The 72,089-nt window shown below is 34.0% G+C and overlaps 6 protein-coding genes and 1 pseudogene across 6 annotated transcripts; 4 read left to right on the top strand and 3 right to left on the bottom strand.

The window, feature by feature from the left end:
- Positions 1-26,253: 26,253 nt before the first annotated feature.
- On the top strand, positions 26,254-27,756 carry LOC130935655 (chitinase 10-like). Its single transcript, XM_057865501.1, has 2 exons — positions 26,254-26,700; positions 27,172-27,756. The coding sequence occupies exons 1-2, from the start codon at positions 26,264-26,266 to the stop codon at positions 27,536-27,538; spliced, it is 804 nt and encodes a 267-aa protein (XP_057721484.1). The 5' UTR covers positions 26,254-26,263; the 3' UTR covers positions 27,539-27,756.
- Positions 27,757-28,407: 651 nt separating this feature from the next.
- LOC130936758 (auxin-responsive protein IAA30) lies at positions 28,408-29,189 on the bottom strand. Its single transcript, XM_057866909.1, has 2 exons — positions 28,790-29,189; positions 28,408-28,698 (listed from the first exon to the last, which is right to left on the bottom strand). The coding sequence occupies exons 1-2, from the start codon at positions 29,125-29,127 to the stop codon at positions 28,635-28,637; spliced, it is 402 nt and encodes a 133-aa protein (XP_057722892.1). The 5' UTR covers positions 29,128-29,189; the 3' UTR covers positions 28,408-28,634.
- A 2,690-nt stretch (positions 29,190-31,879) lies between these two features.
- Positions 31,880-39,309, bottom strand: LOC130933590 (protoporphyrinogen oxidase, chloroplastic-like; annotated as a pseudogene).
- Positions 39,310-39,461: 152 nt separating this feature from the next.
- Positions 39,462-39,932, top strand: LOC130933589 (protein FAR1-RELATED SEQUENCE 5-like). Its single transcript, XM_057863217.1, has one exon. The coding sequence runs from the start codon at positions 39,462-39,464 to the stop codon at positions 39,930-39,932; it is 471 nt and encodes a 156-aa protein (XP_057719200.1).
- A 16,877-nt stretch (positions 39,933-56,809) lies between these two features.
- Positions 56,810-58,784, top strand: LOC130936496 (transcription factor APG-like). Its single transcript, XM_057866570.1, has 5 exons — positions 56,810-56,939; positions 57,037-57,769; positions 57,842-57,997; positions 58,077-58,142; positions 58,251-58,784. The coding sequence occupies exons 1-5, from the start codon at positions 56,881-56,883 to the stop codon at positions 58,608-58,610; spliced, it is 1,374 nt and encodes a 457-aa protein (XP_057722553.1). The 5' UTR covers positions 56,810-56,880; the 3' UTR covers positions 58,611-58,784.
- Positions 58,785-59,148: 364 nt separating this feature from the next.
- On the bottom strand, positions 59,149-62,767 carry LOC130932739 (uncharacterized). The gene is made up of 8 exons (XM_057862147.1): positions 62,462-62,767; positions 62,289-62,348; positions 61,535-61,696; positions 61,082-61,264; positions 60,747-60,877; positions 60,126-60,294; positions 59,908-60,037; positions 59,149-59,727 (listed from the first exon to the last, which is right to left on the bottom strand). Exons 1-8 carry the CDS (start codon positions 62,660-62,662, stop codon positions 59,450-59,452), a joined length of 1,314 nt encoding a protein of 437 aa, XP_057718130.1. The 5' UTR covers positions 62,663-62,767; the 3' UTR covers positions 59,149-59,449.
- A 2,055-nt stretch (positions 62,768-64,822) lies between these two features.
- Positions 64,823-67,183, top strand: LOC130933588 (uncharacterized). The gene is made up of 2 exons (XM_057863216.1): positions 64,823-66,268; positions 66,503-67,183. Exons 1-2 carry the CDS (start codon positions 64,823-64,825, stop codon positions 67,181-67,183), a joined length of 2,127 nt encoding a protein of 708 aa, XP_057719199.1.
- The last annotated feature ends 4,906 nt before the right edge of the window (positions 67,184-72,089 follow it).

Raw genomic sequence — 72,089 nt, 5'->3', positions numbered from 1 at the left:
TGGGAAGAAACATGGTTCAGGAGTTCTATGCTAATTTATGGCAGACAGACAGGTAGAGAATAATTGGAGCTGCTCTCTATGACCATCGGACCTTAGTCAGAGGAAAGATTGTTCATACTCATCCTGACAAGATCAGGGAGATATTTAAGATTTCTCAACTGAAAGATGACCCAGACTCCTTTAACAGGAGAATGATGAGGGTAAACAAAGGTCTAGACAAGATCCTAGAGGACATATGCATCCCTGAAGCCAGGTGGACTACCAGCACCACTGGCACCCCAATTCAACTCAAAAGAGAAGATCTAAAACCAGTAGCCCGAGGCTGGCTGGATTTCATTGGGCGTTCCATATTGCCCACCAGCAACCGTTCTGAAGTTACCATCAAAAGAGCTGTCATGATTCACTGCATCATGTTGGGAAAAGAGGTAGAAGTCCATCAACTGATCTCATGTGAGCTATACAAAATAGCAAACAGGAATTCCAAGGACGCCAAATTGGCCTATCCAAGCTTAATTTCTATGCTCTGCAAAGATGCCGGAGTGAAGATGGGAATAACAGAGTATATTCCAGTTGAGAGGCCAATCACTGGAATATCAATGGTCAGACAACAGCAACAAGATGATTCAGCCAAGAGGAGAGCACAGGAAGCCCTCCCAGAACTGCCTCAATTCGAATATTGGGAACATCTTGAGGCTTCTATTTCCAGATTGCAAGAAGCTATGGACCAAATAAAGGAAGAACAGAACAATCAAAGTAGCATGCTTTGCAAACTGCTTAAGGAACAGGAAGAGCAAGGGCGTGATCTAAGGGAGCTAAAGCGCCAAAAATTAATCCTTGAAAAGTACCCCACAGATTAGAGGAACATCTACCCCTCAAAACAACAGGTTGCTGAGTTCCAATTTTTCTGCTTTAACTTAGTGATAGTAGTATTATAGAAATTTACCTTAGGAGATATTTAGTAGTAGTAATTAGTATGTCTATTTTGATTTTATTTCCAATTAAGCTATAATTTATTTTTCTCATCATCATCAGGCATGAATAAAGTAGTAGATTTTTTTTTAGAATAAAGAAGTAATCTATATTTTTCGAGTTCTTAATAATAAAAATTATAATTAATTATGTGTGGTGGCAACACTTTTTGTTCTCTGAATGAATGCTTGAACAGTGCATAACTTGTACTTTGAATTTGATGAATATTAGCTCCTGAAAGAATGAGGAACACGAAAAATATTATTGATGATCTGAAAAATCATGAAATTGATTCTTGAAGCAAGAAAAAGCAGTAAAAAAAAAAAAAAAAGAAGGAGCAATAGAAAAAGCCACGAGCCCTTAAAACCAAAAGGCAAGGGTAAAAAGGATCCAAGGCTTTGAGCATCAATGGATAGGAGGGCCCAAGGAAATAAAATCCAGGCCTAAGCGGCTAAACCAAGCTGTCCCTAACCATGTGCTTGTGGCATGCAGGTCCAAGTTAAAAACTTGAGACTGAGTGGTTAAAGTCGTGATCCAAGGCAAACAGAGTGTGCTTAAGAGCTCTGGACACCTCTGACTGGGGACTTTAGCAAAGCTAAGTCACAATCTGAACAAGGTTCACCTAGTCATGTGTCTGTGGCATTTATGTATCTGGTGGTAATACTAGAAAACAAAGTGCTTAGGGCCACGGCCAAGACTCATAAAATAACTGGGTTCAAGAATCAACATACTACACTAGGAGAATCAATAATACTATCTGAATTCTGAGTTTCTATGGATGCCAATCATTCTGAATTTCAAAGGATAAAGGGAGATGCCAAAACTGTTCAGAAACAAAAAGCTACAAGCCCCGCTCATCTAATAAGAATCTGAGCTTCATCTAAAACTCTAAAATATTATTACTTCTTAATTTCTGTTAAAACCTATTTTATTTATCTAGTTGCTTGAGGACAAGCAACAGTTTAAGTTTGGTATTGTGATGAGCGGATATTTTATACGCTTTTTGGGGGTAATTTCATGTAGATTTTAAAATGTTTTAATTAGTTTTTAATAGAATTTTATTAGTTTTTAAGCAAAAATTATATTTCTGGACTTTACTATGAGTGTGTGTATTTTTCTGTGATTTTAGGTATTTTCTGGCTGAAATTGAGGAAGCTGAGCAGAAATCTGACTTAGGCTGAAAAAGGACTGCTGATGCTGTTGGATCCTGACCTCCCTGCACTCGAAATGGATTTTCTGGAGCTACAGGAGTCCAATTGGCGCGCTCTCAACGGCGTTGGAAAGTAGACATCCAGGGCTTTCCAGCAATATATAATAGTTCATACTTTGCGCGAAGATAGACAACGTAACTTGGCGTTGAACGCCAAGTACATGCTGCTGTCTGGAGTTAAACGCCAGAAAAACGTCATGATCCGGAGTTGAACGCCCAAAACACGTCATAACTTGGAGTTTAACTCCAAGAAAAGCCTCTACTCGTGGATAGCTTTAGTTTCAGCCCCAGCACACACCAAGTGGGCCCCAGAAGTGGATTTCTACACCAATTATCTTAGTTTACTCATATTCTGTAAACCTAGGATACTAGTTTACTATTTAAACAACTTTTAGAGAATTATTTTGGATCTCATGACATTTTCAGATCTGAATTACATACTTTTTGACGGCATGAGTCTCTAAACTCCATTGTTGGGGGTGAGGAGCTCTGCAGCGTCTCGATGAATTAATACAATTACTTTATTTTCCATTCAAACACGCTTGTTCTTATCTAAGATGTTCATTCGCGCATAATTATGGAGAAGGTGATGATCTGTGACACTCATCACCTTCCCCAAACCATGAACGTGTGCCTGACAACCACTTCCGTTCTACATCAGACTGAATGAGTATCTCTTAGATTCATTACACAGAATCTTCGTGGTATAAGCCGGATTGATGGCGGCATTCATGAGAATTCGAAAAGTCTAAACCTTGTCTGTGGTATTCCGAGTAGGATTCTGGGATTGAATGACTGTGACGAGTTTCAAACTCCTGAAGGCTGGGCGTTAGTGACAGACGCAAAAGAATCAATGGATTCTACTCCAACCTGATTGAGAACCGACAGATGATTAGCCGTGCTGTGACAGAGCATAGGAACGTTTTCACTGAGAGGATGGGAAGTAGCCATTGACAACGGTGACACCCTACATAGAGCTTGCCATAGAAGGGATTTTGCGTGTGGAAAAGGATTTCAAAGAAGAGTTGAAGTTCAGAGGACAAAGCATCTCCAAAACTCCAACATATTTCTCATTACTAAACAACAAGTAACGCTATTATTCTCTTTTATTTTTCCGATCTAATAATTCCAACTGATAATTTTAATTAATATTCTGACTAAGAATAATAAGATAAACTTAGCTTGCTTCAAACCAATAATCTCCGTGGGATCGACCCTTACTCACGTAAGGTATTACTTGGACGACCCAGTGCACTTGCTGGTTAGTTGTGCAGATTTCAAATTCGTGCACCAGTTGCTAGTTTTGAAGACCTCTCAAGGAAGTTTTTGATGAGGTTCTCAATCCAGAAAGACAAAGTGAAACATGGACCGAGCCTCCTGGGAATAAAACAGGAGGTCGGAGAATCTTTACGAGCCTATATGGAAAGATTAAACAAAGCATGTTTGGAGATTCAAGACCTACCCACCGAGGCAGTAATAATGGGGTTAGTCAATGGGCTTAGAGAAGGTCCCTTCTCGCAGTCCATATCCAAAAGACACCCCACCTCTTTGAGTGATGTACAGGAAAGAGCTGAAAAGTACATCAACATGGAGGAAAACGCCAAATTAAGAGACCTGAGTTGGCGACCCGGACCCCCTCCCTCAACAAAAGAGAGGGAAAGGGAAACCAAGAAAAAGGAAGAACTCGGTCTCGAAAGGCCAAGAAAATATCACTCTTATACTCCTCTGAAAGTTTCTATAGTGGACGTATATAGAGAGATTTGTAACACTGAGAGATTGCCACCCCCTAGACCCATTAAAAATAAAAAAGGGGGAAGCCGCAACGATTACTGCGAGTACCATAAAATATATGGTCACTCCACAAACGACTGTTACGACCTTAAAAATGTGATAGAAAAGCTGGCTAGAGAAGGTCGGCTTGATAGATATCTCATAGAAAGGTCGGACGGTCACGGAAAGAGAAAGCGAGACGACATGGATAGAAGAGATCCACTACCGCAGACACCAGAGAGACATATCCATATGATCTCAGGAGGGTTCGCGGGAGGGGGACTCACCAAATCCTCTCCCAAAAGACATCTCAAAAGAGTTTATCAGGTCGGAGAAGAGTCATCCGACCTCTCTACCATTTCGTTCACAAAAGAAGATGGGCAAGGAATAATCCCTGGACATGATGATCCAGTAGTGATAACCATGATCCTAGCAAATGCCCATCTCCACAGAACCCTAGTAGACCAAGGAAGCTCGGCGGACATCCTTTTTAAGCCCGCTTTCGACAAGCTAGGGTTAGATGAGAAAGAATTAAGAGCCTACCCCGACACCCTATACGGATTAGGGGACACGCCAATAAAACCACTAGGATTTTTGCCCCTTCACACTACTTTTGGAAAAGGGGAAAAATCAAAGACTCTGAGTATAGACTTCATCGTCATTGATGTGGGGTCAGCATATAATGCTTTAATCGGCAGAGCTACCCTCAATCGACTCGGAGCAGTGGTATCTACTCCTCACCTCTGCATGAAATTCCCGACCTCAGCGGGAATAGCAACGGTAAGGGGAGATCAAAAGTTGGCAAGGAAGTGCTACAATGAAAGCCTAAATCTAAGAGGAAAAGGCAGAGAAGTTCACACGATAGAACTCGGGGGCGCAAGGGCCAAAGAAGAGCTGCGACCACAACCGGGAGGAAAAATCGAGGAGATACAGGTCGGTAAGGAGGAAGGGAAAAATACTCATATAGGAGCCAATCTAGGGGAAACCCTAAAACAAGGATTGGCAAAGCTCCTAAGAGATAACTCCGACCTCTTTGCCTAGAAGGCCTCGGACATGCCTGGGATAGATCCCGAGCTCATGTCCCACAAACTCTCGGTTTATCCAGAATCCCGACCTGTACAGCAAAAAAGACGGAAGCTCGGCCCAGAACGAACCCTAATAGTAGAAGAACAAGTACAGGCACTCCTGGAAGCTGGCTTCATCAGAGAAGTCAAGTACCCAACATGGCTAGCCAATACAGTGCTAGTCAAAAAATAGAATGGCAAATGGAGAATGTGTGTCGACTACACCGACTTAAATAAGGCCTGTCCCAAGGACCCTTATACCCTACCAAGTATTGATACCCTAGTGGATTCCAGCTCGGGGTACCAATACTTATCGTTCATGGACGCCTACTCAGGATATAATCAAATCCCGATGTATGAGCCCGACCAGGAGAAAACATCATTCATCACACCCAGAGCTAATTTCTGCTACGTGGTCATGCTATTCGGATTAAAGAATGCAGGGGCCACATATCAAAGGTTGATGAATAAAGTGTTTTCCCCTCATCTGGGGAGTCTAATGGAAGTATACGTCGACGATATGCTGGTAAAGACCAAGAAGGAAGTCGACCTCTTGTCAGACCTCTCTCAAGTCTTTGACACCGTAAGGCTGCACAGGATGAGACTAAATCCCGCAAAGTGCGCCTTCGCGGTGGAAGCAGGGAAATTTCTAGGATTTATGCTAACACAAAGAGGGATCGAAGCTAATCCCGACAAGTGTAGAGCCATCCTAGAAATGAAAAGTCCGACTTGTTTGAGAGAAGTCCAGCAGCTAAACGGCCGACTTGCAGCCCTCTCCAGATTTTTGGCAGGATCGGCACTGAAATCCCTTCCACTATTCTCCTTATTAAGAAAGGGATGCCAGTTCGAATGGACTCCTGAATGCGAGGAGGCATTCCAGGAGTTCAAAAAGTTTTTAAGCCAACCTCCTATTCTAACCCGACCAGTACCTGGGAAAGACCTCGTCCTGTACTTATCCGTAGCAAACAAGGCTGTCTCATCAGCCTTGATAAAAGAAGACGAGGTCGGACAACATCCAGTCTACTTCATCAGTAGAGTTCTACAAGGCCCTGAACTAAGGTACCACAAACTAGAAAAGTTTGCCTACTCCTTAGTAATAGCCTCACGAAGGCTACGACCCTACTTTCAGGCCCATACAATAAGAGTCCGTACGAACCAACCCATGAAGTAAATCCTCCAAAAGACGGATGTTGCAGGGAGAATGGCCCAATGGGCAATAGAGCTTTCCGAGTTCGACTTAAGATATGAAACTCGGACAGTGATCAAAGCTCAATGCCTCGCCGACTTCATTGCAGAATACGCAGGGGATCAGGAGGAAAAACCAACTACATGGGAACTCTATGTAGATGGATCCTCCAACAAAACGGGAAGCGGCGCAGGCATAATATTGGTAGATGAAAGAGGAACCCAGATAGAGGTTTCCTTAAAATTTGAATTTCCGGCTTCAAATAATCAGGCAGAATATGAAGCCTTGATTGCTGGACTAAAACTAGCAGAAGAAGTCGGTGCTGCAAAGGTGATGATATACAGCGACTCACAAGTGGTAACCTCCCAAATAAGTGGAGAGTATCAGGCAAAGGACCCAAATATGAAGAGGTACTTGGAAAAAACTTTGGAATACCTTGGGCGCTTCGCAGAAACCGAGGTCAAACACATAACTCGGGATCTAAACAGCAGAGCAGACGCCCTATCTAAGTTAGCAAGTACCAAACCAGGAGGGAACAACAGAAGCCTGATCCAAGAAACCCTTCAGGAACCCTCAGTAATAAAAGACAAGCAAGAAGTACTTGAGGTAGTCGGTTTAGACCTCGGATGGATGAACCCCTTAGTCGAATATATGAAATTCGACATCCTCCCTAAAGAGGAGAAAGAAGCTAAAAAGATCCGAAGGGAAGCACAACACTACACCTTGGTGAGAAATATCCTCTACAGAAGGGGGATATCAACACCACTATTAAAGTGTGTACCGACCTCAAGAACTGACGAGGTGTTGGAGGAAGTACATAGTGGAATATGCGGAAACCATCTCGGAGCAAGGTCACTAGCCAGGAAAGTAATCCGAGCTGGATTCTATTGGCCGACCTTGCAGAAAGATGCCACAGAATTTGTGAAAAAATGTCAACCATGTCAGATGCATGCAAATTTTCACGTGGCTCCACCAGAAGAGCTCATCAGTATCACTTCTCCATGGCCTTTTGCAAAATGGGGAATGGATTTGTTAGGTCCTTTTCCCCAAGCGCCAGGACAAGTCAAATACCTGATCGTGGGAATAGATTATTTCACAAAGTGGATAGAAGCAGAACCATTGGCCACCATCACCGCTCAAAGAAGTCGGAGGTTCCTCTACAAAAATATCATCACAAGATATGGGATACCTTATTCCATCACTACGGATAATGGAACCCAATTCACCAATGCTACCTTCAGAAGCTTAGTAGCCAGTATGAAAATCAAACATCAGTTCACTTCGGTGGAGCACCCACAAGCCAATGGGCAAGCTGAGGCAGCCAACAAAGTCATACTGGCAGGACTAAAGAAAAGATTGCAAGAAGCAAAAGGAGCTTGGGCCGAAGAGCTCCCCCAAGTATTATGGGCTTACAGGACAACGCCTCAATCCGCCACTGGAGAAACGCCCTTCCGACTAGTCTATGGCGTAGAAGTAATGATACCAATAGAAATCAATGAGAAAAGCCCAAGGGTAATTCTCCATAATGAGATCGGAAACATACAGGGGCACAAGGAGGAGCTCGACTTGCTCCCCGAAGTCCGAGAAGACGCCCAGATAAGAGAAGCAGCCTTGAAGCAAAGGATGATCACAAGGTACAACAAGAAAGTCATTCGAAGAAGATTTGCTCCAGATGACTTGGTCTTAATCAGAAATGACATCGGAGTCAACAAATCAGGAGAAGGAAAGCTCGCCGCAAATTGGAAGGGACCATACAAAGTCAATGAAGTTTTAGGAAAAGGTTATTATAAAGTAACCGACCTGAACGGCACTGAGTTCCCGAGGTCGTGGCATGCTTGTAACATGAAAATGTACTACAGTTAAAAGCGAACTCTACTCCCTGATGTACTCTTTTCCCAACTTCATGATTTTTTCCCAAAAGGGTTTTTTCTGGCGAAGGGTTTTTAACGAGGCATCATAGTAGAAGCTAAGGGAAATAGGCTATTAAAACCCTTAGTAGCAAAAAGGTACCTCCCCAATTAATAAAGATCTTTTCTCATCTACAATATCTCTTATAAATTCATTTCTACTTTTTCTAAGTCTTTTCTACGAAACGCGCCGACTTAAGCTCGACAAAACGTGAAAATCCCATGAACCGACCTAGATGGTCGTCAGGATAAAACGACGAGGTACAAGTTGGTGTAAAGAGGTTATACAAGCCGATCGTAAACAACTCGGAAACATCTCGACTCATAAAGTCGAAACAAACTCCGAGCGGAGAAGCTCGAAAACACTTTGGCTCAAAAGTCGGAGTGAAGAACCGAGCAGAAGAAAAACGCATCGCAAAAATAACCTAAGTCATAAAAACTCAATAAAACATAGTTGAGCATGAGGAATAACAAAAAGAGATTGAAAAACTTACGAAAAAGTTTAAAGGCTGTCTCAAAAAGTCCTTAAACAAAAGGCTCAGAAAAACAAACAGGCCAAAAAGAAAGGTTTTCAAGAAAAGATCAAGGGGACTTCAGAAAATTAAAGCATACACGCATAAGGTAATCTAAACCCTTATCCAAAAAAGGGTATCCATTTCGTTAGTTTAAAAACCCCTTATCAAAAAAGGGGTATTTTTTAATATTTTTGTTTACGGCCTGGGAAGGCCAAAGAAAAATTGTTCAAACAGCACTACCAAACAGAAATAAATAAAGAGTTTAAAAATGGGGGGCCCACAGGCCGGACCCCCAAATAGCCACTAATCATTTTTTAGAAGAAGGATCGCCACCACCAGAGTCAGGAGAAGCGCCACCAGAGGCATCCATGGGAGATGAAGAGATAGGAGGATCTACTGAAGAACTCGGAGCGTCTTTAGAACGAGGAGGGGACTCAATAATCTTCTGCCCCCGAGTCTTCAATTCTGACTCGGAAACGATTACGGGGGCAGGAGGATCCACGATGGCACCATCAATAATAACTTTGTCAGGATGTAAAGGAGAAAGATCCAAGTCGGGAGCAATCACCCTGACTTGCTCCAGGAAAATCCTCCAAGACTCCTCGGCGCCATCAGCAATAGAGTCCTCCAACTCATCATATGCCTTCCGAGAATTCAGCAGATCATTCTTCACAGACACAAGATCATTGAATAAACTTTGATAGCTGGCCTGCGCTGTTTTTCTCAACTCCATCTCCATGTTGCACTGGGCCTGCAAAACCTTCCCTTTCTCCCGGAAGGTATCTCTCTCCTCCCTCAGCTTGGCGATCTCCTTCTTCAACTCTCCCTCATGCTCTTGGTATGAGCGAAGCCTTCCTTCCAGCTCCTCGACCTTCGAGGTCGTCCCTAAAGAGCTGAGAGGAGCCTTCTCAAAGATATCCAAGAGTTTGCCACAAACCCCCGCCGCTTTGAGACTCTCCTCGACCATAGTGGTAAGGTGGCTCCGAACAGACATATCATCCATGCTTATACGAACATGGGGATAGATATTCTTTCGGACGAACGCAATAGCATCCGCCTTAACCTCATCAGAAGAGCCAGACTCTAAAGTCTTGCGCTTCTTTGGATCAGGGGAAGGTCGGACGACGGGGAGCGGCTGAGGGGGAGCTGAAGAAGAAATTACAATGGGCTTGGAAAGAGTCCCAATGTTCCGAGGAGGAGGAGGAGAGATAACCCTGGCACCACCAGCCCGAGCGCGAGACTTGGCTTTGGCCTCCTGGACTCTCTGGAAAGATTCTTGAGCGTTTGTCTTTGCCATTTCTGAAAAAGAAAAACAATAGCTAAGGAATCAAACAAGTCGGAATGATCAGTTGATAAGTCGGGAATTTAAAACAAGAAAAAGCTACCTAGCTGCGCTTGGATAAAGGTCGGAGACCCTTGGAGAAACTTTTTAGTATCCAAATATGGGGCCCTCCCCCACACTTCTCGGAGGAACCCCACAATGGCAGCCTCTACTTCATCCAGGTCATCCAGACCATATTTCTCACAAGGGGAGGCCTCCAGCCAGTATAAGGGAAAGCGAGGAGAAGAGTTATCATCCAGAAAAAAGGGGTGGTGACCCTCTACAGCTTGCACTTTGAAAAAATAATTTTTGAAGTCATGGAAGGATTCGTCAAAAAGGGTGAAAATTCTCCGACCTTGTATGGCTCGGAAGGACACCCATTGCTGTTTGTTGTTTAGCCCACTAAAGGGCTTAGTCATATGGAAAAGAAAAAATAAAATTCTCAAAGCGGTCGGGAAGTCCAAAGCTTGACTAATAAATTGATAAATTTTCAGAAAACCCCAAGAATTGGGGTGAAGTTGGGTAGGGGCAACTCGACAGTGGTGCAAAACAGACATCTCAAAATCCGAAAAAGGAAGAAAGACACCCAGACGGGTGATCATACATTCATACATAAAGAAAAAATGAGAAGACGCCTCATTGGCCCTCCCAAAGCAAACCCGGTCTTCTGGACCCGGGACTACCAACTCATACTTCGGCTCGTCATCCTCAGAAACACAAATCCCGTGGTGAGTACGAAGATGAGTAATAAACTCCGCATCGACCAAAGGTTCCTCTCCTAGGACTGTGACATCAACCCATTGAGAAAGAGCTTCTACAGAAGACATTTTTCTAAAAATACGATGAAAACCTACAAAGGAAAACAATCAAAAACGAGAGTCCCTAAGGGGATACGAAAGCCTACAACGTCACTTCTCCCTCTCCAAAGAAAATAAAAGCATGCAATCACAAAGCATGTCATAAAAGTAAAACACTAACCTTTATCCAAAAGCGAAGGTTGGAAGAAGCAGAGGTCTCCGAATGCAAGAACAAAGCACGAACAAAGAAAGAAGAAATTTGAAAAATCGCAGAAACGAAAAAATGAAAGAGAGGGAAAGTATTTATAAACATGCTAAGGGGCATAAAGGTCAAAACGGGGCAGTCATTAATGAGAATGCACCGTTACCAAAGCCTACGCACATTCCTAACGGACACGACGCTTGATTAGACGTAACTGTCAGAACCAAAAAGACACGGAAAAGTCACGTCGGTTTCAGAAAATCACGTCGGTCCTCCAACAAGTCGACAACAACCCCGAGTAAAATACTCGAACCCAAGTCTTATAAAGATCTTGGGCTCAAGTAGGGGCACTGTTCATACCCTGGCCCAATAATAAAGGCCCAAGGTCCAAATAAAAGGCCTAGTCCAGAGGATTGAGCCTTACTAAGCACCAACCTTCATACCAAGAAGTCGGTGTTAAACCCGACTTACTCCCAAGAAGTCGGGACGGAGAATAGTTGGCAGATAAGCACTCATTCAAATGAGTAACTGCCCCTAAAATCTCTCTAACTACTTTATCGAGCCATATGTTAACCTCCCTAAGATAATGGGACGGTTAACACCCTAAAAATATGGCACTACTCCAACGGTGGTTATTGGCTCACCACTATAAATACACTGACACCCCTCAGGTATCTCTAAGCCCAATACTCTCTAGACCTGCTCACACCCTTGCTAACTTAGGCATCGGAGTGTCTTTGCAGGTACCACCCCCCATTCATTCACGAACACAAGTCGGAAGGAGGCTCCAACGTGCAAACTAGCTCGGAAGCCGCCATCTGCGGACAATTGGGCCAACCAAAGCCATCCATCTTATTAATCTCCGGTTATCCACCATAACATATGCTATTAAGTAATTTTCCAAATTTGAACGGGAACACTTACCCGTACTACTATATACATAGGTCCATCCCTGGTCATGAGAGTGTAATTTGCATAGCAAAAATGTTAACTATCCGATCATCAAGAAATAAGTCAAACTAGTAATAATAAATGAGTAATAATTAGAAATCAATACTATAGCAGTCAATTTCAACTAATACTATATTAATTTGCTAAATAAATTTAATATGAAGATCATTTTTCTCTCAAAGATAATAATTTTATTGCAATAAAAGAAATTTGCTTATAATTATCGCAACCAGGGGTATAAAAGTAATAAGACATAAAATAGAAAAATTTTCAAAAAATTGATAATAGCATGTTTAAGAGATAAGGTCTTTTTGCATTTTCATCTTCGATAAGAAGTTCATTAAAAATAAAATTTTGTTAATTTTAAATTTTAGATATTATTTTTTAATTGAATTTTAGATTTTTTAATGTTAAATGTTAATTAGCTACAATTAAAGATTGCAACAGATACACAACATTCACTAAATATTCAAGTCCCTGTGGATATTCATGGACTTTTTTGAAAAAAGAAATTTAAAATTGAAAAAAAAAATAAGTTTTTCTTCAAATTCCACCCCCGGCATCATGAATTCAAGCGCTTTTTATTTTTAATATGGTGGGAGATATGGGGTAATACAGCATTATGGAGAATAGGGGTGTTTTTCCTGCGTATGGTACCAGGAAACTGAAATCGGACCGAGCGATTTAGAGCAAAGAAATCGGACGGTCCGATTTCAGGAGATCTAGAAAAAAATAATTTTTTAATAAAACTCGGAGGGTCCGATTTGATTTAAAAAAAAAAAAAAAAAACCAGAAACGGAGGGTCCGTTTCCATTAAAAAGAAAAATTAAAAAAAACAAAAATTGGAAACGCAGGGTCCGTTTCCATTAAAAAGAAAAATTAAAAAAAACAAAAATTGAAAACGCAGGGTCCGTTTTCAGTTCAAAAAAAAAAAAACAAAAGGTGTAAACGGACGGTCCGATTTGATTTTAAATAAAAAAGAAAAAAGCAAAAACTAATCGGACGGTCCGATTTGTGGTAAATGAAATTTTTAACAAAGAACTCGGACGGTCCGATTTCTCTCTGTCCCACATTTGTGTCTAACACCTATATACACTATAACCAAACACAACTCACACACTCCTCCCATATAAAAAAAAATTAGCCGAATTCAAGCTCCAATAAATAATTCTTTATTTGGTTTCACACTTTAACCAGGGATGACAATAGGTTTCTACCACAAGAAATAGATCGATCATCAAATCGGTCAAGTAATTGGTTTAATAGTTTAATAGTTTAATTAGAATTAAATCGTGGTTGAATCGATTTAATATCAAAGTTTATAATTAAAGAATTGTTATTGTTAATTCTGGTCTAAAAATTTCTGAGTAGTTAGGACGGTTTTTTCTTTTCTTCATATATAATCAATTATGCACAGTGAATATCAATGCAATACAATCTCTCGATTCAGTTTCCTTTCACATTCATCTTCCTTATACAATCCGTCAAACCAAACTCAATGTAATTTCATCATGAATTGAATTCTTTAGTTTAACAATAATTTCATCATCTAATGAGACCTTATGAAATGAACTGAATTCTATTTGAATATGAATTTACAATTAACCAGTTTTAAGAGAAAAAACTGAAGTTAAATTCTAGAACAATAGAACTAACCAAACACACATTTTTAGCAGCAACTACTAACAATTCACTATAATTATGCAAAAAACACTAAGCTAGATAGAATTGAATTTGCGTAAAAAGTAGAAAACTGAAGAAGCAGAACCTTCGTGAACTTGGCATTGAGCAGAATTTTAAAATTGAATCTACATTGAATTTATTCAACATTACAGAATGATTAATCATATAATTAACAAAATAAAAAAATAAAAACCCAGAAGAATTCTGCATCTGAGAAACATCAACCTACATCAAATTTGTCCTAAATTCATCACTAAATAAAAATTTAATTGAAAAAATTAAAAAACCAAAAAACTCAAAGCAAAAACTCAAAAGGATTGAAAAAGTTAACACCCGAAGAACAGAAGAACAAAAACAAAAACTTAAAAAGAGTGAAGAACAAAAGAATTCAGTAATACTCACCACAGGAGAGTACAGAAGGCCAGAGCCAGACGACGACGCTTTAGTGACAGTGACGACAACAAGCCGACAACCAAGACGACGGCAACGCTTCTGTGACGGTGTGGCTTCGACCCACAACGGTGAGGCTTCGACCCGCGACAGTAGAGCTTCCCTCTGGTGTTTGTTTCGTTTGGGTGGCGTTTCTGCTTCGTAAGCAGAGAAGAGATTAGGGTTGGGACTGTTGGGAGGTTGAAGAGATTAGGAAATAAAGTGGCTGCACTCAGACCTCACTTCAGCCTTTAGTTTTTTTTTTCTTCAACGCCAAACGACGCCGTTTAGTGACTTGGGGGGAGAACCAATGCCTGCTAAAACCCGGCCAATTCGTCGGTTAACTACCGATTTGGCCATTTTTTTCGGTTTTTACATGTCGGTTTTGTAGGTGGACCGAACCGACTAGGTGACCGATTTTGATTAATCCGGTTGAACCAGCCGGTCCGGTCCGATTTTCTGAACATTGGTTTCTACGGAAGTGGAGACTTTCTCCGTCCCGCCTTTGTCCGTCTTTATTTAATAAAATGTTTTCGGCCTCCATTTTCGTTATCTTCATCATGAATCTTCATTTATTTTTCTCTGTGAAAGAGGCGGATATTTGCAAATATCTATGAATAATAAAATTTTATTAGTTTTTAAGAAAATTAACACAAGCATAATAAAGTCTTATACGATTTAATTAAATATATTAAATCAAACACAATTCAAACACAAATTTAACATAATAACATACATATATACAAAATTTTTAACATATCAATTAAAACAAAATAAATTAAAAATTATTTAGACAACTTTTATATATATATAAGGACATTTAAATAAATTGTTTTCAAAATTTTACGGTTCCGTAAATCGAGTATCTCAATCCCACTTCCATCCCCATTTATTCGTGAGGACAAGTCCCATTCCTGTGAAAATTTTGTGGGTCTCCACTAATCTCTCCGTCGTAAATAATAATCACCACGAGTATGGATTTTTTCACATTCCGCCTAACTCCAACACTAACCAACTTTTGAGAAATTGTCTATTACGGCATCTATGTTAATTTTCGTGATCCTAACGTCGCCGCCGTCGCCGTCACCGTCTCTATCTTCACTATCTTCATTGCCACCCCGTTATACCGCCTCGCTCGCCTTATTGTCGATTGCAACAAAGAGATCTCGAAATGCTTCAATTTCCCAAACAACATCTGAATTTTTGTATTTATCTTTTTGCGGATAAATTTTTGTAGATATCTGTTTTGCCAAAAAAATTATCATTTCTAACTGCAATGTTAGTTGTATAATGTTAATTCTAAATTTTTTTATATAAATTAATTTGTTAATTAATAATTCTATGTCCGAGTTTAAAATTTTTCGAAAATATAAAAGACTAAAAAAAATTGATCGTTGAAAAACCCTAACTCATATGGCCATATACAAAAGGATTTAGTGTGGAAACGAAAATACACTATGATTTTTGTAAGAAACTTTTTAAATTGATAAATTGAAATTAAATTATTTTGTATTCCATATGATCCTACTCGTCGTCCTAAACAATTTTTTGCATTTTACACATGCATTGACCAGGGATATTAATTAGTTCTTATTTAAAATTGTAATTTAATATATGGCATGGGCGCAAAGCTAGCTATATAATTGTAGAGTTATGCAACAACATATTTTTTTTTTTTTGGTGACTATGCAACAACATATTTGATTTGCATATCTCAGAGTTGGTACAAATTTCTACTCTAGCCGAGTATTGCTTGGAAATAGAGTTGGGTAATTAAACGGACAATGTTAAAGAGATAGTAAAAATTAATTTAAATAGTATAAATTTATTTTATTTAATATTTATGATAAATTTAATAAATATTAAATAAAATAAATTTAAGTTATTTCCATGTACCTTTCATACCGAAGCCAGCTGTTATATTATTATGTTGGAAAATTTTGGAACCCGCGTACTTTTTTTTTCTTCTTCTTTTTTTTATTTATTTTCTTTTTTGAGGAGAAAAGAAAAACTTCTAGAGAGGGGCGAAAATGGAAAACCGTAGAATATGAAGCCTTGGTCAAGCAATGCAATGGGCAAATATATATAATGTATAAAAAATGGTTAGAAATATAAATTGTGTGGTTTTAATTATTGTCAAGGTATGGAAAATGAAGTCATTGACTCAAGATTATGAGATCTGAATAATGGTGCAACTTGACTAGATATAAATAATAAATAAATAAATATCCAGCTGGGTTTTCTTTCGTAACTCTTGCTCTCGTGGACTTGTTAGTGCAGCTAATTCATTAATTCAACTTATCATCTTATAAATAAAAAGCAAGCATTTTCTACGGTCTATCTTGTAATATAAAAGACTTATTGACTGATAAATATATAATAACGATTGATGTGATGAGTTACAAATTAAACTTATCAAACAAATATACATACTTGAATATCTTCCAAGTCAATGGCAGCAGGTTCATAAAATTTCTTTTTAATCTCTTTCCTTATTTGTCCATCATTTTGACAAAGGTTTTCCAGAGATTTAGATTAGAATTTTGATATTTTCAACCGATAATTCTATCATTCTATGACTTCTAGACACCCGCTTCGTGCATTAATCTCTCTCTCTCTCTCTTTTTTTCATATTAAAAAAATTGATACATTTATAACATAACATAACTGAATACTAGCTAATTTCTTTTTTTAAGAATCTCTCCACTGGACGTATTATTATTTTTGAACGGTAGTCAAGAGGGTTAAATAAGACAAGGGAGCTTTTTCCTTCCAAGAGTTAAATAAGACCAAGCGGCAAGCTAATTGGTATGACATTAATATTCCACAATAAAACAATCACAGCGCACGCGTACATACATACATACATATTATCATCAAACCACATGGACCAAAAAATTAAATTAACAAAAGGTTTTATGAGTGCAATTAATTATTCAAATACATATAATTTAGGGTAAAATACATATTTAAATTAACGGAAATGTTTGGAGAAAAAACGTTACATTTCATGCATGCATAATTTAAATTGGTCAGATTCGATTTGTGTGTATCTTTAGTAATTTGAATTGGCCTAATTCGAATTAATGTTGAATTGAGTAATTCAAATGGAACTCATTTTAATTTATATAAAAATGCATGTTTTTTTAGAAGATCCAAGTAACATTTTTTATTTTGGTTGATTTGTGTAATTTTTTGCTCAATTTGATTTAAATATGAATTTTATCCTATAATTTAGTAAGAAATTAAAGAATGAATATATAGAAACATAACACTAAAGATTAGAGATTTAAAAAAAATATCTGATTTATCAACTAATAAAATTGTTCTGTATCGAATTTGAATTTTGTGAATATTATCCAGTTTAATCTGCAAATATATCATATTGGATATTGATATTATATCTATAGATCTGATAGAAAGATAAATATTATTTATTAGGTTGTTTTATTTCTCTTTTTATATTAATTAACTTACTTCTATTATTTAAAAAATAATGTTAGACTAATATTTTTGAAATAAAACATATAGAAAAATTGTGTAATCATAGTTTGTTTTTTTTTTTAATATTAAAATGTGTTATATCCACATATCAATCAAATTCTCAATTTTTAGTACAGATCGAATTGAAATTTTGATCAATTCGAATGCGACTCAATCGGTAAACAGTACTCCTACTAAAAGTTAAGATATATAGTTGATCTGGAAGGTTGTTTCATTAGCTGGCGGTTGTATTACGTGCAGAGGTATAGAATGGAGAGTCAAAAGGGTAAGGTAGAAGAAGAGAAATAGAGAATCGAAAGTAAAGAATAGCGGCCATTAATATTGCATGCATGAACAACAATTACATTAAATTAAGCAGTCGCACGCACGCACACAATGAAGCCTCAAAGAAAAGAGAAGAGAATAATGAAAAAAAAATAATAATAATAATAGCCGCAAAAATAGGCTTGACGAGAGTGACCCCACACAAGTTAACCCGCACGTTCAATCCATTAAAAGCAACAACAACAAAAAGTACCAAACCCCAAATTTCACGTGTTTGGATTGTATAATGTATATGATGAAACTAGCTTGCTAGCTTCCTATACTATACTCTTCTTTTCTCAATTGACGCCTCCCCCTACTAATTACTAGACCTCTCCCTTAACATTAGCTTTAATTAATTAATTAACACCGCGCCTAATTATTAACGACTGTTAGTTTCTCCGTTACTTGGTTTATTTGTCTCTATGCATTATTATATATCAGCATAATGCATGCATGACGTGCATATTTGCTATGCTGTAGAAACGGGACCATAATAAAAACACTAATTAATTTCTTCTTTTGAAAATTTTGTTTTGAGTTTAATAATTACACTTTCATTTTAGTACAAGAAATTTGTTGATGATGATAAATCTTAAAATGAAACTTTGATTTATATACACTTGAGAAACTATAATATACACACAAATATCTTAATAAAATTAATTAAGTCATTTAGCTATATCTGGAAGCAGAGATAGATTTACATTGAGTATGTGGGGAGCAAGTGCTCCCACTGATTTTTAAAAATCTTTCATATAATATATAGTAAAAAAAATTTTTTTTTGCTCCCACAAAATAAATAAATTTGACCCACTCATCAGTTTATCTATTCTCTTTGGTCACAGGATTCAGACTTTCAGAGCATTCATACACAAATGAAAAGAAAAGAGATTAAATGACTCTACTATATTATAAAATATTATATTAATTATTTAATAAAAACAATTAAAAAAACTAATAATAATAATAATATAATCAATTTGAATAATTCCAATTTCTCCAAGCTTCTGTTTCTCATTTAACTCTTTTCCTTTTTGCTCTTTAACTTTTTTTATTTATTTAACATACTGATAAAATTATGAAAGAATAGGGAAAGCAAAGAAAAATTTTTTATTGATTATTGATTGATTGAATTGAACATTATGAAGGTAAAACTAAGTATATATAGAGCATTAGTCTATGAAAGATAAAAGATAAGATAAAGATAAGATAGAGATAAAGATAAAGATACTATAAGATAAGATAAAAACTAAAATTATAATTGAATTTGTGTATTCTGTTGGGCTGAATTTGTGGGCCACAAGACTTCTTTATTGTTGTCATGGACTAATGTAGAAGAGTAGTTTAATACATACAATTGTATAAATAATCCAAATATCCAATTTTACTATCCGTTTCTTTCCCGAATGTTGCTTTGCTATGGAGACTGCGTGAGTGATCGTTACCTTCATTTCTAAGATTAATGTCTTCCGATTAAATATATTAAATTCAAATATTCAATAACTTCGATTCATTTTTTTATTATATAATTTTATTTAAGGTCTTTTTTAATAAATTAAGAGTTAGTTCATGTATCTAGAAAAAATAAAACTCTTATGTCTTATGTCTTATTACACATTTTTTTATTTGTGTAATTAATTTTATCACAAATAAAAGAAAATTATAGTCCAAACAGTAGTAGTGTGTTATATGTATTTCATTATTATTTTTTCTAACGGTTTCTTATTTTATTTTATGAATTGATTTTAAAATTATATTTAATTAATAAATTTAATTTTTTTATGTTAAATTGTTAACAGACTATTACTTAAATAATTATTTAAGTTATGTGTGTCAGAATAAATAATTTTTATGAATCCATATTATTCATATTAAATCAATATATATATATATATATATATATATATATATATATATATATATATATATCACGTAGTGCGAAAATATATCTATACTTATATAAGTATTAGAAAAATTTAGTTTTTTAATTTTTTTTATTAAAATCTTATCTATATTTAATAGAGTTGAATTGCAATTTTTTAATAAGAAAAGAGTTACAAAGACAGTTTTGATATGTTAGGACCAAAATTATAAAGTCGCTATTTATATTTAAATATGACACCTATTAAACTTCTAAATTTCAAATAAAAATAGTATCTGATTTTATTCTCATTTAGTTCCAAATAAAAAATAATTATGATTTATTCAATTTAGTATTTATAACAATAAATGATATTATCATTATATAATTTATTTAATTTAAAATAGCATAATTTATAATTATAATTAATATATGTATTGTTCACAAACAAATTAAGAAATTAAATAATTTTCCAACAATATCCCATTTGGGATATACATATATTCTTTTTTGAAATAATCACATCTTATAAACAGCGTGCATCTGAATACTATCTCCCTTATTACTTTAACAATCTGGTCTGTCTTATATATTAATTATGAAATTATCACAGCTTTTATCACATTACTGTCATGACAAAATTACGATAATGACCATATTAATATACTCAATGACATATATCAAATTTAAATGAGAAAATTCAGAAATTACATGCAAAAATAACCTCATATATACCTATCTTCAACTGGTCCAACTTTAATAAATTTTATGAGATTATGAGTCAAAGTGAAAATGAAACTTAATACTTTATTTCTGTAAAATTATCTATATTCGTAAATTTGTCTAAATTATATGAGTGTATCTAAATGCACACTCCCACCGAAACAACATATAATAAAATGATATAACACCCATTTGAATAGTATCCACGTGAAAGACCATGGATGTTTGTTTCTAACTAACCAAATATGCATACATTTGTAGAGTTTGTGCTAATTTGCTCACAAGACACTTAAGCACTTTGAACTCTCTTGTTTAACAAAAATTTAAAATAACAGACTACTAATACATTGTCACAAAATAATTTAAGTGATCTTTTGAATTTATTTTTCATAATTTGTGATAAGTATCCGTAATTACGAAAATAGATGCCTTCAAAAGGTATTTTATATTCAGTTATTTTTGTAGAAAGAGTAATAAATATTATTTTAACACATTTCTAAAGAACTCTTTCAATGAACATATGAATACACATGCAATGAATTAAAATTGCTTTGACATTCAACAAAATTAGAATATGAATATTAAATCATCTCTAACTTTAGTTTCTGACTTTATATGTGTGAACATATAATATTTTGGTTTAATAAAATTTGTTTGTCTACTATTTTATGATCCATTTTTAATTGACTCAAATATTTGCTAAACTAATAAAGTATATAAATAACTGTAAATGTACAAATTTATTATCTATTAGATTAATGTTGAAGTATAATAAACCTTATGCATTCTTGAGCTTTATAATTTTCTTGAGGCACCTAATGAGACTATACTTGTCTCCCTTAAAATTAAGTATATAACCTTATTTATATTTTAGTATGCGTGACATACAAAAATAATAAAATATATTCCTCTCACTAAACTGATATAAGTCATCAATCACATTTATCTCAAAAGACCATATGAAATAATAATTAATTTGATGAAATACAATTCATCAACTAAAGTCTCTCTTTTTTTTTAATTTCAAAAAAAATTATTTAAAAATAGATTAATATTGACAGATATAACTTTAAAGCAAAATAATATATTCACACAAACTACATATTATATAAATAAAATATGAATAAAATTCATATAATAGTGGGCCAATTACAAAGACTTACCACAATATTAATATTTAGTCTTTATACAAAAATATTAATTTGTAAGTGGTATTTGTAATAAAATAATTAAACATTGATAATAAATTCTGTCATATATATATTATAGTGCAAAAACGTACCTGTACTTATAAAAGTGATTAGAAAAATTTAGTTCTTTGATTTTTTTCTATCAAAATTTTCTGTATTCCTAATAGGGTTGAATCACAACTCTTTGATGAAAAAGAGCTATGGAGGCAGTTTTGATATGTTGGAGACCAAAATCATAATAAAGTCACTATTTAAATTTAAGCATGACGAACTTTTTATTTTTAATATTGGAATGGTAGTACTATTTTTTTAATGTGTATTGTTGGGGTGTTATTCGTAAATGTAGTACCGTTTAATTAGAGAAGTAGAAATCGGACCGTCCGAATTATTAGAGGTACAAAAATCGAATCGTCCGATTTCTAGAGGTACACAAATTGGACCCTCTGATTTGTGTTAAAAAAATAAATAATTTGAGGTACAAAAATTGGACCCTCCGATTTATGTACTTTCCACAGTTTTAAAAAACACAAAAAATTACAATGTTAAGCTATATCACTAATTTTACTTCCATAACAAAAAAAATTAGCCGAACATGACACCCATTAAACTCTAAAGTCCAAATCAAAATAGTATCTATTAGTTTTATTCTCATTTAATTCCAAATAAAAAAGAATTATGATTTATTCAATTTAGCATTTATAATCATAAATGAGATTATCATTATATAAGTTATTTAATTTAAAATATTATAATTTATAATTATAATTAATACATATATTGTCTATAAATAAATTTAAAAATTAAATAATTTTTTAACAATGTGTTATTATTTAAATGATTATTTTAGTGTTTTAATTTTGTGTAAGATAATTTAAAAATTAATTATATTTTATAATAATAAACATAATTATAAAAATAATTATCATGTTAGGTATCTTTTGTCCTTGCTATGCATTCATTACTAAGTGAAAGTAAGTAAAATAAACTTCAATTATCTATCTTATATTATAACCATAGTTGAGTACGGGTCAATTTTCATTTTCCTAATCTCATTGTCGTTTGCAAGATTTAAAAAATAAAAAATAAAAAAATAACCTATTAACAAAAATAGTAATACACGCTTTTGCAACCCCAATTTCGTGGTTGATTAGAATTAAAGGAAAACCATAATATATATCTAAATAAATAGTCATAAAAAACCGACAAAGAGATGCTTTTCATTGCACCCAAAATACAAGGTTAATGAAATATGTTATGATTTCTTTGATATCTTGTAATTGTATGCATAGCCAAATAGGGCGGCGACTTTTAACCTAAAAGTCACGGTTTGCAATATGGAGACGCCAACCCTCATTGCTCTTAACAATTTGGAAATAGAGGCGACCTACTTATATGTTATATCTATTCACCTCCATATATATGTATTATTTAGTATGCGATTACTCACGTATTACGTATATATTTTTTTATCTATTAAATATGTTAAATTATTTAATAAATTTTAGATATATTTTCATGATAATTATTTTATAAGAAATTTTTGGAGGTTGATAATTTTTAATATTTTTGGCTAAAAAATATTTGGACTTAATATAATTTATTATTTTTGGTTATTGTTTAATCATTAACTTAATTTTTTTAGTCTAATTTTTTTAGTTTAGTTATCCAACAATATATTTTATCTCATACTTTTAAACATTGATGATTAATTAATAGTAAAAAATAATAAATTCTGATGGTCTTTTGTATTTTTTTTGCCATTATTTGATCAATACCGATATTAAATTATCTTTAACAAATAAATTTTACTAATTTATGTGTGCAAATTTTGAAAAATATGAGTACAAACTGTATTAATTCATGTATATAAAATTTTGATAAATATAAATACAAATTATATGCTGTTTGTATGCAAAATTTATTGTTGTTGATAAAAAATGATAATATATACTGGTCATGTAGTATTATTCTTATTTTATTTATACTCAATTACATATTTTTTAATTTGTATGTCAAGTCAATAGTTTTTTTTTATTATTAAGTTGGACGTAGAGATTTTTATGTCATATTTAATAAAAAATATAAATATTAGATAAAATGAACACATAAAATATAATAACCCTAATAAAAAGAAAAGATGAGAGGATACATCGTCCCCATTTTCAACCATATAGACTATATATATACTTTATTTTCTTCCAAAGTGATGTCGTCTTCTTTGTTTTGAATGCACCGTTGTCCACTTGCTTTGATATTTTGCGTGAACTCAATTAGTAGAAGAAAACGAAAGTGATGATGAGTGACCCATAATTCAACAAGCCCCAACTTCACTTCACAATTTAGTAGCTAGTACTAATTACTACATACAGTATAAGTGTATAACTACATATATACGTATACATATACGTGCCGGTGTACTACGTACGCTTGGCGTTAATTAATTGCGACGTGACGTGTATATATATATATATACGTACCGATATCGACAAGCTAGCGACATTTTCAAAAGGCATAATTAATGCATTCGATAAGAAATAATCGCTCTAGATCAGAGCTAGGTCTTCTCTTTAATAATGATTATTACAGATGAGATGAAATAAATAATGTTATTTTTCAAGTGTAGGAAAATTAAGAAGTATATAACAAATATAATTTAAACACCAATCCATTGGATGAATTGGATTATTATTTAGTTGCAAGGGAGTTGGATTTAAAATTTTACGCTTCCATTATAAAACTTTGAGGAAAAGAAACGCATGCTTTATTGCAACTGAATTTAATTTCTTTTATACTAGATACAAGAGAGAAACATATGATGAGACCAAAATTAAGGGTTTGATTGGGGAATCAAAGTAAAATTAAAGTGGTTAGCTTAAAAATTAAGTTTGAAAATACTATAAATGTTCAAAACACACAGACTTACATATTATACAAGGAATTCAGCATAGCGCTAAAGAGCCACACATTGATCCATCCACACTCTTATCCATTGCTTCTAGAAAAATATATATTTTTTTTCGCAATATCCCTAAATCTGGCAGATTAAAGACTAATTCGTCGTAAATTTGAGTTCTATTTAAGGGTTTGTTGTCAGCTAATATTGTATGCATATGATAAGATTTAAATTTTTTATACTTATTTAAACGGACTAGTGAGCTAATCACTAGACAATAATCCAAATTAATTGAAAAATATATATAAATAACCTAAAACCATGAGGGGTCTGTATTCCCATACAAAAAGAGAAAGGAATTTTAGTTTATATTGATGAAATGAAATTATTGAAAAGGGATCATATATATTGCTTGGATATTAAATAAGAATATAAGATGGAGCATAGATATAGCATGCATGTTAGGAGAAGTTTGTTTAATTTTGTGAGGAATTAAAAAAGAGCATAATTGGCATAAATGTAGGGAGGGTATGGTGGTCCAAGTGTTTGACGGAATAGGGTTTTCCCTTTGTCAAAAATTGGCCCAATACTTGACTTTTAATATAGAAGGATAACGCGACAAGACACTGACCAAAACAAAGTAAACATTGCCGTTGCTTTGATAATGACCTACATGCTACAACGCCCCACCTTTTTCACAGCTTGGAAACATTGCACTCAATTATTCCAACTTTTAATTGCTTCATTACACTCTGCCTTTTAAATTTTCAGAGACTTTGATTCCAAATCATTTTTTTTCAATTAATATTAATTTTATCAAAATTATTTTAGAATTTAAATTCTAAATTAAAAAAAATTAATTTTATCATAAAAATTAATTAATGTTGACATTTTTTTTTGTATTTGAGTATTGACATGACAGGTTTTACTTCCATAAATTAAATATGTAAATAAACATTTTTTAATATATTCATTGTCAACTTGGGTCCCTTACCCAAGCCTATAATTTCACCCAAAAACCAAGTTCCAACATATACCAAGCCCATTTAAGGTGGTTATAGCCTTCAAACAAATTACAAAAAACACATTGATGTGGGCTAATAAGGCTTCAGACCCTTTTCCTTTATTACATTTAGAGGTCTAATTAGATTATTTATTTTTAATTTAGTCAGATTGATTTAGTGAGTAGTTCACTAATTTATTTAAATAAAAGAATAAAAGAAAAATATAAGGTATTAATATACAATCTGTCAACTTATTATTAATAATAATTAATTATTATTTTTTAAACACATATATAAAAAGACATATCCAAAAAATATATCTATAAAGACATTTTTATTAGACACGATTATAAAAAAAGACATTGTTATTAGACATATCTACAAAAACACTTCCATTAAACATAATTATAAATAAGAATTGGCAGAAGTTGATAAAAATGTTATTAATAACGTAGCAGGATTCGGAATAAAAGAACATTAGAAATTTAAATCCTGTTTTGTGCATTACTGTTCATTTTTGACCAAAAACAAAAGTAGATTATTCATTTTGTTCTGTCACTATATATTATATGATTCGTCTTATCCAATGAATTGAAAACATGGCTAAAACCCAGCCGGCGGAGGAGGGTATCTAATTTAACAATTGATTCCCATAATTTGTCAACAACAAATTTTATATTGCAATAAGCTATTAGGCAACATGAAAAGATTCCCTCTTTATAAATATCTATAAATTAAAGTTCCTTGATGCTTGTGTTTTTTGAACTATATTCAGCAAATGGCTTTTTCAACATTGCTCTCTTTTACTCTCTTCCTCTGTGTCTGTTTCGCTTCTTCTTTGGAAGCGAAACCAATCTCTTCTCTGATTAGAAAGAAGCTTTTTGATACCATGTTCCTACATAAAGATGACAATGCATGCCCTGCTAAGAACTTCTACCCTTACAAGGCCTTCATTCGAGCCGCCAAAACCTTCCCTGAATTCGGCACCACCGGCAGTTTAGACACACGGAAGCGTGAGATTGCTGCATTTCTTGCTCAAATTTCGCATGAGACCACTGGTGGATGGGCTACTGCACCTGATGGTCCATATGCTTGGGGTCTCTGCTTTAAGGAGGAGATTAATCCTCAGAGTAACTACTGTGATTCTACTAACAAACAATGGCCTTGTTTCCCAGGAAAATCTTACCATGGAAGAGGACCCATTCAACTTTCTTGGTATGCAAGCAAAACCAATCATGCATTATTTCTCTATAAATCAATTCATTTTAAATGTGTATTTTGTATTTTAACATATTTTCTAATATAGTGACCAATTTTTGATATACATCTAATATGATTGATATACTAATTAGTTTTGATTTTTAAAAAAATAAAAAATACTATGTGCACCAATAAATCAACTGTATTTATTTGTATATATTATGCATATTAATTTATTCATTGTTCTAACTACATAATTAACTATTAAATAATCAAATTTATGAAATTTAATTTTGATCATATTAGTAAAAATAACTACATTTTACATTAATCACGTGAATGATGATCTAAGAGAACAATTATAATTGCACGACTGTAGAATGTAATATAATAAAATTTCTACACGTAGTGACTAATTGATGAATGGTATTTTGTGTATACAGTATGACTGAAAAAAGTATGTAACATATTTATGGATTTATGCAGGAACTACAATTATGGTCCAGCAGGGAAGGAGTTGGGATTTGATGGGTTGAGGAAGCCTGAGATTGTGTCAAACAATTCAGTGATTGCATTCAGAAGTGCTCTGTGGTTTTGGATGAGAGAGACAAGAGGAACACTTTCTTGCCACAATGTTATGGTTGGAAAATATGTGCCTTCAGAAGCCGACATAGCAGCAAACAGAACAGCTGGTTATGGCTTGGTTACTAACATCATCAATGGTGCACTTGAATGTGGAATCCCCAATGATCCAAGGGTCAACGATAGGATTGGATTTTTCAAAAGATATACCAACTTGTTCAACGTCGATACTGGACCTAACTTGGATTGTGCATTTCAGAAACCCTTGTAAATAATTCTAACTACTCTTTATTAATCTTTCTTTTATTTATTCTTTTTCTAGTAAACAATTCCTCAATAATTGTCCGATTTATATGGATCTATCCTATCCTTTATTCCCTTTGTAGTGGACCCAAATGTATCAAGATATTTTCTAATATTGTTTGTTAGATTATATAAATAAAATGTTTGTGCCAACCATTTCCTAATAAAATAAGTGCCATGTCTTGATCTTGTGTGTTATTTAAAGTTATTTTGTTATGCAATGTTTTGGCAAGGATTTTCAGATTTTTTTTAACAATGTAGTTACATTTACTTCTAACTTCTAACACACACGAGATTTGTGTCCCTTAATTGAAGCTGGTTATTTATTTTTAGCTATTTAAATCAATTTAATTAAACTCTTTTTTTAAAAATAACTTAAACAATAAATACTTATATTAAAAATAATTTATAAATAAGTTATTTTGTTAGATTTTTTAGTTCTAAAAATACTTATTTTAAAAGAAATATGATAAAAAAAATTGTATTACGAAAAAAGTCATTTTTTAATTTTTTTATAAATATTTAAATAATTTTTTAAAAAACTATAATTTATTTCAGATATTGATACTACTATTTTTCAAACAGCCCTTAATTTATCACAATTGATTAAATTGTAGCTTTTACTTTTTTATTTAAAATTTAGGTGAACTTGGCCCTAATTAAACTCAACAAATACTTACGAAATTTCATGGAATATAACCTTTACTTGTTTCTAGTTCATACTTGTTATGTATATATGTCAATCTATCTTTTGCCTTTATAAAAAGCTAATTAATAAAAAGAAGCTGTGACATACACTAATTAGGAATGAATGTACAACAGGAATTAATTAATTAATTAATTATACATGTTGTTGAAGGAAAGAAGAAAGTAGTGACTAGTGAACAAGCTATGCATGTAGTAGTATATATAACTGAGGACTTAACTTTGTGCATAGTTTTGATGATTCAACACTTTGTAATTAAGACTACACTAGTATTACTAGTACTAAGAACAAAATTGGAAACCTCAGTGGTGTCTCTGAAGCTACCTAATTAATCCAAAACATATATAGATCTGCATTATCAAGAGGTAGTGAATGTGTCTACCCTTGTGATCTTCAACCTCTTTACCGTGGAAACAAACATCCTACACCAACATCAATATATAATATCAGTTATTAGTAATTCATTAAAGAAAGAAAGAAAGAAAGAAGAGAATTTAGATGATGATGACTTACTCCCAAGGAACATCCCCAACCATAACAAGATCTCCTTCTTCATCTTCATAAGTGAGGACATGGCATCTCTCACCAGGTTGAACTACAACTTCATCCATCTCTGTACCCCAGAGAATGGTGGTGTCAAACATGTTCTCAAGTCTCTTAACAAGCTCATGGTAGCTTCTATGTGCTAATATGTTGAGCTTCCTCCCTATTGGAATGCCTTCCATGTACACCTTCACAAAGAGGCTTTCACCACATTCTTCATGAGTGCTGAGTGCAAGCCTCAGATTCAAGGAAGCAGTTGAAGAAATGTTAGAGGAAGAGGAACAAGTAGTAGCAGCTTTTCTTCCCATGCTAATAAAAAAAGCTATCACAATTGCACCAAGCCTCTTATTCTTATCTCCCTTTAAATAATAAGAAGAGAACACAGAAACAGAGATCCTATATTCCTATTCCTATTGCTATTGCTATTGTTGATAGGGCCTTTTCTACATAAACTGCTGCGCCACCACCCTCTCTTTTCCATGTTGTCTTGCCAGCCGACAACTACACGTGTCAATTACTATAATAATAAACAATTTCCAACATCATTCCTATTGGACCTCACCTCCTCTTCTACTATTTTCTATACCTATACTTTTACTTCTTTTATCATATTTGCTGATTAAAAGTAAAAAAAAATGAATATTTTATGAAGATATCTTCCAAAAGTTAGTGCGGATATCAAATGTTTAAAGTGGAAAGTGTTTTCGAAAAAATAAATAGATTCTGATTTTTTAACTCAAAAATAAATAAGTATTTAATATCGTTTAAAATATATAAAGATAAATAAATTTTTAAAAAAATTCACATGCCTCGTATTTAAAAAAAAATTAATATTTTTAATTAGTTAATAACTTATTTATTTTTAAATTAAAATATCAATAATTTATTTTTTATTTTCTCAAAGTATTTTTATAAAAAGGGAAATGCCTTCAATGAAATCTATTGTATACCATCATGATAGAATAAACTAATATTTTATTTTAAAAAAAATATTTTTAATAAAATAAATTTTGAAAACAGAAAATAATGTTTTGATTTTCGAAAGATGATTTTAATTTAATAAAATATTTTTTTATAAATAACAAACAAGTCACATATTTGATTCAATTTTTCTTAAAATAATTTAAAAATTATTTAAAAGATGCATAAAGAAAAAAACATTCTAACACCAAACTCTTTTGTCATTTTTTTTTTGAAAATTTTTTTTCCATTCACATAAAAATAAATAAAAAAATTTATTTGTTCTAAAATCACCAAATTTAAAAATAAAAAGATCTTAATTGTTAATTAAAATATGAGCGTCAAAATCTTATCTCTAAAATATATTTCCAAGTATGTCACTTTTATCTTTGGTGCATTTCGATAAACTAACATCATGTTTATAGTATCAAAATGTCATTTTGTTTAGGAGAACTAAAAATTAATTTTTTTGGATGAAAATCATAATTTACCCACTATGATATTATATATGCACTATACTTCAGTTGGTAGTAAATTTTTGTTACTTTAGTTGACTTGATGCATATGCAAATTAATTACACTAGAGAGGATGATGTTATGATGCATGCAACATAATATTGGCGCAGTTAAATTAGAAAGGAGACAAATGTTAGACAAGGCATGTGAGGGAGTAGTAACAGCCTTGAGTTTTGAGGGAGTGAATCTAGACACTGTAGAGTGTATAGTAGACATTTGTGGTGGACAAGAGAACATTGATATCTGAAACCTTGTACAGGGTAAATGGTATAAACCCCAATTAACACAGAGCGTTCAATGGATATAATCATCGTGTTGCGCATGAGGGACCAATGTTGCAGATACCATACATTATAAAAGGTATCGGAACCAGTGATGCCGCAAATAATGTAATGTTTTATACCTTAGGAACATATTCATGTATGTACTTCCGTGAAATGCTCTCTCAACAGAAAATAAAGCTATAAAAGGACATTGTAGTAGAAAATACTCATGAAGAGACAGCTTGTGTGCGCTTATTACAGGATATATACACTAACCCTCATTCAACGTCTGACACGTGTCCATGCTTTTCCTTTTCAAGAATCCACACACGACAAAGCTTGCTACTTTATCATTCTCCTTTATTTCCCCTTCTGGGCAGTGCATGAGCATGAGTAAACTTTGGTGTAACAAGCATCTATGGCAAATTAACAATGATTCTAAATAATTAGGAATTAATAAAATAATGTGACAAGTGTGATTCTGTTGATCACTTTTTTAACGGCGAAATGATACCCCGCTCCAACCTTGGGGACAGAAAATCAAATCTATTTATTTTTTGTTTAGCACAAGGAAAAGAAAGTGCTGCTACTTGTCTCAATTTACTAGGGTGCACAACAATTTTACACGAAATTGAGTGACATGTTTTTGAAGATATTCTGGTTGTCTAGGATTGTTGTTGTATCTTATTCTCGCCACCCACGTGTACAAATACAATTCAGGCATAGAATTTAATTCTCCCATCCGATTCCCTTATCGCATGTTGGTTAACAAGAACCTATTAGCTTGGATTTAAAGCAATGGTGAATACTAACTAGAGAAGATGGTTTGGAAATAAGAGAGAGAAAAAAGAAGATAAAAGCAAAGTGTTAGCCACAACTCCAACCATAATGTTGCTTCAGTCTGTCATTTGGTCCCCAAATAAAACGACATTGTAAGAAAAAGCAGTGTGCAAACCCACCTTCCTCTCCTTTTTGTTAGTAGATGTGTCTTGCAATGTTAAGACCAAATGGTCCTGTTTTTGTAACGCCTGGTATCTATATCCCTTCAACTTTGTTAATCGCTTTTAATAATTAAGTTCCATTCATTGGTCAAAGTCAAAGTTACTATATGCAGCAATAAATAACCATGTTGGAATGTCGTAACCTTTCCAGCACTTGAACAACAACAGTGGTGGGACATCAAATGAACGCCATTAAACTCAAACTTTCCGTTGTTGCTTATTAATTGTCTCAATAAATCAACACTTTTAGTTGCAATGCAGAGATTCTTGGTTGGTTCCAACAAGTAAACATATGCAGAGAATTTTGGGCACAGGTAATCTCATTGTGATCCAATGCGGCTGCTTTCGTTTATAGCTGTTTGACTTCATTACAAAAAGAATTTGAGTAACCAGGTGCAACATCCAACACCTTTTTACATGTCATCACAGAAGATATGGACAAGAGTTCAAGATACAGAAATTGTTGTGCAATGTTAGAAAATCTGAGTTTACTTAATGTAACATGTCAACCTCCTTGATGCGTGTGACAAGGGAAGTATTGTGGCAGACCCAAACAGATACCTAGTTTCTTACTTGTGTCTAGAATAGATAAACCAACACAATATAAGGAGGACTTACATCTGTTTGCAACAGAAGCCGCCCATGATCTTCAATAGAAGCAAAATTGAGAAGCTTTGTCTATGAATCTGATTCATAGAAGTTGAGAAATATTGGGTTTGTCACTATTTTTAAAGACACTGTGAAAGAAAATCATTTACTTTGGCAGCTAACTCATAGGCTCCTTCAACACATGCTCCCAAGGCAACACCAGACACAGTTTCCCCCAAGGAACATCCCCGCAAAGCCGGTGTCTTTGAGAGCGGCTTTAGCAACATTTAGTAGCTGTGGAACAGCTTTAGGCCACAGTTTCAAACCTAATACAGTTGGACTGTTGGCATTTGGGTTTATAAGGATTTTTCGCAAATCTTGATCAGCTACTTGAATGAGTTCACTATCCATCTGTCATTGAACGAGAGGCTTTAGGTATCAAAAGGAACTAGGGAAAAGAAATAAATCCAGTAATCAGACAGAAATGGTCGTATGGAACTTGTTTGAATATAAAAAAGGTTATCAAACCTTTGATAACATTCCAGGATTGGTAGCTCCTCCAATGAAATTCAATAGTAGAAGCTGTCCAGGAGGAGCCCGGTTAGGGAAAATTGATGAGCTATATCTTGTTCCTGTCAAGTGTCAAACCCAACGTGTGTTAATTTTCACAAACAGAGCAATACATTATCCAGTACCCAACAACTTGTATTGTAATTATAACAAATATTTACCTAAAGTCTCCACTCCTTGGGATCGTGGATGCAATTGACCAAATCCCTTCAGCTCACCATCTATCAAGCATTCTGTCAGAATAGCTTCTTTTGGATAGGATATTGAAACAACAGCTACAGGGGGGTAATAAATCTTTGAAGGTGCATCTGCAGCAGCATTCTGAAAGAGGAATTAAAAGATTAAGAATAGATTCCTTTAATATGTGCAGTGAGCTTGTGTACATAACAAAGGATAACTTCACAGGTTCCCCATTCTTAAAAGAAAGATTGATTTGCTGCAACCCACAACATGTGCACTGAGCTTGTGTCCAACTCTTATTTTATTTCTGCAATATGTTCATTAATCATGTTCTGCAGTATTATGCCTCTGTTGCTATACATATTTGGATTAGAAAAAACAATAATAGAGCTTGATGGAGTGTATAACATTCTTTCTTTTTTGGGGAAAAAATGCATATCAAAGCAATCATGTTCATATTAATTTAAGTAAACCACGTGCAACCAAAGATGCTCATGCATATGCATGTACACACAGACTGAAACACGCAAAGACTAACACCTCCCCACTGCCACCACCATCATCTATTAGACCACTTCCACAAGGGACATTATTAAAATTCTAGTTGTATTAGATCATTTATTCGTAGGCTACATAATAATTTTGATCAAAATACATACTAAAGTATTTTCATGTAGGCTAATTCTTGTCATTGTGTGTGTGTGCTCTATTATTACATTCTCGTTGCAACTCTATAAAAGAAAAGATAGAATCTGATTATGTCAAACACAATGTAAAAAGATTCCACAAGTAAAACAACCATATCATAGATAATGAATATAATCCAACTCAAGAAAGAAACTAATGGATGAAGGGCGCAACAATGTCCACTTTCCACTCTGTTAATACTTGAAAGCTTCCAAAATAACTTAACTTTGTTGCCTAACCTGCCAAGAATAACTCAATTCACTAAGAACTTAATCCTGAAAAACAGTGGTAAAAGAACTGGGACATCAATATAAATTAAGAACCATAGAGTACCTTGCAGAAATTGCCTCTGGCAACATGCCCATCCCTTTTCGAAAAGATCCAACAGTTTGACCCTTTGGCTTTGGGAGATGCCTACAAGATGACTACTTGGATAAGAGAATCACCCCAAAAATGATGAAAAAGATAGTAAAAATCCATAGACAATATTATTATGGATTTTGAGGCAGTTTGGAAACCTTATTTCTCTCCTGTATTGCTTTGGAAGAGCCACCGATAATGCTACCACCATTTTGCTCCAGCTTCCAAATTTTCCCATATGCTGCTTTCATACTTAGTTTTGAAGGATCACCTGCATATACACCTGCACGTGAAAAAAAAATGTAAACCATAAAGAGGAAAATAAACTTAATATGAACCAAAAGGCGCAGATTATGTAAAAGAAAGATCAGTGGATCATTTGGTGGTAATGGATGTTGACTCTTACCTAAACAAAAAGGCTCTATCAAACGCTCAAAAACCTCGTCACCAAGATTGCGGCACACGAAATCCTGAACTGATTCCTCATGATCCTGTCACTTTTGTCAACATCATAATATTATATGAGAAGAGAAACAATAATCAAAACAGTTATTATTCTTTGATCCTTGCAAATATTGAATTTGACAATGACATGTTCAAACAAAGGGATGAAAAGTTAAAGGACAAACTGGTGGTGGAGGATCCCAAGTGCACCAAATGCAGCCCTGAATTTGTCCCCAATACTCATCAAATCAAAGGGTCTTGAAGGCACTGCCTCAGCTTCCCATCCCACAACACAAAACGCGGAGCATTAGGATCCCCTAACACAAGTTCATCTTCCAAACCACACTCCACCTACAACACCAAAACTATAATAAAAATTTGAAGCTGTGCAGAAAATCATACATAGGACAAGTTTTACCAATTTCATCCAGCAGTAATAACTTGTGATTCTAAGATTTCAATTTTCTTATTGAACTAGCTAGCTATTCAGAATGAGCATCGAGTGCCAGGAATTGATCATAGAATCGGAGGGTTTGAAGTTGTTGGGACCTTCTTTCCAGAGAAAGCCGTCCCGTGAGAACTACATTGGGAATTGAGTGGTTGGAGGAGAGGTCGGTGATGCCGCCGCCAACCACGACGCAGTCCAGCGGGGCGGAGTTTATGGCAGTGCAATGGCGCCGAATGGTAATAGAGAGCTTCGGAATTGGGATGGTGAGAAGCTCAGAACCAACTACACTGTTACTTACTCCCACTGGAAGAGAAGTGTGTGCGTGTGTTTTTTTTTTTTTTTTGAGGAAGAGAAGTTTAATGTGTGGGCCCAAATGTTAATGGAGATTGGGTCGCCAACGAATATATATTATTTTATTATTCAAGGTCTTGGCCCAGGTAACGTTACAATATGGGTCGCAGTTTTGGGCTCCACCAAAATAAAAACAATAATGTTGCTTTTATTTTTTATAATGTTATTTTTCATATGATTTTTTTTTTATATTTTATATAAATTTGTAGAGAAAAGGAGGAACTTATCCTTCCCTAAAATTAGTAGGAAAAAATTTAGTTGACTGTTGTATAATTTTTTGTTTTAAAATATCTTTCATTATATACTTACTTACGTATAATACATTTTGTTATTTATTGAATTTGAAGTTTTGAACCAAAGACTTTTTAACTAGAATGTAAGATATTTACTGTCTTGTCTAATCTCACTAAATGTCTGTTAATATATTAATGTATTTGATGTTATTGAAAACTTTAAAACTATCTTTTTTTCACATAATCCTTTTTTTTATATTCCGCAAAAAGAAAAGAAAAGAAAAACTCCACTCAATTAAGTTTTTTTTTTCGTATTCTTAGTTAGGAACTCAACTTAAGTAGTTTTGAGACAGATTATTTGATTAGGTGTTGGTTTTGATACAATAATAAATTTATATGTATCTATACAAAATAAAAATATAGACAAATAATAAAATAACACGTGAATTATAATATTTATGTCAGTATTTTTTTTTAAAATATATATAATATTAATACTTTTACTAAAACATTCTTATAATTTAATAAAAATAAAAATATAGTTTTATTTAATTTTATAAAAAAATCTAAATATCTTTTTTTGTATTAGACAAAACTAACTATTTAAATTAAAAAAAATTTTAAAATTTAAGTAATTTTAATCTTATAATTTTAACTTTAAATAATTTAAAAATAAAATAAAAATACATTTAATTATTTATCCACACTAAAAATAATTGTTTCAATCTTATTGGTGCTTCTCATAAACCCTAATCTCTCGTAGTTATTTATACAAATTAAAAAAAAACACACATCTAAAAAACTTAAAAAAATTTAAAAAATTCTTTATCTTCTGGATTTTCTCGTCTCCCCTTCACCCTCTCAAAGAACGTCTCTCTCACTCTCAATTTTCCGACTAAAACTCTCTCTTCTCTCTCAATGCCACTAGCCCACTAGAGTCTCTCTCGGTCTCACTCGAGTCTCGTCTCCTTCACACTCGCCGGCGTCTTTTCGTTCGTCTCGTCTTGTTGCCGGCGTTTCAACGTCTCCCGACCTTTCCAGGGCTCCTCGTCATCTTCTGGTTTCGGGTCTTCGCCGTCACTCAGTCACAGTGGATAGTTGGTGAGTTCCTATCTTTTCCAGATTTATCTTCTCCTTGTATTTTAAGATGATGTTAAATTGCTAATAAATTAATTTACCTTGTTAATGATCTAAATGTTGCTATAAATCATGAGTAAAGTAGGATTATCAATTTACATAAAATTTCTTAACAATTGTGCATTCAGTTTTGTAAAATTGGAACATTCTACATTCACAAATCAGCATACTACCTTTACTTATGATTGTACTACTTATTTATGCATTGTTTATGGATTTCAACTTTGGTCGTTTGCCAAGTTTCATGTCTAATCATTTAATTACTTCTATTGGTGATAAAATATTTTGGTTGTCTATATTTTTATTATGGTATATATGTACATAGATACATATTTTTATTATTAGTATGCGTCTGTTGGGGAACTTATAAGATTACATTTACTGAAGTTCTGAAATTAATGTTATAATTTTTTGAGTTTTATGATCCACTTGTTGGACAAATTTTTTTAGACGAGAGAGATTTAAAACTATATAATTTGAGATGGTTGAGGAGCCACCTTGGTCTGGTTCAACAGAAACCTATTATTTTCTCAACCACCTTAAGGAAAAACTTCCTATATGCCAGGCACAATGCCGGTAAAAATGAGGTGAAAGAGGCCGCAAGAATAGCAAATGCTCATTATTTCATTAGCAGTTTTTCTCATGGTTACGACACACATGTTGGGATGAGAAGTGCTAACTTAACTCCAGGACAGAAATAAAGAATTGCAATTGCTACGGTAATTTTGAAAAATGCACCTATGTTATTGTCGGATGAAACCTGTTCATCTATTGAATCTGAGTCAAGCCGAGTGGTGCTAGAGGCTCTAGACACACTAGTCATGGAGAGGTTTGCACGTGACAAGAACGGGAACAGTGAAGCTTGAATTAGCACTAGGCACTGATAGTCATAGAAAGGAGGAAAGTATAGCAAGAATAGATGTGTAGAATTTGAAAATAGGAGTTTGGAGTTTGGTTGGTACGAGATTTTTGAGCTGTATGCATATTCTTTTGGAGGCAAGTTGTTTGGACTGGCAGTGTTGTCTCCATTGGTATTTTGATTTATTTCTTAAAAAGAGGAGGGTGGTGGAATCAATGCTGATTCTGCTTAGTTGGGATCTATAGTGTGGATAGATGATAAACTTATTCATTAATCATTACTGTATTTTTTTTCTTGTTTGTGAAAATTATATAGAAAATTCAGTCCATTCATTGTAACCTCTGCACATATATAGTGAAAGTTTAGAAAAACTTTCTCTTTTGTTGGTTGATTTAAACGAGGCCTCTTAAATTTTACCCCTCTCCGTAATGAATGCAAATACTCCATATGGAATCTTATTATTTTTCAATTTGTTTGAGAGTAAATTATTACATATTCCCCTTTAAGAAGCATTTTATGACCTACTATTTACATTTTGTAAATAGACATTTAATCTATTTAAATTAATACCTATGATTTAGCTAATAATTTGAATTAATTAAACTCAATTTATTGCTTAATTGTCTGCTAATTTTTTTCTCTTTTTAGGCTATGTTTGGTTGAAAGGAAAGAAATAGAGAGGAAATAAATAGAAAGGAAAGAAAAGAAAGGAAAAAAATTGAGTGAATTTTTATTTTCTTTAGATGTGTTTGGATGAAAGGAAAATAAGAAGGAAAGAAATGGTATAAAAAGACAAATTTACCCTTATATTATAAAAAAAGGAAAAATTGGTGGGCCCAATCAATATTTTTCCATCCATTTTCCTTCATCTCCCATTTCTCTCCTTAACCAAACAAGGGAAAATAACTATTTTCCTTCCAATTTCTTTTCCTTCCTTTTCCTTCCTCTCATTTTCATCTCAGGTGCAAGATTTATACTTTATTATTCCTAATTATTTCTTTTCAGTGGGGCAGTGATGCGCCCTCTTTCTTATCAGCATGTTAGTATTATGTACATTAAGACTGCACATTCATGTATATTTTGATATACTAGAAACTATGAGAGTAGACTGCTAATTATTTCTTTATTAGACATATATATCTATTTTATAGATAAAGATGAGTCCCCTAATTATATAGATAAAGATGATTCTCCTAGCTAATAAGTCAAATCATTTTTATTTAAATGTATTTTATTCTTGTTTTCAAAAGAAAGAATGTAGAAAGTTAATAAGTCAGAGAATTTTTTTCTGTAACTCTTAACTGTCATAAACATAACATTTTTATGCGGTAATAATTCCTAGCTTTCATAAAATTTGATTGACCAATAATTTTAGTCATAAAAAATTGAGTTTATTTTGCTTATTCCATTCTCTTAGCATTTATTTAGTAGCTAACATGTTAAAAATTTAAGTTCAGTTATGGAGGATGATGGCAAAGAGTCATATAAGAATGGTGATCACTTTGAGGATTTAAATTTGAGTATGAGTGTAGTTTCGATGAAAGTGATGATATGGTGGATGTAACTGTAGATTAGGCAGAGGCTGATACAATTAATGTTGATGGTTTTGAAAAGTTGATAACTAATTTGACCATCGAAGACATATGAAAATTGGTGTTTGATATGAAATCTCAAGTTTGTGAGTTTTATGCCAAATATGCCAAGTGATAAAGATTTTTGTCCTGAAAAGACTTGAAGACGGTAGATATCAATGACAAAATTAATACATGAAAATTGGTTTGTAATAAAGCAGGAGAAAGACATTGGAAGCACCTTAAAAGGGACAATCGGCAAGGAGAGCATAGGAAAATTACTCGTGTTAATTGCAAGGCTAGGATTCATTTCATTCGTCATTATAGGATGGTTAAGTGGAAAGTCAGCGTCTTTGAGAGTGAATACAACCATCCACTGTGTCCACCTAAGTATAGACATCTTATTGCTACAATCGTGGGCTTAATGATGCTGATAAAACACAAGCAGGTAGCTTGCGAGCATATGATAGGTACATGAGTTACATGATTTCCCAAAAGGGTGGATATGATAAAGTTGGTTTTACCAGCAAAGACCTACATAACCACATTAGTAAGACTAGGCATGGCCAAGTGAAAGACGATGATGCTTTTACTGCATTGGCTTATCTGTTGTGCAAAGAAGACAGTGACCCATTATTTCTAGGAAAGTTCACCTTAAAAGATGGTAAGTTAGATAATTTGGTGTGGACTGATAGAGCAATCGTTGTTGATTACGAATATTTTGGTGATGTATTGGCTTTTGACACCACTTACAAGAAAAATGTCTACAACAAGCCCTTGGTCATATTTTCAGGGACCAACCACCATGGTCAAACAACTATCTTTGGATGCGCCTTGCTTTCGGATGAAAAGTCAAAAACTTTCAAGTGGGCACTGAAGGAATTTTTGAAAATCATGTCAGACAAACTATCTGGAGGCAATATGACAAACAGGGACCCGCTATGAGAGATGCCATCTTAGAAGTATTTTCTGGTATACCACACCGCCTTTGTGTATGGCATCTCCATCGTAATGTGGTACAGAATATAAAAAACAAATATTTTTGGGATGACTTTAATGTATTATTGTATGTACAGTTTACTGCATAAATATTTGAACAGAGATGGAGCAAGATCATATCAAAATATGGACTTGTTGAGAATAAATAGGTCCAGGGCATTTGTAATGACAAAATGAAGTGGGCTATCGCATATTTGAGCGAGCACTTCTTTGACCGCATAAGAACTACATCATAGTGTGAGGAAATTCATTCATTATTGAAGAACTATATTGACAGTAAAACCAGTCTCCTTGAATTCATGCATAAATTCAGTGAAGTATTAAGGCATTACCGAAACAACCATCTTACTGCTGACTTTGATAAACTTTAAGTTTCCTGTTTTGACTATGTGCTTGAAAAGTTTTGAGAAACAAGTTGCTGAAGTTTATATTAGAAATATTTTCAAACTTGTAAAAGATGAGATAGAAGCAGAAGGTGCTTTAAATGTAACTGAATGTCCAAACAGTGGAGATATTATTGAGTACAGCACGAGTGAGTATTTTAATCAGCAATGTTGAGAATAAGGAGTATGACCACAATCCAATCAATCATGTGTCAAATAATTTGTTATTGTTATTATATTAAAATGTTAATAGAATAAGGTGACAACCATGAGTTCCAATTTTAAAGACAACTTACTATTTATTATTAAACATCTTGAGAAGATGTATGATACCCAAAGCAAAATAGTATGGCTATCAAAGATTTTATTTAAACTAGTGAGAGTATTGGGCAATATATTTTGAATTAAACAACTTTAGAAGTTGGAATGCCATTAGACAAATGGCTTTTGCGAGAATTGTTCTTGCAAGCATTTTTGGGGATTTATTTTGTTACAAACAATTTATAATTGGCCTTAATATGATTAAGGTTTGTGATCTTTTTGGAAAAACTCAATATGAGTATTGAGGATACGAATCAAAATTGCTCTTAAAGATCGGTTTGACCAATAATAAAGATATTGAGTATTTTTATTATAAGAGCTAAAAGTAAATTCTCTAATATCTAATTGATATTCTATTGAATAGAGGACGAGATTCTCTCCATGCACAAATACTAGTTCTCTATGTACTCCATTATGTTTAAGAAACATGGAATTTGATTTGATTGAGTATCACTGTTTGTTAAATATTTGGACTATGTTTTAGAAATGTTGGTAAATTAACAAATTTTTTACTAAATCAATTTTTTACCTATATAAGATATGGAAAGTACATAAGTCGAAACTCAAGAACATTAGAGTTTGGAGATGTCTTATATGTGTTAAGAGGTTGCACAATAATAGAATTAATATTAGATCTGATAAATGAGATTTATTGGTTACCCTAAAGAAATAATGAGTATTATTTCTATCACCTTTCTTAAAATAAAGTGTTTGTGATAAGAGGTTGAGTTCTTTTTTAGAAAAAAAAAGATTCCCTCCCAAAGAAATATAAGGTGAACAAATAGAACTTGATAGAGTCAAGACAATCAAAAAGTTTGATTTATACAATGTCAAGAGAAACTTTGTATTTACAAAGAAAGAGTGGGAGTACAATTACTTTTCTTAGAATTCTATACCACTCAATAGAGGATATACTTTCTCCTAAAAGTATAAAAGGTTTGATCGTCAAACTAACTTTTCGAAAAAGTAGCCTATTTGTATCATGATACAATTTTATAAAGATAGATCTAATGGTTACTTAGCTTTTTTATAATCATGTTCAATAAGGATTGTCCTTAAAATAAAATTATGCACTACTCTAGTGAGAGATTTCATGTTTTGAGAAAACGTGATATTTATTATGCACTAGGTGTATTTTACAAAAAGATCAAGCAAACATGCTCAAGAGCAAAGGTGTTTAAGGTCAAAAGAGTTTTGATAAACACAAATGTACATTAAAAAATTATACACATGATTGATTGGCTCTAGTGCAAGTGGGAGATTATTGAGATAATAGTATGCCCAAGATCCAATCTATCATGATTGGCTCTCGTGCAAGCGGGAGATTGTTGGGAATAAGGAGTATGACCACAATCCAATCAATCATGTGTCAAATAATTTGTTATGTTATTATATTAATAAAAACTTTAGACGCTTTAGTAAAAATTTTATTCTTCGATTGTACGAAGACTCTATGCGTATCCACACCGAGACCAACCTCTGCTGTTAACAATAACATATTATTTGACACATGATTGATTAGATTGTGGTCATACTCCTTATTCCCAACAAGCAATGGCTATTTAAAGTATTTTACAATAAAGACAAAGATCTGTTTGTGTGTGAGTGCAGGCTATTTGAGACTCGTGGATTACCGTGCTCCCACATTTTTTGGGTCTTGAAGCATCGCAACACAAAATGCATACCTTCATCTCTTATCCTGAAAAGATGGACAAGAGATGCAAAGAGTAATTTTATATGCTCAATTGGAGAGCAAGACTCCGCTAATGATATAGTGCACACACTTAGATGCAGTACAATGGCATCAACTTGTTGGAAGCTTTATGATATTTCTTCAAAAAATTCATCCGACTATAGAGAAATCTCAAATGAGTTACTTAAGCTAATTTCAAAGGTAGAAAAAAAAAGTGATGCGCAAGCGACACTTCCCCCACGTCAACGCTAATAAGTGATCCAGCTGTTGTGAAATCAAAAGGTGTTCCAAGAAAAGTTTCGAAAGGCCAAGAAGGCATTTCATTAGGGTATGTCTAGTCCTCGTCAACGAGGACTCACCTGTTGAATACTCAAATAAAGAAGATGAACTAACAGTATTAATATAATGCTTTTTTTATTAATTACTTTATGCTTATCTATTATTTTAGTATCTTTTATAGAACTACTAAAAAATGCTATATATTGATTAAGTTTTTCTTTTTTTCGTAGTGCTTATATTATTTCTTCTGTTGTCTGTAACAAAAGATTCAAAGGTAGTGAAAGCAAGAAGTTTGTATCTAATTTGAAAGCTACACCGAAGATTAGAGCAAATGGCAAAAAAAGATGGACAAAATGTAATATTTTGCATATCTAATCATTTATATTAGGATGTTCAAGAAGAAAAATTATAGTCTTATTTTGACTTTAGATTGTTTTAATCCAATAGCATAAGTGCAACTGAGAAAACAAGGGAGAGTGAGATCAAGACTTTGAAAAAGTCTTACTTAACTCTAGCTTGTCTTACTAGTTTCTTTTTTGAATATTGTATCGTAATTGTTTGAAAATTCTGATTTATGTTCATACTGAAGAGATCACTCTAACCCAAGGAACATTAAAAGAAAAGACCAACACGCTAGGAATAGAAGTGTTGGAAGTTGTAGGTGCAACCACAACCAAGAAACTAGGATTGCCACAATATCCTATGCATTATTATCCAGTGGTCTATCCTTATCAACCTTATGGTGGAGCCCTCCCCATTCCCTTTTATTCAGTTTAACATGGCACGGCATACTTCAACCATTATCCTTCTACTGCCGGAATTACATCATATCATCAGTTTTCCCATGTCTCGCCATATTCTAGTGGACCCAGTGATATGAATGCATATGTTGGACTTTTGAATAATGTCATCAATAACAAAAAGCCATAGGATCTATATATTATATTTTAAATTTTCTATATTTTTATGGTATAGGATCTTGAATTATAGATTTTTTTGTACTTTTACAAGTTCAATTTCTAATCATATTCTTTTGTGACGTTGAAAGAAATAGACATGACATAAGAGACTATTTATTATGGTCATTTACATGGATGTGTTCAAATTATTTGAGTAGATGTGAAAATATATGAGTAGCTTTTGTGTTAGCTATGATTTAAGTTATGACCTAGTTGAGGAATTTCTTTCGTTCTAATATACAGAAATTATTATTTGACACAATGGAAATAAGATTTCAGGATGAATGGATTGATCGGGAAAAAAATTCGGAAAATTTTTTAGGCACTTTTCTCGGAATCTGTATATGGTGATGCCTGTAATTTGGTTGAATATTGCTGCTGTAGATTCTTGTCAAGAGATGGTGCTGATATTCATCTTTTCTGTTAGGTTAGTCTATGTTTGTTCTTTGAAAGTTGTACTGAAAAATTTGATGAGAGATTACTATTAAAAATTAGAAGATATCCATATCAATATTTAATATCTAGGTTTATTGCACTCATTTGCCTTTGATGGTTGCATCAAACTGCAGAATGAAGTGAGTTGGCTGAGCAAGATTCGGCATCAAAATATCATAAAACTCACGGGCTATTATATTTATGGTGAATCAAGATTCCCTGTTTATGAATTGATGGAGAATGGATAATTGGAAACTCAATTGCATGGTACATTGATTTCATTTCATTCATGTTGATTCAGAAGAAATACATAAAAATTATCTATAGTTGGGAACTAAAGTGTCTTATATTATTTGTTTATATTAACCATAATTGTAAGGCATAATCGTGGATCATCTTTAACTTGGTATCTCCATTTAAGAATTGCAGTTGATGTTGCCAGGTGATTTTATCACACTTATTCTGTCAAAAATTGCTAGTAAAGTATTCCTTGTCTTGTATATATACTATAATGATTAATGACTGACATATTTGACATTGTTAGAGCATTAGAATATCTTCACGAACACTCCAATCCCCCCTGTGGTTCATAGGGATATAAAATCTTCCAATGTTCTTCTCGATTCTAACTTTAATGTTAAGGTTAGACAATACATGACAATTTAATCATACATGTTAATTTCTGATTTATGTTCCTACACTGAGTTTTATGGTTTAGCTATCAGATTTTGGACATGCTATATTGCTATCTCTTCTGTAATGCAACACAAGAACATGAAGATGTCGGAAACTTTGGGATATGTGGCACCTGAGTACACATCACATGGTACACAAGAATATTCGTTATTATAATTAAAAGACAAAAGCTTATAGTCCTTGTTACACTGCTTGCTTCTTTCTTGATCCAAGTGGTTGCACTATTTGTACTACCTTATAATCATATTAGTTATATCCAGTCAATTGCAAAAATTGCTAGGTATTCTCATAGTTATGTTAAAAAGGGCAGAGAGAAGTGGAAAAGCTTCAAAAATGTTATGAGAAATTGAAATTGTAAATACTAATAATGATGATTAGTTCATGTTACTAACAATGCTTAGTGGGATCATGTTTGTTGTAAAGAGTAAGAAAGATACATACTCAGAATCAGTTTCTTCATCTAGCATAAAGAACAACTTATCTTCATTCTGCTCAACAATAATGGAAACCTATAATGATTAAAATTAGCTGTCAATACAAAAATATGGTATGCTAATACTTTATATTGAGAACACCATTAAGAAGCGGGAACCAACCGGGTATTTCTCCACTAATTTCCTTAGTGTTGACATAGCAAGATGCCATAATTTTGGTTGCATCAAAGAAAAGATTAAACAGAAAACGAGAATGTATAATACATTATCTAAATGAAAATTGTATAGGGAACAAACCTGTCTTGAGGACAGAGTGGAGAGAAGAGTCTGCACATGTGAGTGCATAGAAACAGCTTGGGGTGTAAACAAGTTATTGAGTAAAGCATGCACTCCTGTAGTTTAGCAAGCAAAACTTCAGATAACAATCAAAAGAATTAAGCAACCAAGATACAAACCATCTTGGTAGCATTATGCGCTGCACGTTCCTCTTCTATTCTTCGTTCTGTAGTGAAAAGTTTTTCTAGTTGTGCATTTTCAGATTTGAAAAAAATAATGCTTAAAGGGGGAATAGGATGAAACATGAAGTATAAACAATGTTTGGCACCACAATTTCCATGTCAGGTACCCTTGATGAAGCTTTTCGAAATCCTAGTGCATAGGGTAAATTAACTCCCTAAAAACCAACTCATATATCAAAGAAACTACTATTTACTAATATGTATTATTCTGAGTCTACTGATTATGATAAAATCAATCCTAATATCAAAATGGCATAATAACGAGCTCCACTAGAAGAAAAATCATAAAAGATCATAAAACCCATAAGTAATAATGATGGCCAAGAAAACCTACCTTTGAGAATAATAATTATATCTCTAATCAAGTCGAAACAATAAGTAATCCAACAAACAAAAAAGAACACAAACGTGAACAAAATATAATGCGTATGTCACTAGAAGGTTTATATGCCCACAAGAAAATAATAAATACAAAAATAACAAAATAATGGAATGTTATAAATCTAATCTTGTAGGAATTCATGATCATGACGATGGTAATTATCATTTAGCTTTCTAAGATTTTCAAAGGCATTTTTGTACCTTAACTCGATCATATTATGATTATTTGACATGAATGAGACTGCAATTTTCATTTGATTCCCATATCCAACCTAATAAAATATTAACATTTAAAAATTAGGCTTAACTACCTAAATATCAAAGAAATAATGAGAAAAAAATTAGTGTATAATATTACTTTTATGTTAAAATTATCATCTTCAAAACAAGCTATCATCCAACTTGCAACCCACACACCTGTGTCATTCCTACATATCGAGCAAAATATATTAGAGAATACTATATAATTGCATAAGTTCATACCAATAACTACTAATTATATTATCTTACGATCCAGCTTCGAGGGTGGGAAGGCCTTCTGGTTCTTAAAATTCAAATTGTGAAGAAATCAGATTTAGAGTGCTCTTAAAGTCGTAGAATGAACGATTTTCCAATATTTCGTCTAAAAAAATGGCATGTTTATGTGTATGTCAGAGTTTGCTTTTTCAGTCATATATCTAGATAATTAACAAAAAAACAGAAAATATATTTACTAATTTCAAGGCTTTCCTCTTTCGCTTGAACTGTTTCTCAATGGGAAACGAATTTAGCAAAATGATTTGTTTTTTAACATGATTGATCACTACGAAGTACCAATGTTCATGACCTTCGTCAGTAGTTTCAGATACAAGGATAAACACCTAATCAAGAGAAAGTCATGTTATTTATTATAGTTTTTATGTATATTAAAAATAAATGCATTATGTTATGGTATATGATTTATGCAACAATCCTTACTCTTTTTAAACATTCAACTTTTTCCAAATAAATATCGGTGATATAATACTCCAAGCAGCTAGGATCCATCTTGGTCTTCGTTGTCGCTTATGTTAATTTTATCACTTGTTTATTTGCACAATACAAAAAAAAATACCAGTATTATTTTAACATACACTCCTATATACTTACCGCAAAAGATGGAGGTACAAACCAATAACCACTTTCTCTTTTCAACTCTGTGGTCATCATATCTGCTACTAAAAGTAGCACAAGAGAATCAATTGGCTTGCTTGGCATCAAATTCCTGAATACATATCTGCGAGCTGTAACCCCTTGAAAATACTATATCTTTCTCATTACTGCCAAAGATAAATTAACATAAATAAAAATAGCTAAACAAATCCACAACACTATTAAAAAACAATATACTTATTAAGTTTACTTACTTATCCACCAATAGATCACCATATAAGTATGCTGTAATTGCAAGTTCAGTATCGTCCAAACCCATCAAAGCTGTTGGTCTAAAAGATATATGCACCCACTAAATATAAAAAAACCTATTACTATTGAAATAATAATAATAATAATAATAATAATAATAATAATAATAATAATAATAATAATAATAAAAACTAAACTACTTATTACTTAGTACTCACAATAGGTAGCTCTAGTTCAGGAACATTAATTGGAGCAAGTGAGTCTCTTCTTTCTTTAGCAATAGACAAATCCGTCTTTGCCTTCTTAATAGAACATAGCAACAATGGATTACTCGACGCACTACCTTGTTGAGTAAGAGTATTAGAATTGGAACCAAAGACCTTAAACACCTTAGAGGGAGAGCTTGTATTATTTTCCAAATGTTGAACAAGAGATTGGATTAGTTAAATCAATTGACCAGTTGAATTGGCTAATGAATCCAAAGTCACTTTGTCCTTCAATGGATAATGTTCACTGTAACGTTAAAAAAAAAGGTTAACAAGAATGTAAATATAAAGATAATAGTGAGATATTAATCAAATGACAAATTAAAATTCACAATAAACACCCAAATCTAGAACATAAAAAATTATTCATCAAATTATAAATCTAAATTTACCGTAACCAGAGTCTAGATATAAGAGATGTGTCATTGTCACCCCTTTGGAACAGACCCAAGGACGTGTGCGAATGTGTGCGCAGTAGGGCAAATTGTTAAGGACACGATGAATGGTGACAACGCAACAAACTATGGCAAGACAGCAAGGCAAAAAAGAGAACGAATTCGCAAGAATAAAGAGAAGCAACGGAAATAGCATAATTATGTGCAGCTATGCGTGAAGCCAATCAGACGAAGAATACGCAGGCAACCAGCAGAGAAAACGGTGGCGTAGGACAAACGGCAAAGGCGCAGAAGGCAGAACAGTGATAGAGTGAGAGTGAGTGAGTCACGACGGTGAAGAGTGAGTGACCAAACCCTAAACCCTTTTTACTTGTTTTTTTGCCAAAATGCATAATCATATCATGTATGCTGATATTTTTATTTTATAATTTTTAGGCATCCTCTTTTTTTATATTTTTTATATGGTAAAAAATAATACCATGCACATATATTTTTAAATCAAAGAATTTTCATGTAAGTTAAAGGAAGAGAGAGATGGTAACAAAGGCCATACATGAATCAAATCCAAAAATTCTTATATGCTGGATTTAAATAACAAGAAGAGAAACATGTTAATAATGCCAAAAAATGGGATTGATTAGAATAACAAGGATTTGGATAGGTTTATGAACGACAAAAAATGTTTCCCCGGTTTTTTTAGATAAATTTATTTAACTAAATTAATTAATATTACGATATAATTCATATTTTTTTAATTGAAGAAGTGAATGAAAAGGCTCATTATTAAAAGAAAATAGAAGAATATTGAGAACAAATTCATAAAATAAGAACAATAAAAATAATAATTATTACATACATGTTCAAATCACAATTAGAAAATGGATAAATACAGATAGATTTACAGACAAATTTAGTCTTTATTACAGATGGATTTTTGGTTACCGACGAAATTACCGACGGATTTAATAAAACGCGCGTTTCGTCTACTTAATTACAGACGAAAAATCTGTCTGTAACCCCTTCACAGAAAAAAAATAATTTTTCCGACGGAATTATAGACGGATTCTCTTTTCTGTCTGTAATTTATGCTAATCTATTTTTTTTTGTTTTCCGACAAAAAAATTCCTCTGAAATTCTGTCTATATTTCAGTGGGATAAAATCTGTCGGAAATATCCATCTGTAATAATTAGTTTTCTAGTAGTGAAAATTTCTATTAATTCTTGATGGTTCTTCATATTAGGAATAAAACTTACCTCAACAGAAGCAGTCTGATTATTTCTACATGTTTTTACCATTATAATTAGCTAATAATTTTATGTGTTTTAGAAAAAATACATAACAATGATAAAAGAGAGTCACTATTATATATCAATTTAAGGTGAATCTATATTAAATATAAATTCAATCTAATTATTGACAATCTTATTATTATTATAATCAAAATAAATCACACATATTTTATTTTTAAATAAATCATATATTCAATCAAAATCAATATTATATATAAAAATTACAAGTTTAAATGATAATATCACTAGAGTAGTAATAAGTTTGATTATTGATATATATCATAAATAATTTCTAGAAAAAAATAATAAGTTTTTAGTTATATATAATTTAAAAAATATATATTTATTATTAGAAATTATATTTTTATTATAAGGTAAATTTGAATAATAATAATATATACTATGAATAATGTCTCAATAAAAATAATAAGTTTTCAATAATATATAATGTTAAAAAATAATATATTTATTACTAAAAATTATATATTTATTATCACAAAGAGTAATAATAAATTATAAAAATAATATTTACTTTGAATAATTTTTAAATAAAAATAATATCTACTTTAAATAGTAATTTTTGTTTTCAAATTACACTCATAAAAGGTGCACATACTTTATAATTATATGATATGATATAAATATGCAATAATAAAATCTTTTTAAAAGATAATTTCTCAAAAATAAAGAATGAGCAAGCAAAAATTTAAACTATATATAAAGACATATTTTAACATGTCGTTAGCAAATTATATTCACAATATTATTCTAATTGTGTTACATATATGTTTGGGTGCTTGACATGGATAAGGAAAATTATTCGGACAACCTCAACGTAGCGAGAAAAAAAGAGACACGAGAGGTTAGCATTAATGTTATTGGTCACCAACTCTTACATCATCTATATTTCAACCACATACCTCACATACCCCAATATTTCTATTTAAGGTACCACAATTTTTATACTGCTGCAATATATCTCCGACAACCATGCATCCATCGCTATACAACATATTCCCACCATCATTTATCGTAGGTTCAACTGTCACAAAATTTTGGCCTCCTACTCTCTTATATCTTTTTCAATCTACTAATCCAAGAGATACAGATGAAATTCTTAAACTGCTAAAATCTCCACAACATCATCAGTTTGACTCTGGTACAAATAAGAAAGCATCAAAGCATACAAGTGTACACGATAAGAAGGTATCTACGGCCAAGAGAAGAATTGTCTGGAATTCATATTTGTCTGAGAATATGATTGGTGTGAATACTGTCTCCATTAAAGACAAATTTTTAAAAAATAAAAAAACTAAATTGAGGGCCTCACACAAATCTCTAACCAAAGAGCAAAAGACACTCTTAAAAAAGAGTACACCAAGTGGATATTCTATTAGCATGCGCTCCCTATACAACAAAATGGCCGAGCAAAATAAATGGAGAATTGAATGACCATCTGTAAGTTTTTATATCACAAGAATTCGTATCAATCATCTAAGGTTACATAACTTAGTAATCTTATCATTTTTTCCCAATTTTATTTAAGCCTCCTGCATACATAGATTTGGATGACCTAGATATTAAAATGACAATGTGTTTTCACCAAATAAAAGAAGGTTACGCATCTCATTATCTAATATTAAAGCTTTAAAAAACGATACAATATTAATGTGTTTCATGTTTGTAGTGATGAGGTATTGGCGACAACAAACAAGTTTAGCGGAACTCGTGACAATTTCAACTCATTAATTCCCAAGGAATGAGTGCATGGGAATGTAAGTGCATAATTAAGTTATTATCTCTAATATACTTTCAATTCTTAATAAATTTATTAATTACCACATAAGTGTTGGATTTTGTGGCTACTATGCTAACTATACAAGAGAAAAGAATAGGATATCAAACACATTGGTATTTGCCAGTTATATTTTCGGTACATCATCTCCTTTTTAGGTTTGTTACTATTTTTATTTATTTTATCTTATTGTATAATTATTGTTACTGACTTAGCCCCTAACTATTAAATACAACAATTCATACTGGAATGTAATACTAAAATTGAAGTTTTGTTGAAATATTATAAAAAAGAATTCATAAAAAAAGTTGATGAAAGTCTAGAAAAGGTATATAATTTATTGTATTTTTTATTTTTTCATTGTTTAATGGCTTTTATCTTTATGAATTGAGCTATACTTTTTGTTTTTAAAATTTTTGTATCTAGTAATATCTTAATATGTGAAAGTTGGTACTAGATCTTTTTATCTGTCAACGAGAACAACATGCATTGGTATCTAGTTGTTTTTTATCGGTTTAATTACTCTATTGATCCCTATAGTTTCGCGAAATTTTCAATTAGGTCCTTATACTTTTTTTCCTTTTAATTGAGTTCTTGCACCAAAATTTTGTTTAATTGGTCCCTACACTTTTTTTTCCTTTTATTTAGGTCCCTATACCAATTCTTTTTTTTAGTTGGGTCCCTATAAAATTAAGCTAATTACTACTAAGAGGGACTTAATTGAAAAAAATTAGTGCATGGATCCAATTAAAAAGAAAAAAAGTATAGGGACCTAATTGAAAATTTCACGAAACTATAGGGACCAACACAGTAATTAAACCTTTTTTATTTGCATGCAATCATCAAATAAACAATTCTGCTAGACTCCCTACCGATTGTTTCAAATAAAGAGGGAAAGAGATCACTATTATAAAACTGGTAAATTAACTTTTCTCATTTTTTAAATTATGATATTTTTTAAAAGTTTCAAATTTCATCATTTATTTATTTATTTTTCCTACATGAATAGGCTAAATATCTGAAACATATGCTCAAGTATAAGTCGTTCTATAAATAAAACACTCTATTTAAGCCGCAGATACTTGAATTTGCATTTATGGATATGGCAGAAATAGGAGAACAAGCTCCTGACTCGTAAAGAATATCTATATTTGTGTTTTTCTCTCTAAAAATGTTTATCTGCATAAGCTAATTAACTGCATCTTATTTAACACAATAATGACTGTGGGGTATGGGTGACAACTTGGATGACAAATTACACGAAGATATATAGTTATACAATAAATATAATTTTCTTTTGCTAGAAAAAAAGATAAATAGTACCTCATATGCTAGTGTGCATGGTTTTGTTGATAACTTAAAATATTTATATTTTGTACGTTAATGATACTACAAGGATGCGACTTGCGTCGGATATGATTCTAAAGCCTCACAAATTGATGTTGCATAATGTCATTGACCTTGCTACCAGAAATTACAATAAGTATAAGCAAGAAGATTCAAACAAAAATTAAAAATCTATAATTACCATATAGTCTTGTGACTCTACCAGGTTGAGTACATTTTTATGATAAACACATGTTCATGCTTAACTCTTGCATTTCTTTGCCAAAATCAACCAAGTTCGGCAAGATGACTAGTTTCACAGGTTCATTGAGGTTCAGTTTCTTCTCTTCTTAGTTCTTATCAATTAAAAAATACTTGAGAGTACAAAATAAATTAGGAGCATAAAAACTATTTACAAATGTTAACAAACAACAATAAAACCTTATTACATAGACTAAACGACTTAAAATAAACACATAATTATATAAAATAATGCTACAAGTTCAGTTTTCAAAGAGAATCGAATCTCATGAATGCAGTCTTATTATTATTATTATTATTATGCTACTTCATTCACTGCACTGAGCCACTGAGCAAACCAAAGTTGTAGCAGTTATTGGATAGATACTACTTTTAAAATTCTTATTTATTTATGTATATTTTATTTGGAAACTTGGTTTTACGCGACTCGAAGTGTAGTTATTTAAAATGACGTTGGCATGAGAAACCATGATACTTTGGTTAATTGTATGCTAATTTTTTCTTTTTTTTTTTCTTTTGTAATTCAAAGATAGGAGAATAACTTCAAACAGATGAAGGGATCTTGACCAAGTTGATGGGAGAGCTCTAATTTTTTCTTGAGAATGACATCATACTATTGAGAACTAATGGTGGCCCTCTATTAAGATTTAATTTTACTCTGGAGATAATATCTGTTTTTTTTTTTCACCTGCTGTTTGTATCCATTCTAGCTAGTTTAGAATTTTGGGTGAGACTTTTATTTAACATTACCATATTATCACATGTAAGACTGAAACAGATGGAGTTATTGATTTTCATGAAAAGAATTATGCATTTAGTTTAATTTTTAAGGAATATATTACTAAAATTAAATCTTGAATTATGCTGGAGCATCAGAAGTTTGAAAAAGAACAAAATAAATAGTAAATTTAGTTAAATATCCGAGACTTTCAAATGTCATTAATTAATTTAACAAATACCAGTAAAGTAGGTTTTAAATTGTATAATAATTTACGAGCATATATCATTTGACAAGGATTCTAACTGATAATAATTTTCAAAAAAATATACATTTGTCTTGGCATGGAAAAGTCATGAGTTATGAATTATAATAAGCACTAATGGGAAAAAACAAAAGATAATGAATAGCTAGTATAGATTTAAACATTTTAGAGAAAGCAAGCAATATAAATATTAAATAATAAAAGAGATTAAACTAACAATTCTAAATATAAACCAAACATTAAATATGCGCAAAAGGGAGACGATTCGAGCAGAATTTTGTGTTCTTCTTAGCTAGAGACGAGACGAACAGAGTTTGATCAGAAAAAGAAGAACAGTGAGGTGAAGAAAATACCTTCTTCTTCTTTGTCCAGAAAAAAAGAACATCGAAATCTAAAGAAAAAAAAATACTTTTTTATTTTTTTATATTTTTTCTATATGATTTTGTTTTGAACTTTTAATTTTTAAATTGTTTGAAATTTAAAAATATAAAACCAAAGTTAATTGAATTTTGACTAAATTAAAAGGATTAGGGTAGTTTTTGTCCAATATAAAAAAAGATATTTAAGTCTTTTTATAAAAATTAATAAAAATTATTTTTTATTTTTATTAGAGTATAAGGGTAATTTAGTAGAAGTATTGATATGATATGTATTTAAATAAAAAAAATTAATTACTAATGTAGAAAATATAATTCATATGTCGTGTTATAATTTATCTATATTTTTATTATATCTATAAGTATAAATTTATTATCGTACCAAAACAAACACACACAAAAATGACATGCATGGAAACTTGCAAAGTAACAAACTAAATAATGTTGTCATCAATTTCTTTTCCTAAAAGCCTAATCATATATAAATACGTTGTGTAAATTCTTCAAAATTTATAAATTTAACCTATCATTTCACCAGGACCGCAGGATATATATATGACTAGAGTAATGTTAGCGAATTAATTTTTTTAAATTATTTTATTTATTTTAAATTTTAGATCTTATATTATAATATATTAATTCTAAATTCTAGATTATAAATTTAAACTCTAAAATTATCTAATATTAATTAACTAAGAATTTGTTTACGTTAATTTTTTTTAAAAAAATATTTTTAAGTTTTTTTTAAAGATCTTAAAAATAAATAAAAATAATTTTATGTTTAGATATTTTATTTAATAAAATTTTTTATTTATCAATTATATTTGGATATAACTATATAAAGTGCTTTTTTATTTATTTATTATGTGAAAAATATTTTTTAAAAAAATATATGTAAATTATAGCTTCTCACAAAAGATATTTTTTTTTATGAAAAAGTATAAGTAAAAAATGAAAATACTAAACAATGTGAATAATGGATATGTCAGATATTTAACTTAATAGGTATACAGATGATTATGTTCATTATTTTTAATTGAATGGTTATTCCTTTTGATTCAGTTTACTCATGCAAAATTAATAATGGGTGGATGTTCAATTCATTAGGTGTGCGGATGGTTATCCTAATATTAGGATTTAGAGGATAATTTGAGAATGGAGCGTTTTTTTATTTTATTGCACTAATTCTATAACTCATTGTTCACATTATTCATAAAAATCATTGTCTAATTAGCAAAACCTTTTTTTTATTTTTCTAATACTTTTATTGCTGTGAACAATAAATATATCGGATATTCAATTCACTAAGTGTGCGAATGGGAATGGATCCTCTCCAGTGAAAAAAAATTGGATGGTGTCCAGTGTTTAATTCCACCATTCATTGCTCTCTCTCCTATTTAATTTTGGTCCCACTTATAGAATTAAAGGTGAGAGAGATCACACTTTATTCTCTCAAGTATTCAAAAAAATGGAGAGGATCTATTTCCGTGTGCAAATAGTTATCATAATATTAAGATTTAGGTGGGTAATTTGGGAATTTAATATGTTTTTACTTTATTAGGCTAATTTTAAAATTCACATTGTTTACAAAAATCATTGTTTATCTAGCAAAGTTCACTAAAAATTTACCAAATATACTAAAAAATTAAAAAAATATTTTTTATCAATTTAATAATACACAAACAAGTACTAAAAGTTGATTCTTTATATTTTTTTTCCTTACTAATAGAAGCACGTTTCTGCCAATTGTAGCAAACGAATAAAAAAAAAAGGGAAAAAAATGCATTGTTGATGAAGTATGGCTGAGGAGAAAAACAAGAAAAAGAAAGAAAAAAAAAAGAGAGGAAGGAGATAAGGTTACATGAGATTTGGGTGCATGTTATGACGATGACTTTGAGTCGTGAAACAGTTGACGAGTCATTTAGAAATTAATGATAGATAAAATAATATGACAAAAGTCCATACGGTGTCGGAAGAAGACTGAGTGAGTGATTGTGTGTGGTGTTGCATTCAGGATTATTCAAAGTACAGACAAGAGGATGAAGGGACACGTGAGTTTCACGTGAAAGTGGGAAAGCAGAACCAATCCCACTTGGTCTCCCTCTATGTTGCATCATTTATAGTAGTCCCCCTGTGGCCCCCTCTTTTGTGGTGCATGCATACCTTCACCATATTTATATGTCTCTAGGTTTAGCTCTCAATAAATAAAATCGACCAATCATGATAGTATACTATACTACACATCTTATCTCAATCTCTGTTCATAAATTAACTTTAGTGTTACGTGTATGTTTCATTTTACTATCAACATAGTAATTTGTCGGCACTCAGCTTTTTGTTTTTTGGTAGGAGCAGGTGTAAATATAAATCTTGTCTATGGGATAAAAAAAAGTAATTATTTTTTACAATGAGTACATAAAAATAAATTATTATTATTGTAATTTTAGTGATTGAAATTGGATGAGAAGAACATGGTATGTCGTTTTCAGAGAGAAGTGCATGAATCTTGTGTGAGCCCCTGAATCTTTTTATCAAATACTAGGAAATAGGAATTCCATTTTCAGTATAGAATTGTAGATATGACTTTTACGCATGCCACATGGATAATGCAGTAAATTATTTTATTACCGGTACTGGTTTCCAGAATGACTATATAGTTGTGTGTTTGTGAGGAGTACAAGTAATTAACAAGTAGGTACTTCGATTGATCAATCCATTAATGGGGGAGAATATGTTCAACTCCAGCCGCACAGGGATGACAAGAAGCTCCTCCTTGTTGTAAGTTAATTGGTACAAAATACATCATATGATATATCCTTGTTTGAATTGTTGTCAACTTTGCTTAGTTAATTGAATTTTTTATTTATGTATCAAGGCATGTGAATAAGGATATTGGTGAGCTGGTATGGGAAAATGGTGAAGTTAAAGTGCAAGGAAGAGGAGCAGCAGTGGAAGAAAGAGCAGCAAAGTTAGACAGATTTTACTGCTCCTCAATTTTGGATCAAAGCAAGAAGCAGATCCAACAAGGATTTTCAAACTTCAAACTTACCTCCTTATCACAACAGTGCAAGAAACCAAGAATAATAGATTTTTCAGGTTCAGCACAAGCAACAACAAAATCACACACACTACACCACTTGGGTACTTGCAATAGTAATAATAATCAGAGAACATCATTAGGAGGAGGAATGGTGAACTTCCCAAACTTCTTGGTTCCTTCACTCTTCCTCAACAAATCTTCTTCAGCTGCTGCTGCTGCCACTAGTAGTAAAGGTCATGATCATTCATCTGTGGTGATTGATTCTTCTAATAATAACAAAGCAGCAACACAAGAACTCAAAGAAACACCTTTTCATCAGGTACAACCACTTGATCGACACTCTCATGGTCAAAAACTATATCATGGAGCCTCATCAAGTTCAGCAGCACCACCACCACCTAATAATAATATTGAGCAACACTTGGTAGTAGCATCTTCCCCTGTAAGCTCTATTGGAGCCTCAAACGACCCTGACATTGGTATTATGAGGAAGCAGCATGAGGAATACAGCAACATCACTGATCATGATCATGATCATGATGACACCACAACATATATAAGTGATGATGTAAGTGAAGAAGCTGGAACAACCACCCTGTGGCCTATAGTATCTATAATACATTATTATCTATTCATGCAGGATGATGAAGAAACAGAAGATGTAATAATAGCAAAGGAAACACCAGCTGCAGGTACCAGAGCCAAGAGAAGCAGGGACCCAGAGGTTCATAATTTATCTGACAGGGTCAACAAGAGGATTCATACATTGAAAGAACTCATACCCAATTGCAATAAGGTGTGTCTCTAATCACTAGTGTTCATTATATTCCCAACTTTATTTTTCTCATTGTGAATGCCAATAATGTATATGTTAGATTGATAAAGCTTCAACTCTAGATGATGCAATTGACTATCTTAAGACCCTGAAGCTTCAGTTGCAGGTTAATTTTACTATTAATTAATCCTCTATCTAGCTAATTCAAGTTCATAATTAGTGTTGAGATATCTTATATATATAGAAACATTGTTGCATATGTATATGTTTGCAGATAATGTCAATGGGGAGAGGACTTTGCATGCCATTAATGATGTTACATAATCATCATAATCAGTTAATGTGTTATAGGCCATCATCAGGCACAGGCATTCCCCATCAAAACATGTTTGATGGTTTCTTCAACCAAATGAGGCCTATGATTATGCCACCATCACCACCTTTCATCAATCCGACTCCACCACTTGCGCCATTGTCAATCGCCAATTCTTCCAGTCTAGATGTCTCACATGTTCAATCAATCAATAATGGTGATCAGGTTTCCCTTCACCAACACACAACTAGCAGCAGCTACCCCTTCTATTTTCCCACAATCATCAATCAGGAGGAAAAGAATAATTATGGAATGGAATAGCAGAATAATGTAAAGTAGTTGATAGCGTAAAGTTGGTTAACACTTTACACAAATCAAGATAGTGCTGCTTCATTCCATGCTTTACAGCTTTCACATGTATGTACCATGTACCCATCAAAATGACCCACACAAACTTGAGTAACCTTCATTAGTTGTCATGTTCTAGCATTTTATCATCACGACTTTATTTTATTAAGAAATCAAGATTTTTAATAATTTGAAGTTTGAGTTTTGAAGAAAATCACAGAAACATTACATTACATTAATAAAAAGAAAATAGCTCTTTCGTAAATTTTTGGCCTTGGTTCTCACAAGTCAAAACTGAAAGGGATAGCTTTAGCATTTGCGTTCCGCTATCATGTTCACCAATCACCACGTACTCTCGCCTTGTTTATTTATTTATCAGATGTTATTTTATATATATAAATATTCATTTTTTTTTCATTTATCTGATTGCTTTCACTTTCAGTTGAACAATAAATTGTCCAAAACCACTAATATTTATCTAGTGACGACAAGTTTGTAGTTTTTTTTTAATTGGTCTTGACCATCTTTTTGGTCCGCAGAGATATAACACTAGACCTTCTCCAAATACACGAGTTTCTTTCTGAAGAATAAATGGCATGCCATACAACAAATTAAGTGTTTTATTTTGTTTAGAGACATAATTCAAGATTTATGCACAACCACTGTACAACTATCAGAAAATGCATCTAGTCATCACAAGTAAATCTAAAAAATGAACTACTAAGTTATAAAGCCATGTGTGAAGTCCCCCAAAATAGACGAGGGTGAAGCACAAGTGCACAACATAATTTTCTCTTTTAAGGTTTTATAGTTTACACAGCCTCCATTTCTAATTTTTTTGATTCTCTGTCACCCTCTGATCCCTCCTTAGTGATACCTTGCTTCACAGATGCACCATTTGACAGCCTGAGATTTGAGAAAGCCTCATTGATAAATTCAGTGGCTTCTGCAGCTGCTCTTCCTTCTTCTGTGGTGCCAAACGCCTTTTCGACTGCAGGAACTGGAGCCTCTTTCTCAATAGCCAACTCCAACTTCTCCAATTCGTCCTGGATATCTTCATCTTCGACATCTGTGTACGAAGGAGTTTGTTCTGCAGTTGACACAAAGCAACAACCAATAAAAACACGAATGCTAAAAATAGACATTGGACTTGGACATTACAACAATCTCGAAAAATCCTTGGGGTTCTATATCTATTACAAAACCCATCATTAAAGAAAAATGAAAAGCACAATTTAAATGCTTGCCACAGAAGATATGAAAAATATACCTAGCGCCTTTTCCACTTCCTTCTGTGCATCAATGCTCTCTTGGAGATCTCGTAAACAGAGATCAACCTCTTCCACGCTAATCTTATTTTCTTTAATTGCATTGGCTCCAATCTGCATAGCTTCAGATATCTGGTAGCAAACGATGGATCAACAGCTGAATACAATCTTCAGAATCTGATATAAACTGATTAGTCCAAAAGAATATTTGAAGTTGTACCTTTTTGGTAGCCTCCGCATCTGCAATAACACCAAGTACTTCCTCTACTCTGTTCAAAAGTGATGAACACTTATCTCTACTCTGAGTGGCCAGCTTAAGCTCCCTTGCATGTCTAAGGGCCAATTTTTTGTTCCCTGAATGTAGAGAAGCCAACGCTGACTTTCTTGACCTAAAAGAATCAATATGTGAGGCAAATTTTGAGCAAACATCCCTACACAACATCTGTAAACTGGAAAGACAGTGTGTGCTATAAAACCAAGAGTGCTTTTGCATCTTTATTGTAATTTTGTAAACACCATTTGTCTTGTGCATAAATATTTTCAAATTATTTATTAGTAAATCAATTTGAGTTGATTGATACTTTATATGTGATTGGTTATCAGGTCATGTGACAGTACCACAAAAGGATAACCTGATAATCATATGATGATAATTTATCATATCCTTTACAACGAGAATGTTACTTTGTATATCAACTAAGATAAAATAGCAATAATTGACTTTGGAATAAGAAAGGCTAAATATATGAAGATTTTCTTTTATTTACTCCAATTTTGATTGGTATATTAAGAAGCACCTTAAAGTTACAACAAGTATAAAGACTTGTAAACAAAAACTTACGACTCATAACGTCTGTCAATCATGTCTAGTTGCTGCTGAAGCCTCTCAGTTGTCCAGATCAAGTACAAGACATCATAGTCTAAATTAGATATGCTAGATAATGTGGAAGCTGAAGGAGAAATTTTTACACCCTGTAAAATACAAAATTCAAATAAGACGAGTTTCAACCATAAAAAGTAAATCGGTATTAATAATACCCAGGAAAACAATCTTGAGCGGCATTAATCAAAGCCAAAACTTAGAATAGCTTCCATTAGCTTATCAGAAATGTCAATTAACTTATTTAAAGAAGAACATGCCTAAGATAGAATAATAAGATATCCAAGTTTCCGTACCTCTACAAATTCTTTCTTATGGACTTTAAGATACTTTGCTGTACCACATCCTGACATATACCTCAAGATTGCAGATGCTTCATCAGACCCTCCACATATGTCCTGGAATTTCTTCATTGTGATGATACATGATGAATTCCAGTGACTTTCAGATAGATGTTTGACAACTTCAGCAGCCTTACTCTGCACATAAAATGTAGGAAGAATTTCATATATCCATATAATATAGCACATAATGCCAGATACTAAATGTTGACATTGAACCGTTCTTTGACCAATACTAAAATGTACTTTTTGTGGGTTACAGTGCAATATAAGTTACTCAATCTCAGATTCTCTCAGTCAAAACTTCATATGATAGATAAAAAAACTCATAGAACAGGTGCTGGAGGAATCGAAATGAATAAACATAAAAGAAGAAAAGCTGTTAAAATAAAAGGATAGGTAAATTACCTGAAGCAGAGAAGTTAAAATGACAAATTCTTCAGACATAATATCCGGAGTTGATCTTGCTACTAAGTTGCTAACTTTTCTGAATAGTTGGGACAATCGTCCACTTGTTGGATCCGCAAGATCCACAATTCTTGTGAGGTCACCTTCATTATACATTAGAGACTGAAAACTGAACACATGTAAAGCCAAAAAAAAAAAAAAAAAACTCAAGCAAACAACTGGTTTTAAGCAGCAAGTTAAGTCAAGCAGCGTAATAATTATTAATTTATTATCCTTTGAAAGAAATAATTTCTTTTTACGCAAATCACAATTGAAAAAGAAGGAAAGACGGGAAGTGTCATAGATGTTCCAAGACATATGTAATCGTAGGTATCTACATCTACATTAATAGATACTTTTATAACAATGAACTAGATAAGTGCATCTATACTAATACTGAAGTCAATTTTTCTGTTTTTCCTTTTATAATTCAGGTTTTTATTTCAATCTATTGGTTACCCTATCGTTACAATGTGATGTATAATTGTCGTATCCATGTATCATGTGTGTATGTCAAATTAATATTTGAGCCTCATAGAAACATTAGAAAGAATGAATCCTATATATCCTTAACAGCTATGACCTAGCTTCACTTCCAGTAATTATCATTGATATTAAGATTTCAATGAGACTCCACCGGCATTGAAAACTAAACTAAACTAAGAGAAAAACAGTAAAACGGATGAGAATTTTATAGTGAGAAAGAGAGACTGACCAGAACGTGGTCAAGACATAAGGGGGTTAACCCTCCTCGATTAAACCAAACACTCTTAACCTGCAAATAACAGCCAAAATTAAAGGTAAGTGGCGGAGAATTTGAAATTTGGGAAACCCTAAAAAATGGAGGTGGTGGTAGTAGTAGTAGCAGTAAAGTAGTAATTAACTGACCTGGGAGGGTTTTATGAAGAGGAGGCGAAAGTGAGTGGCGACTTTGAGGATCAAGTGTCTCCAGAAGAGGAACCTGGGCTGCCAATCGGATCTCTGGCCGGAGAATGCTTTGAACCTCGCCACCGAAACGACGTCGTCGTTCCAGTCGGGGACTTCCTTTGCGATGAAATCTCTCACTGCTCGCTCCTCCGCTGAGTCCATCTTCCAATTGAATTCTACGTTCTCAGTTTCCAGTTTCCAGTTTCGATTCCATTGCTAAACCCTTTTCTCCTTCGTGCTTTTCTGTTCACTTCTTTTTCCTTTGTTCTTCCGTTATGTCCACGTGTCTCTCTGTGGTTAAGTAAAATATTTTAATTTTAATATTCCAAATTCATTTCAAAACATAAAGAAATGTTAAGTTTAAGCCAATCAAGTTCAAATGGTATAATTTTTTTATGTTAAAAATTCAGGTGAAATCAATTTTATATAAAGTTAATATCTGAGAGTTGTTAGATAAAAATTTAGTCAAATTTATTTAACAGCTCTTAAATATTCACTTCAGTTTCCACCAATTATAAATTTAAGTCTCATTTCTAACTTCTAAAAAAAATTTAATTTTAATTGGTTAATCAATTTTTAACTTAGATAAATTAATTTTTATATTAAATTTTAATCGTTATTTAATCAAAATTTTAATTTAATTTATTGATAATTAAAATTTTTCTATATCATCATCTAATTACATTCTTGTATTTAGATATTTTTTAAATAATATACAATTGATCAAAATTATAAGAATTAAATTTATTTAATAAAAATATATTAATTCTAAAGGATTTTGTAAGTTTATTTATATAGATAAATAATATATGAAAATTGATTATTTAATAAAATAAAATTTTGAGAAAGATTTGATCATTAAAAATTTATTATACTAAAAATCTCTTAGAGATTAATTTATTTGATACTGCAATTTTATTTTATTGATTTCATGGAATGAAAAATAAAACAAAGTAAGAGGTCTATTTTAATTAATTTCTCTAATAACTTCATCTCATTTTGATCCATGACCTACCACTGAATGATTGAGAGTATAATATGCTTTTTTTTTCAATAGAATGATTAAAATGTGATTTGGCTTAAATTTGCATTATTATTCTTCCATAAATAATACAGCGGTGGAGATGGTTGAAAAGACTAAACCTGAAGAATGTGCAATATTAAGCTACACCCCGTTATTGGGGCCAACTATTTGTCACTGAAATAAAATAAAGTAAGGGGTCTATTTCAAATGATATCGGCGATGTAATTTTGAAGAATGATGAAATTAAAGTTAACTACGTTTTTTCCCACTAAAAGTAAAGTGGTCATTGTGGAAATTTAGTTATTTACTCAAAGCAAGTTCACGTCACAAGACAAAACCAAAATTAACCAAAGTAATTAACTGAAATAATTGAGCCAAGTTAAAAGGTAGCTAGCTTAATTATACTGATTAGAATTTGAATAATGATGCTTCAATTCCTTTGCTTCTAATTAAAGTCAATTTGTGATAATAGCGAATTATGATTATTATTGACATGGATGCATACTCTATATGATTCATGAAAGTGTAAATTCCTTTTTCTGCATGACGAATAGTGAACAATTCTCCCTTATGTCTAACATTTTCACTGTAGTAAATCAAAATCAGACGTGGGAAATAGGAAACTGTTTTCCTTAAAGCATGGTAGTACGTCTGTTAATATGATAAAACTATTGTTTTAAAAAACTTCATTTATAACAGAAGATAAATAAATAATTATATTTTTAATATATTTTTTCATACAAAAGTTTTTAAGTTTGTGTAAAATTTATATAACTTTTTTTTTATTTGTAAAATAGACATGGCTCTCGAATGTGGTATTGGTGAGAAAACACAACGGTAAATGGAGAATGTGCGTGGACTATTCTGACCTTAACAAAGCATGCCCCAAAGATTGCTTCCCCCTCCCTAACATAGATGCACTCGCCGACGCCGCGGCGGGATATCGGTATCTAAGTTTCATGGACGCCTACTCCGGTTACAATCAGATACCGATGCACCGTCCTGACGAAGACAAGACGGCGTTCATAACGCCGGGAGGAACTTTCTGCTATAAGGTAATGCCTTTTGGCTTGAAAAATGCGGGGGCAACATATCAAAGGCTGATGAACAGGATATTCCACGACCTCATAGGGAAAACAGTTGAAGTCTACGTGGACGACATCCTGGCAAAAACAACACGACCTGACGACCTTCTGAACGACCTGGCGGGTGTATTCGCGTCCCTCCGACAACACGGTATGAGGCTGAATCCCCTCAAGTGCGCCTTCGCCATGGAAGCCGGCAAGTTCCTGGGATTCATGATAACTCAGAGAGGGGTAGAAGCTAACCCGGAGAAGTGCCAGGCAATACTCCAGATGAAGAGCCCGGGTTGCATAAAAGACGTCCAGAGGTTGGCAGGGCGGTTGACCTCGTTATCCCGGTTTCTCGGAGCTTCGGCAACAAAGGCCCTGCCATTCTTTAACCTCATGAAGAAAGGGATGGCGTTTGAGTGGACGCCCGCATGTGAAGAGGCCTTTCGGCACTTCAAGGAGATCCTGGCGGCACCACCCATCCTCGGGAAGCCGAAGGACGGGGAACCACTATACCTGTACCTCGCCATAACAGGTGAAGCCCTGGCCGCAGTTCTGGTACGGGAGGACGGAAAAGCTCAACAGCCAGTCTATTTCATAAGCAGGGCCTTGCAAGGGGCAGAATTAAGGTATAGCAAGTTGGAAAAACTAGCCTTAACGCTTCTAACTTCCTCACGGAGGTTAAAGCAGTACTTCCAGAGTCACCAAGTTGTCGTCAGAACGGACCAAGGGATCCGGCAAGTACTCCAAAAACCCGACCTGGCGGGAAGAATGATGACTTGGTCCATTGAACTCTCCCAGTATGACATACGATACGAACCCCGGCAAGCCATCAAAGCGCAGGCGATGGCGGATTTTCTAGTAGAAGTAACGGGAGATCCAAACGAAGAGGTGAGTACACGGTGGAAACTCCATGTGGACGGAGCCTCCAACCAGACCTTCGGAGGTGCCGGGATCATCCTGGAAAGCCCGATTGGGGTTGTGTACGAACAGTCGGTCAGATTCGAGTTTCCCATCTCGAACAACCAGGCAGAATATGAAGCCCTTATAGGAGGCTTAACCCTCGCAGCAGAAGTCAGTGCAAGAAGACTGGAAATATGCAGCGACTCCCAAGTCGTCACCTCCCAAGTAAACGGCAGCTACCAAGCCAAAGACCCTTTGCTACATAAGTACTTGGAGAAGGTTAAGAGCTTGAGCCAAAAGTTCGAAGAGGTCACGGTCCACCACGTACCTAGAGAAAGGAACACACGGGCAGACCTCCTATCAAAGTTAGCTAGCACAAAGCCAGGAGAGGGGAACCGGTCTCTCATCCAAGGCATGACGAGAGAACCAGCAATCACGCTGCACGTGACAAGCCTAGGTCCTTCATGGCTAGACCCCATCACCGACTTCCTAGAACACGGCAAACTCCCTAGTGATGAAAAGGATGCGGCGAAATTGAGAAGGGAAGCGGCCAAATACGCCGTCATCCAAGGACAGTTATTCAGGAAAGGGCTCAACCAACCCCTACTGAAGTGCCTACACCCCGATCAGACGGACTACGTCCTCAGGGAAGTCCACGAGGGCTGCTGTGGGCACCACATCGGAGGCAAGGCCCTAGCGAGGAAACTGATCCGGGCCGGATACTATTGGCCTTCGATGATGGCGGACTCCAAAGAGTTTGTCAAAAAATGCGTAAAGTGCCAACAGAACGCCAACTTTGCCAGGGCGCCAGCCTCCGAGTTAAGCTTGCTGACGACCTCCCGACCATTCTCTCAATGGGGAGTCGACCTCTTAGGGCCCTTCCCAGTCGGCCCGGGGCAAGTCAAATACCTCATAGTCGCAATCGACTACTACACCAAATGGATAGAAGCCGAGCCCCTAGCCAACATATCCTCGTCCAATTGCAGGAAATTCATGTGGAGGCAGGTGATAACTAGATTCGGGATACCGGAGGTCGTCATCTCGGACAACGGCACGCAATTCACTGACAAAAAGTTCACAGAATTCCTCAACGGCCTGGGCGTAAAGCAAAGGTTCTCTTCGGTGGAGCACCCTCAGACGAACGGACAAGTGGAGTCCGCCAACAAGATTATCCTTTCAGGGCTAAAAAAGAGGCTGGACAATAAAAAGGGTGCTTGGGCCGACGAACTAGCATCGGTTCTCTGGTCCTACCGAACAACTGAACAATCCTCCACTAAGGAAACTCCTTTCCGACTAACGTACGGGGTGGACGTGGTAATACCCGTAGAGATCGGTGAACCGAGTCCACGGTTACTTTTGAAAGGAGTGGAAGAAACCGTGGAAAAATACCTGAGAGATGAAGCCAGGGAAATGGCCCATTTGACAGAAACAGCACTAAAACAAAGAATGGCTCTGCGCTACAACACCAAAGTGCTCAAGAGGGAATTCGAGCCGAACGACCTCGTCCTGAGGCGAAACGATATCGGCCTACCAACCCCCGGAGAAGGAAAGCTAGCGGCGAACTGGGAAGGCCCCTACAGAGTCAAAAAAGTGATGGGAAAAGGAGCCCTCAAGTTAGAAAGGCTTGACGGCAAAGAAGTCCCGAGAACATGGAACGCGGACAACCTAAGAAGATTCTACTCCTAGAGGATGGCCCGACAAACCGACCAATCTAGCTAAGTAGTTCATTTGCAAATTTAAATTTTGAACTTTTCATAGCGACTTGCGAGTCCTTTACAGGACTACCGAATAAGATACACTTGTGCAAATTTTCTCTTCTGTTTTGTCACTCAACTCTCCAGATAAACCATCCCACCACGACCAACGACGACGCGCGACGCCGGGACTGATCACCCCGGGAACCCGTCAACCACCGCTGTAACATGATTACGCGAAAGGCCACGGGCCGTTAATATGAATGACGACAATAAACCAAAAACGGTTAATAGAAACGATGACACGACCAGACGAATAAGAAAAAGTTTATCACGACAACACGAGCAAACGACCAAAAAGGTCATTATTCACAAGCCAAAATAAAACGGCCAAAACCAAATTGTTCATAAGCCAGAACGGCAAAAATCGAAATTGTTCACAAGCCAAAACAAAACGGCTATACAAAAACTTTAAACAGAAGATTCATTTCTTGGGGACGTCGACAACTTTGCCATCCTGAACGACTTTGAGAACACCAATCGCCGACGTATCAAAATCGGGAGCAATGACTTTGACCTGAGCCTTAAGAGCCTCCTCGGTCGCCAAAATCGCACCCTTCCCCTGCTTCACGACGTCTTTGTACTTAGCCTTCCACGTTGCCAATTCGGCCTCCACGGCCTGCTTTTCCTTCTCCATCTCGGCCACCCGTTTCTGCGCTGCGCCGACCTGGCTCTCCAAAGTCATCTCACGTTCGACAAGGCGAGCAACCGTGGCGTCCGAGTCTTTTAACTTCTTCTCAACAGTGGCAGTTTTCTTCTCGGCAGCAGTGGCCTTCTTCTCCGCGGCGTCAAGTTTCCCATTCAATTGGGTCAACTGCTCCCGGAGAGTCTCGACTTCACTCTTCAGCTCGTTGTTAGCCTTCCCACTAGATTCCAACCTTCTGCGGAGGGACTCCATCCCGGACAGCTCAAACTCGGCCTTCCGGGCTATCACGGCGCCCCGCAAAAGAGTACGGTACATCCACCTCGCCTGCCCGGCAAGGAAAGACTCGTGGAAATACTCCTCAGTACCAGGGATCAGCTGGGAATCTATAAAGTTCCCGGCATCAAAATTTCTCTCCATAACAGTAAGGGTCCCCTCGGGACTGGAGGACATCTTCCTTTTTCTCTTAGGGTTAGGGACCTCTTCCACCCCGTCATCGACATCAGGGGCAGGCATCGAACCCCCGGTGCCTATCACCTCACGGAAGGGAGAAGCATGAACCGTTTTGTCACCCTCGACCTGGGGAGCTTGGGTCGAGGTCCCGATTCCGTCAACCGTGGCTTCCTGCCCGGAAGTAGTTTTGTCCTCCGGAGGAATTACAGACTTCTCGGCGGCAGATTTTTCATTGTCCCCTTCGTCATCGCTGGCGCAGAGGAAAGTTTGGAATAAGTCGGGAAGACCCGTCACCGACGCAGACATCTCCACTGCAGGAAAGAAAGGAAGGTCGGTTAATCGCCACAAAATATCAGTAAAAGCAAAAAGATAAAGGGTAAAGTAAGTTTCTCACAAATGTAATTACGACCGGACTCCCGGTCACCCATAAGGAGGTGGGGATTCACTTGATTTTTCCCAAAGACTGCCATCAACACTTCGGCAATCTGCCTATCCACCGCCGACATGCCGGCATAGGTTACCTTGATAAAGGTATTGGACCCTGCCCCGAAACTCCAATAGGTCGGGATGAGCCGTACCCCCTCCAATGACAACCAAAAGGGATGACGACCTTTGACAGGGCGGACCTTGAAATATTTGTCCTTAAACCCATGGTAGAAATCTTCAAACAAACCGAAAATCCTCCGATCCTGGGCAGACCGGAAGGACATGAACCCTTTTTTGTGTTTTCCCTCTTTTGAAGGGTTTGTGAGGGTGAAAAAGAAGAGAAAAACATCTACAGACACCGGCAACTCGAGGTATTCGCAAACCATCTCGAAACAGCGGATCGAGGCCCAACTGTTCGGATGCAGCTGCGACGGCGCCACGGAAATTCGACTTAAAAGCGCCATTTGAAAGGCTGAGAACGGAATACGAACTCCGACTTGGGTGAACATGGACTTGTAGAACCAAATCCAGTCGGCGACTCGGGGGTGTTGAAAGTTGATTTCATACAATCGTTCGTGAGGAGCCGGGACAAAAACGTCATAATTGGCTTCCTCGTCAGTCCCTCCACACAAGTACTCGGCTTGTCGGAACTCGGTGAGCTCCTCCTCGCCCATTTGGTTAGGCGAATCCTTCACGTCAGAAACGACCCAAGCATAGGGATCGTACGCCGCGGGGTTAACGGAAGCCCGGGAAACCGTGCGAGCCATACCTACATGGGGGGACCATCCAGTCAGTCTAAGAGATCGGTTGCTCAGGCCGAATATAGACACTACCCCCCACGACTCCCCGACTAAGGCCAAACGAGACTAAAGCACGAAAAGAACAAGAAAAACCCTACCCTGGAATGGTACCTTCCCCCCTAACACATCTAGTCACAATTAAAAGGCTACGCAACAACAGCAAAAGACCAAGCAACAAACATGCAAAAATAATGCATAAAAGGGAGAATGATTCGAAAGTTACCTGAATTAGTGGAAGGAGGACGAAGCAGTTGATAATGAAAGATGCGAAGGAAGAGGCGCACAACGGCACTGCAAAGAAATGATGAGGATTGGGAGCAAGAAGAAAGCAAAAAAAGAGGAAGATGCAAAAGAAAGAAGGAGTGCCAAGACTGGCCTGTTTAAAAACTGCCCTCTCAGGAAGCGCGAAACGTCCAGGGGCAGAATGGTCTTTTCAAATAGGGTTTTCCACCCCATTATGAGCATTTAATGCTCGGCACTGGGAACGAGGCGACGAAACGGTTGCTTGTACAACCAAAGGACACGCGCGTTGGGGGCATATCCTTATCACGAACGACCGACCAGACGAACCCGAGTGTGAGGCATGACGGCGCGCCATTGATAGCTCCCACAACTACCATCGGCGCGTGGGGGCACTGTTACGGCCTGGCCTAAGAACCCCACGGGTCGACCCGGACCGAGCTCCACCCGACCCGATTACGTGCCCTTTCACCGATCCGGACACGCGTCCCGTACGGCTCACACATAGTCACAGGACAGCGCCCTTGAGGATATGGGCCTGACCCCATGAGGGGCCCATGACTGACATGTATATAAGGGGAAAGCTGGCTCTTTCCCCGAGGTACGTCATATCCTTTCACCTCATTATTCTGCCCGCCTGCACATCGCTGACTTGAGCGTCGGAGTGTCTTTGCAGGTGGCACCCCCCTCATCCTCTCTACAAGACAAGAGCTCGGTTACTCGGCAAACCCGCAACCAGTGCGACCAAGGCTAAGGTGTCCTCACTCCCTCACCTGTTCACCCGATCTGTCCGGGACCCGACCACAGAACAGTGGGATAATAAAAATCGAATTCTAAATTTTTAAATTATAAAAATTTTAATATTACGTCAGTATATTATGAAATCACTTTGACTAAAAATTTTAATTATTAAAAAAATATATAAATTATTATATATCTAATAAATATATTAGATTTTGGACATCGATGGCTATATATATAAAAGAAATATAAAAAAAAGTATAATGTACAAATTTTTTTTTAAAATATCTTTTATTATATAAAATTAATAAAAATTAGGTTTTTGTTATTTCAAAAAGTCAAAATAGATTAATGGACAAGTTAATATGATAATTGTTACAATAGGCTCCATTTGGTTAATGTCTATGTCCATTAGAGACATGGACACAGTAATACATGTACACTATTTGTTTGCTGAGACATAAAATTTTAAAAGATACGGTGACACACAAATGCACATAAAAAACATATATTTAGTGTATCTCTTTCAAGCTGTGACACTAAGACACAATCCATGAGACACAGATTTTTTCAATTATATCCCTAATTATTTTTTAAAATTTCAACCACTGTCCTTTATCTTTAACACTTGAGTTGTTTTAGTTTGGGGATAAAATAGACTTTTGAATTAAATACATGTGTCTTGTGTATTATCACTAAATATGTTATAAAATTTGTGTATCTTTGTGTTCATGTATATTTGTGTCTTTGTGTCTATGTCTCTATTTTTTTGAGACAACAACCAAACACGGCCATAAGGATGGATAAGTATGGATGCCCATTTATGAGCGACTTAGTTTTTTTATGCTGAAAGGAGCAAGTTCTCATGACAAAACTCAATTAATGAAGTTTGAAAAGTTGAATTTGTTTGCCTATAAAAGCGTGAACGAGGCAAAAGGAATATACACAAGCAATAAAAACAATTCTCCCTCTTTCTCTATATTACAACTATTCTGAATATTTCTTTCTCTCACTCTTTATAATATTAGTAAATACATATATAAATTATCAGTATAAATCTAATTATATAAATACTAGAGTCTTCTATTTACATATCTTTATTTTATATATCTTTCTTATTTATTTTACAACACGTTATCAGTACGAGACTCTGATCAAATCTTTAAGAAGACTCAGGTAACAAATTTTCATTATGTCGAAACTCTCTCATCTTCAATTCAATGCTCTTGATATATCTGAAAACAACTATCCATTTTGATTCAATGGATCTTAGAGATACCATTAAGGTTGAAAATAATGCATCCCAAAAAGATAAAGCCAAAGCCATGATTTTTCTTCGTCATTATCTTGACGAAGGATTGAAAAATGAATATCTCACATTAAAAGATCCTGTAGATCATTGGAAAGACCTTGAAGAAAGGTACAATCATAAAAAACGGTGATACTTCCTCAAACCCGATATGAATGGACGCACTTGCGTCTACAGGATTTTAAATCCATAAATGAATATAATTCGGCAATGTTTCGAATCACCT

Source organism: Arachis stenosperma, chromosome 6 (genome assembly GCF_014773155.1).
Source record: "Arachis stenosperma cultivar V10309 chromosome 6, arast.V10309.gnm1.PFL2, whole genome shotgun sequence".
In the NCBI taxonomy this organism is placed as follows: domain Eukaryota; kingdom Viridiplantae; phylum Streptophyta; class Magnoliopsida; order Fabales; family Fabaceae; genus Arachis; species Arachis stenosperma.
This window is presented reverse-complemented; position numbering and strand designations above follow the sequence as displayed.

Excerpts from the sequence above, each read along its gene's own strand:
- LOC130935655 (XM_057865501.1), top strand. The coding sequence starts at position 26,264 with ATGGCTTTTTCAACATTGCTCTCTTTTACTCTCTTCCTCTGTGTCTGT. Across the intron at positions 26,701-27,171 it reads GGACCCATTCAACTTTCTTG|GAACTACAATTATGGTCCAG; the intron begins GTATGCAAGCAA and ends GGATTTATGCAG.
- LOC130936758 (XM_057866909.1), bottom strand. The coding sequence starts at position 29,127 with ATGGGAAGAAAAGCTGCTACTACTTGTTCCTCTTCCTCTAACATTTCT. Across the intron at positions 28,699-28,789 it reads GTTGGGGATGTTCCTTGGGA|GATGTTTGTTTCCACGGTAA; the intron begins GTAAGTCATCAT and ends ATGTTGGTGTAG.
- LOC130933589 (XM_057863217.1), top strand. The coding sequence starts at position 39,462 with ATGAGTTACATGATTTCCCAAAAGGGTGGATATGATAAAGTTGGTTTT.
- LOC130936496 (XM_057866570.1), top strand. The coding sequence starts at position 56,881 with ATGGGGGAGAATATGTTCAACTCCAGCCGCACAGGGATGACAAGAAGC. Across the intron at positions 57,998-58,076 it reads TCATACCCAATTGCAATAAG|ATTGATAAAGCTTCAACTCT; the intron begins GTGTGTCTCTAA and ends TGTATATGTTAG. Across the intron at positions 58,143-58,250 it reads CCCTGAAGCTTCAGTTGCAG|ATAATGTCAATGGGGAGAGG; the intron begins GTTAATTTTACT and ends ATATGTTTGCAG.
- LOC130932739 (XM_057862147.1), bottom strand. The coding sequence starts at position 62,662 with ATGGACTCAGCGGAGGAGCGAGCAGTGAGAGATTTCATCGCAAAGGAA. Across the intron at positions 61,265-61,534 it reads TTTTAACTTCTCTGCTTCAG|AGTAAGGCTGCTGAAGTTGT; the intron begins GTAATTTACCTA and ends TTTTATGTGCAG. Across the intron at positions 60,038-60,125 it reads ATGCGGAGGCTACCAAAAAG|ATATCTGAAGCTATGCAGAT; the intron begins GTACAACTTCAA and ends GTTTGCTACCAG.
- LOC130933588 (XM_057863216.1), top strand. The coding sequence starts at position 64,823 with ATGATAACTCAGAGAGGGGTAGAAGCTAACCCGGAGAAGTGCCAGGCA. Across the intron at positions 66,269-66,502 it reads AAGAGTTTGTCAAAAAATGC|GTGATAACTAGATTCGGGAT; the intron begins GTAAAGTGCCAA and ends ATGTGGAGGCAG.